General features: G+C 45.1%; 6 protein-coding genes, 1 long non-coding RNA gene, 1 other non-coding gene and 1 pseudogene across 24 annotated transcripts; 6 read left to right on the top strand and 3 right to left on the bottom strand.

The window, feature by feature from the left end:
- Positions 1-11,828: 11,828 nt before the first annotated feature.
- LOC103642186 (uncharacterized) lies at positions 11,829-14,428 on the top strand. 3 transcript variants are annotated; one of them, XR_560702.4, is made up of 4 exons: positions 11,829-12,173; positions 12,254-12,375; positions 13,863-13,965; positions 14,220-14,428. XR_560702.4 is itself a non-coding variant. In NM_001301498.2 (4 exons), the coding sequence occupies exons 1-3, from the start codon at positions 12,025-12,027 to the stop codon at positions 13,880-13,882; spliced, it is 291 nt and encodes a 96-aa protein (NP_001288427.1). In that variant the 5' UTR covers positions 11,913-12,024; the 3' UTR covers positions 13,883-13,910; positions 14,220-14,428. The 3 variants fall into 3 exon arrangements, 2 of the variants coding, with proteins under 2 accessions (NP_001288427.1, NP_001402790.1); NM_001301498.2 differs by having other exon boundaries at positions 11,913-12,173; positions 13,863-13,910; NM_001415861.1 differs by lacking the exon at positions 13,863-13,965 and having other exon boundaries at positions 11,913-12,173.
- Positions 14,429-16,127: 1,699 nt separating this feature from the next.
- On the top strand, positions 16,128-20,483 carry LOC100285144 (zinc finger C-x8-C-x5-C-x3-H type family protein). The gene is made up of 3 exons (NM_001158038.1): positions 16,128-16,460; positions 18,139-18,249; positions 18,443-20,483. Exons 1-3 carry the CDS (start codon positions 16,350-16,352, stop codon positions 20,258-20,260), a joined length of 2,040 nt encoding a protein of 679 aa, NP_001151510.1. The 5' UTR covers positions 16,128-16,349; the 3' UTR covers positions 20,261-20,483.
- A 4,728-nt stretch (positions 20,484-25,211) lies between these two features.
- Positions 25,212-29,308, top strand: LOC100384522 (uncharacterized). The gene is made up of 10 exons (NM_001176693.2): positions 25,212-25,722; positions 26,977-27,089; positions 27,160-27,248; positions 27,348-27,461; positions 27,562-27,649; positions 27,735-27,820; positions 27,900-28,002; positions 28,162-28,259; positions 28,356-28,785; positions 28,894-29,308. The coding sequence occupies exons 1-10, from the start codon at positions 25,689-25,691 to the stop codon at positions 29,218-29,220; spliced, it is 1,482 nt and encodes a 493-aa protein (NP_001170164.1). The 5' UTR covers positions 25,212-25,688; the 3' UTR covers positions 29,221-29,308.
- Positions 29,309-31,948: 2,640 nt separating this feature from the next.
- LOC100382125 (Trypsin family protein) lies at positions 31,949-39,044 on the top strand. Of its 15 annotated transcripts, XM_035963113.1 has the most exons (9): positions 31,969-32,272; positions 32,412-32,469; positions 34,355-34,439; positions 35,628-36,228; positions 36,313-36,456; positions 37,103-37,343; positions 37,510-38,010; positions 38,113-38,403; positions 38,482-39,044. In XM_035963113.1, the coding sequence occupies exons 4-9, from the start codon at positions 35,752-35,754 to the stop codon at positions 38,493-38,495; spliced, it is 1,668 nt and encodes a 555-aa protein (XP_035819006.1). In that variant the 5' UTR covers positions 31,969-32,272; positions 32,412-32,469; positions 34,355-34,439; positions 35,628-35,751; the 3' UTR covers positions 38,496-39,044. The 15 variants fall into 15 exon arrangements, with proteins under 15 accessions (XP_008662127.1, XP_035819006.1, XP_008662130.1 ...); XM_008663908.4 differs by having other exon boundaries at positions 31,969-32,149; positions 38,113-39,044; XM_020545133.3 differs by having other exon boundaries at positions 35,699-36,228; positions 38,113-39,044.
- A 1,245-nt stretch (positions 39,045-40,289) lies between these two features.
- On the top strand, positions 40,290-43,173 carry LOC100283341 (uncharacterized). The gene is made up of 4 exons (NM_001371932.1): positions 40,290-40,714; positions 41,658-41,798; positions 42,088-42,360; positions 42,611-43,173. The coding sequence occupies exons 1-4, from the start codon at positions 40,406-40,408 to the stop codon at positions 42,752-42,754; spliced, it is 867 nt and encodes a 288-aa protein (NP_001358861.1). The 5' UTR covers positions 40,290-40,405; the 3' UTR covers positions 42,755-43,173.
- A 528-nt stretch (positions 43,174-43,701) lies between these two features.
- TRNAA-CGC (transfer RNA alanine (anticodon CGC)) lies at positions 43,702-43,774 on the top strand. The gene has a single exon. It is a non-coding gene; the product is annotated as a tRNA-Ala (tRNA).
- A 439-nt stretch (positions 43,775-44,213) lies between these two features.
- LOC100384688 (uncharacterized) lies at positions 44,214-50,808 on the bottom strand. Its single transcript, NM_001177165.1, has 10 exons — positions 50,644-50,808; positions 50,410-50,558; positions 50,209-50,340; positions 46,912-47,074; positions 46,429-46,506; positions 46,277-46,345; positions 45,953-46,096; positions 45,739-45,841; positions 45,090-45,361; positions 44,214-44,997 (listed from the first exon to the last, which is right to left on the bottom strand). Exons 1-10 carry the CDS (start codon positions 50,746-50,748, stop codon positions 44,833-44,835), a joined length of 1,380 nt encoding a protein of 459 aa, NP_001170636.1. The 5' UTR covers positions 50,749-50,808; the 3' UTR covers positions 44,214-44,832.
- A 2,471-nt stretch (positions 50,809-53,279) lies between these two features.
- Positions 53,280-55,371, bottom strand: LOC103642964 (cytochrome P450 89A2-like; annotated as a pseudogene).
- Positions 55,372-55,428: 57 nt separating this feature from the next.
- LOC109943034 (uncharacterized) lies at positions 55,429-55,713 on the bottom strand. Its single transcript, XR_002265638.1, has 2 exons — positions 55,644-55,713; positions 55,429-55,566 (listed from the first exon to the last, which is right to left on the bottom strand). It is a non-coding gene; the product is annotated as an uncharacterized lncRNA (long non-coding RNA).
- Between the last annotated feature and the right edge of the window lie 12,866 nt (positions 55,714-68,579).

The following is a 68,579-nucleotide window of genomic DNA, read 5'->3' as shown; positions in this document are numbered from 1 at the left end:
CAAGAGTCCACCAAGCAATTCAACGAGATCACCCCGTCGACACCATCCTCGGCGACATTCATAAGGGGGTAACTACTAGATCTCGTGTTGCACATTTTTGTGAGCATTACTCTTTTGTTTCCTCTATTGAGCCACACAGGGTAGAGGAAGCACTTCAAGATTCGGATTGGGTGGTGGCGATGCAAGAGGAGCTCAACAACTTCACTAGAAATGAGGTATGGCATTTAGTTCCACGTCCTAATCAAAATGTTGTAGGAACCAAATGGGTCTTCCGCAACAAGCAAGATGAGCATGGTGTGGTGACAAGGAACAAAGCACGACTTGTGGCCAAGGGATACTCTCAAGTCGAAGGTTTGGATTTCGGTGAAACTTATGCACCCGTAGCTAGGCTTGAATCAATTCGTATATTATTGGCCTATGCTACTTACCATGGCTTCAAGCTATATCAAATGGACGTGAAGAGTGCCTTCCTCAATGGACCAATCAAGGAAGAGGTCTATGTTGAGCAACCTCCCGGCTTTGAAGATAGTGAGTATCCTAACCATGTTTATAAACTCTCTAAGGCGCTTTATGGGCTCAAGCAAGCCCCAAGAGCATGTATGAATGCCTTAGAGATTTCCTTATCACTAATGGCTTCAAAGTCGGAAAAGCTGATCCTACTTTGTTCACTAAAACTCTTGCAAATGATTTGTTTGTATGCCAAATTTATGTTGATGATATTATATTTGGGTCTACTAACGAATCTACATGTGAGGAATTTAGTAGGATCATGACACAAAAGTTCGAGATGTCTATGATGGGGGAGTTGAAATATTTCTTAGGATTTCAAGTCAAGCAACTCCAAGAAGGCACCTTCATTAGCCAAACAAAGTACACTCAAGACATTCTAACCAAGTTTGGAATGAAGAATGCCAAGCCCATCAAAACACCCATGGGAACCAATGGGCATCTCGACCTCGACACGGGAGGTAAGTCCGTGGATCAAAAGGTATACCGGTCGATGATAGGTTCCTTACTCTATTTATGTGCTTCTCGACCGGACATTATGCTTTCCGTTTGCATGTGTGCAAGATTCCAATCCGACCCTAAGGAATCCCACCTTACGACCGTAAAACGAATCTTGAGATATTTGGCTTATACTCCTAAGTTTGGGCTTTGGTACCCTCGGGGATCCACTTTTGATTTAATTGGTTATTCGGATGCCGATTGGGCGGGGTGTATGATTAATAGAAAGAGCACATCGGGGACTTGTCAGTTCTTGGGAAGATCCTTGGTGTCTTGGGCTTCAAAGAAGCAAAATTCGGTCGCTCTTTCAACCGCCGAAGCCGAGTACATTACCGCAGGTCATTGTTGCGCGCAATTGCTTTGGATGAGGCAAACCCTGCGGGACTACGGTTACAAATTAACCAAAGTTCCTTTGCTATGTGATAATGAGAGTGCAATCAAAATGGCCGACAATCCCGTCGAGCACAGCCGCACTAAGCACATAGCCATTCGGTATCATTTTCTTAGGGATCACCAACAAAAGGGAGATATCGAGATCGCATACATTAATACTAAAGATCAATTAGCCGATATCTTTACCAAGCCACTTGATGAACAATCTTTTACCAAACTTAGGCATGAGCTCAATATTCTTGATTCTAGCAATTTCTTTTGTTAACTTGCACACATAGCTCATAAATATACCTTTGATCATGTCTCTTTCATATGCTATGACTAATGTGTTTTCAAGTCTATTTCAAACCAAGTCATAGGTGTATTGAAAGGGAATTGGAGTCTTCGGCGAAGACAAAGGCTTCCACTCCGTAACTCATCCTTCGCCGTCACTCCGAGCCGCTCTCTATCTTTGGGGGAGAGAGCAAAACAAAAGGACTCCTACTTTGGTATAATCTTCACTCCTTTATTTATGACCAAAGGAGGAGAAAGTAATTTAAAGGGCTCTAATGACTCCGTTTTTTGGCGATTCATGCCAAAGGGGGAGAAAGTATTAGCCCAAAGCAAAAGGACCGCACCACCACCTTATTTTAAAATATAATTTTCAATTGTCTTTTTGGTATCTTCTTGTGTTCAAAAGAAGGCCAAAGTAGTATTTTAAAATTGATTCATCAAAATCCTCTAAGAGGAGGATTTCATTTAGGGGGAGTTTTGTTTAGTCAAAGGAAAAGCATTTGAAACAGGGGGAGAAAATTTCAAAACTTGAAAATGCTTTGCAAACTCTTATTCATTTACCTTTGACTATTTGCAAAAGAACTTTGAAAAGATTTACAAAAGATTTTGCAAAAACAAAACATGTGGTGCAAGCGTGGTCCAAAATGTTAAAAATGAAGAAACAATCCATGCATATCTTGTAAGTATTTATATTGGCTCAATTCCAAGCAACCTTTGCACTTATATTATGCAAACTAGTTCAATTATGCACTTCTATATTTGCTTTGGTTTGTGTTGGCATCAATCACCAAAAAGGGGGAGATTGAAAGGGAATTAGGCTTACACCTAATTTCTATATAATTTTGGTGGTTAAATTGCCCAACACAAATCTTTGGACTAACTAGTTTGCTCTAGTGTATAAGATATACAGGTGTCAAAGGTTCACAATAAGCCAATTGAAAAGACCAAAGTTGGGTTCAAAATTGAGAGCTAAAGGCGTCCCGGAAGCCTCCCTGGTCTGGCGCACCGGACTGTCCGGTGGCGCACCGGACAGTGTCCGGTGCACCAGGGGCCTCGCGCTGAACTCCTCAGCCTCGGGATTTTCCAGGAGCCGGCGCGCTATAATTCACCGGACTGTCCGGTGTACACCGGACAGTGTCCGGTGCTCCAACAGGTCGTGGCTCTGGAACTCGCCAGCCTCGGGATTTTTACGAAGGCTGCTCCGCTATAATTCACCGGACATGTCCGGTGTGCACCGGACTGTCCGGTGCATCCTCGGAGCAACGGCTACTTCGCGCCAACGGTCGTCTGCAACCGCAATAAATGCGCGCCAGAGCGCACAGGCGTCAGGCACGCCCATGCTGGCGCACCGGACAGTGAACAGTTCATGTCCAGTGCGCCACCGGACATCAAGGCGGGCCAGAAGTCAGAACTCCAACGGTCAGATTCCAACGGCACTGGTGACGTGGCTGGGGCACCGGACATGTCCGGTGTGCACCGGACTGTCCGGTGCACCATCGAACAGACAGCCCCACCAACGGTCATGTTTGGTGGTTGGGGCTATAAATACCCCAACCACCCCACCATTCATGGCATCCAAGTTTTCCAGCTTCCAACCACTATACAAGAGCTAGCATTCATTGCAAAGCACAACAAAAGAGATCAAATCCTCTCCCAACTCCATACAAAGCCCTAGTGACTAGAGAGAGTGATTTGTAGTGTTCATTTGAGCTCTTGCGCTTGGATCGCTTCTTTTTCTTTGGCTTTCTTTCTTGTGATCAAACACTCACTTGTAATTGAGGCAAGAGACATCAATCACGTGGTGGTCCTTGCGGGAAGTTTTGATTCCCAAGTGATTTGAGAAAGAGAAGCTCACTCGGTCCGAGGGACCGTTTGAGAGAGGGAAGGGTTGAAAGAGACCCGGCCTTTGTGGCCTCCTCAACGGGGAGTAGGTTTGAGAGAAACGAACCTCGGTAAAACAAATCCGCGTGTCTCACTTCATTATTCGCTTGCGATTTGTTTTGCGCCCTCTCTCGCGGACTCGTTTATATTTCTAACGCTAACCCGGCTTGTAGTTGTGTTTATATTTGTAAATTTCAGTTTCGACCTATTCACCCCCCCTCTAGGCAACTATCAGTAACCCTCGTTATCCTGAGGCATGGGAGCCTTGCCCTTAACAAAGTTAGACAAATTTCTAGGAGGGGCATTAAGTTTGACATTGTCTCCCCTTTGGAAGCCAATGCCATCCTTGATGCCAGGGCGTCTCCCATTATAGAGCATACTTCTAGCAAATTTAAACTTTTCATTTTCTAAGTTATGCTCGGCAATTTTAGCATCTAATATTGCTATATGATCATTTTGTTGTTTAATTAATACCATGTGATCATGAATAGCATTGATATCAACATCTCTACATCTATCACAAATAGACACATGCTCAACGGTAGATGTAGAGGGTTTGCAAGAATTAAGTTCAACAATCTTAGCACGTAATATATCATTTTTATCTCTAAGATCAGAAATAGTAACATTGCAAACATCAAAATCTTTAGCCGTAGCAATCAAATTTTCATTTTCTACTCTAAGGCTAGCAAGAGAATCATTCAATTCCTTAATCTTAGCAAGCAAATCATCATTATTATTTCTAAGATTGGGAATTGAAGCATCACAAACTGAGAATCAACCTTAGCGATTAATTTAGCATTTTCATTTCTAAGGTTGGCAATAGTGTCATGGCATGTGCTTAGCTCACTAGATAATTTCTCACATTTTTCTACCTCTAGAGCATAAGCATTCTTAACCTTAACATGTTTCTTGTTTTCTTTAATTAGAAAATCCTCTTGAAAATCCAAAAGGTCATCTTTTTCATGAATAGCACTAATCAATTCATTTAACTTTTCCTTTTGTTCCATGTTAAGGTTGGCAAAAAGGGTACGCAAATTATTTTCCTCATCACTATCATTGTCATCACTAGAGGACTCATATTTAGTGGAGGATTTAGATTTAACCTTCTTCCTTTTGCCGTCCTTTGCCATGAGGCACTTGTGGCCGACGTTGGGGAAGAGGAGTCCCTTGGTGACGGCGATGTTGGCGGCGTCCTCGTCGGAGGAGGTGTCGGTGGAGCTCTCGTCGGAGTCCCACTCGCGGCACACGTGGGCATCGCCGCCCTTCCTCTTGTGGTACCTCTTCTTTTCTCTCCTCTTGCCCTTCTTGTCGTTATCCCTGTCACTGTCACTTGATAATGGACATTTAGCAATAAAGTGACCGGGCTTACCACACTTGTAGCAAACCTTCTTGGAACGGGATTTGTAGTCCTTCCCCTTCTGTTGCTTGAGGATTTGCCGAAAGCTTTTGATGATTAAAGCCATCTCCGCATTGTCGAGCTTGGAGGCGTCAATTGGTTGTCTACTTGGTGTAGACTCCTCCTTCTTCTCCTCCGTCGCCTTAAATGCCACCGGTTGCGCTTCGGACGTGGAGGGTTCGTCAAGCTCGTTGATCTTCTTTGAGCCTTTAATCATACATTCAAAGCTTACAAAATTCCCGATTACTTCCTCGGGAGTCATTAGTGTGTATCTAGGATTACCACGAATTAATTGAACTTGAGTGGGGTTAAGGAAAATGAGAGATCTTAGAATAACCTTAACCACCTCGTGGTCATCCCACTTCTTGCTCCCGAGGTTGCGCACTTGGTTCACCAAGGTTTTGAGCCGGTTGTACATATCTTGTGGCTCCTCCCCTTGGCGAAGACGGAAGCGACCGAGCTCCCCCTCGATCGTTTCTCGCTTGGTGATCTTGGTGAGTTCATCACCCTCGTGCGCGGTCTTGAGTAGGTCCCAAATCTCCTTTGCATTCTTCAACCCTTGCACCTTGTTGTATTCCTCCTTGCTTAGAGAAGCGAGGAGTATGGTTGTAGCTTGAGAGTTGAAGTGCTCGATTTGGGCCACTTCGTCCGTATCATAGTCTTCATCCCCTACGGATGGTACCTGCGCTCCAAACTCAACAACATTCCATATACTTTTGTGGAGTGAGGTTAGATGAAATTTCATTAAATCACTCCACCTAGCATAATCTTCACCGTCAAAGGTTGGCGGTTTGCCTAATGGAACGGAAAGTAATGGAGTATGTCTAGATGTACGAGGATAGTGTAAGGGAATCTTACTAAACTTCTTACGCTTTTGGCGTTTAGAAGTTACGGAGGGCGCATCGAAGTCGGAGGTCGATGTTGATGAAGTGTCGGTCTCGTAGTAGACCACTTTCCTCATCCTCTTGTGCTTGTCGCCTTTCCGATGCGACTTGTGAGAAGAAGATTTTTCCTTCTTCTCTTTGTGATGTGAGGAAGAAGATCTTTTCTCCTTTCGTTTGGAAGAGTCCTTCTTTGAGCCTTTAATCATACATTCAAAGCTCACAAAATTCCCGATTACTTCCTCGGGTGTCATTAGTGTGTATCTGGGATTTCCACGAATTAATTGAACTTGAGTGGGGTTAAGGAAAATAAGTGATCTCAAAATAACCTTGACCACCTCGTGGTCATCCCATTTCTTGCTCCCGAGGTTGCGCACTTGGTTCACTAAGGTTTTGAGCCGGTTGTACATATCTTGTGGCTCTTCCCCTTGGCGAAGACGAAAACGACCGAGCTCCCCCTCGATCGTTTCCCGCTTGGTGATCTTGGTGAGTTCATCACCTTCGTGCGCGGTCTTGAGTAGGTCCCAAATCTCCTTTGCATTCTTCAATTCTTGCACTTTGTTGTATTACTCCTTGCTTAGAGAGGCGAGGAGTATGGTTGTGGCTTGGGAGTTGAAGTGCTCGATTTGGGCCACTTCGTCCGTATCATAGTCTTCATCCCCTATGGACGGTACCTGTGCTCCAAACTCAACAACATTCCATATGCTTTTGTGGAGTGAGGTTAGATGAAATTTCATTAAATCACTCCACCTAGCATAATCTTCGCCATCAAAGGTTGGCGGTTTGCCTAATGGAACGGAAAGTAATGGAGTATGTTTAGATGTACGAGGGTAGTGTAAGGGGATCTTACTAAACTTCTTACGCTCTTGGCACTTAGAAGTTACGGACGGCGCATCGGAGTCGGAGGTCGATGTTGATGAAGTGTCGGTCTCGTAGTAGACCACTTTCCTCATCCTCTTGTGCTTGTCACCTTTCCGATGCGACTTGTGGGAAGAAGATTTCTCCTTCTTCTCTTTGTGGTGAGAAGAGGAAGATCTTTTCTCCTTCCGTTTGGAGGAGTCCTTCTTCTTCTCCTTTCTCTTGGTGCGAGACTCTTCCGATGAAGTGCTCTCGTGGCTCGTAGTGGGCTTGTCGCCGGTCTCCATCTCCCTCTTGGTGTGATCTCCCGACATCACTTCGAGCGGTTAGGCTCTAATGAAGCACCGGGCTCTGATACCAATTGAAAGTCGCCTAGAGGGGGGGTGAATAGGGCGAAACTGAAATTCTCAAAAATAATCACAACTACAAGTCGGGTTAGCGTTAGAAATATAATAGAGTCCGAGAGAGAGGGTGCAAAACAAATCGCAAGCAAATAATGAAGTGAGACACGCGGATTTGTTTTACCGAGGTTCGGTTCTCACAAACCTACTCCCCGTTGAGGAGGCCACAAAGGCCGGGTCTCTTTCAACCCTTCCCTCTCTCAAACGGTCCCTCGGACCGAGTGAGCTTCTCTTCTCAAATCACTTGGGAATCAAAACTTCCCGCAAGGACCACCACACACTTGGTGTCTCTTGCCTCAATTACAAGTGAGAGTTTGATCACAAGAAAGAATGTCAAGGAAAAGAAGCGATCCAAGTGCAAGAGCTCAAATGAACACAACAAATCACTCTCACTAGTCACTAAGGCTTTGTGTGGAGTTGGGAGAGGATTTGATTTCTTTTAGTGTGCTTTGCAATGAATGCTAGCTCTTGTATAGTGGTTGGAAGCTGGAAAACTTGGATTAAATGAATGGTGGGTGGTTGGGGTATTTATAGCCCCAACCACCAAACTAGCCGTTTGGTGGGGCTGTCTGCCGAATGGTGCACCGGACAGTCCGGTGCGCCAGCCACGTCACCAATACCGTTGGATTCCGACCGTTGGAGCTTCTGTCTTCTGGGCCCGCCTGGATGTCCGGTGCACACCGGACATGTACTGTTCAATGTCCGGTGTGCTAGTATGGGCGTGCCTGCCTTCTGCGCGCTTCTGGCGCGCATTGAATGCGCCTGCAGGTGACCGTTGGCGCGAAGTAGCCGTTGCTCCGCAGACGCACCGGACAGTTCGGTGTACACCGGACATGTCCGGTGAATTATAGCGGAGCAGCCGCTACGGATTCCCGAGGCTGCCAAGTTCCAGAGCCGCGTCCTCTTGGAGCACCGGACAGTCCGGTGAATTATAGTGTGCCGGCTTCTGAAAATTCCCGAGGCTGAGGAGTTCTGCTCGAGGTCCCCTGGTGCACCGGACACTGTCCGGTGCGCCACCGGACAGTCCGGTGCGCCAGACCAGGGAGCCTTTCGGGATGTCTTTAGCTCTCTATTTTGAACCCAACTTTGGTCTTTTTAATTGGCTTGTTGTGAACCTTTGACACATGTATAACTTATACACTAGAGCAAACTAGTTAGTCCAATTGTTTGTGTTGGGCAATTCAACCACCAAAATTATTTAGGAACTAGGTGTAAGCCTAATTCCCTTTCAAATTGCACGAGGCGCGATAGGCTTCGGCGGTGGCCACGGGAGACACAGGTCGCTCTAGCGGTCGCACGAAGCATGGTCGTCTCCGGCGATGGCTGCCGCGTGAGGCATGGTTGGCTTCGGCTTCCTTCGATGACCAACCCTCAGATTTGGTGGCCTCGACGGCGTCCTCTAGTGACGACATCTTCCAATTCTTTGTTTATGCATGCGACTGTTAGTTGAGCCCATACTGATATTTTTATTCCCCACCTTGCAAACAGATGAATTATTGGGTAGATTTGCTATTGCTCTATCTTGTTTTGGAAAACTAATGTTTCATTATGATCATGTTCAATTATGTTGTTGTTCAATTATTGTTCATTAAAGATCATATTGTTAATTGGAACATGGAGAATCACCCGGGAAAACAGTGCTACCACAAGGGTGGTATGGGACGCCCTTGGTTGACTAATTAGGAAAGCTACTGGATGACTACCTTACCCGAAAGGGGCAAGGGCAGTAGGGGAGTGGTCAGTGTAGGGAGGTCCTTGGGTTGATTTTGCTGCGATGGTGGTCAGGCGATGGATCCCTGCATTGGAGCTTCGTAGAACTGTAGCGGGTTTTTTTGAAGCTAGTGGAACTTTGTAAAGGCCTCGTAGTGTTACCCTGGCTCGCTTGCTTGGTAGAGGTGTATGGGATTCATGACCCCTTGGCAGATGGGTAACATGACTTGTGAGTAAAGATGTGCAACCTCTGCATAGTGTAAAGCTGGTATACCAGTCGTGCTCACGGTTATGAGCGGCTCGGACACTCACATGAGTAATTTATGGAACTAAACTTAACTTTTCATATGCATTGCATTGCGGGTGTTGTTATCAATTTTGATCTATTACTTATTTGGGTTGATATCTACTTATACTTAGTAACTGCTAATAAAATTTTGACCAACTTTAAAAGCAATGCTCAGCTTTAGCCATCCTCTTTGGTAATCCTTACACTTTACATGAGCTCCCACCTTTGGTGAGTTCATGCACATTACTCACCACAACTTGTTGAGCGATGAACGTATGTGAGCTCACCCTTGCTGTCTCACACCCCTACAGTTCAAGAACAGGTACCACGGGATGAGGCACATGGAGGATGCTGCGATGCGATCGTGAGAGGTCTAGGTCGTCGTCTCACAGGCAACTTTGGATTGTTGGATTGTTGTCTTCATATGATGTATTTATTTATTTATTTATTTTATACAGAACTCCGATTATATAGTAAAGATGTGACATTCGTTTCTGCACTATGAGTCATCATATGTGTAAGATTTGGTCCTAGAACACCTGATGATTAAGTCCGCATCCGGATCTTGGTGCTCCCGAAACCCGGGTGTGACATTTCAAAGCAATGTCCAGCTTTAACCATCTTCTTTGGTAAGCCTTACACTTCATATGAGCCCCACCGTAAGTGAGCTCATGCACATTATTCCCCACAACTTGTTGAGCGATGAACGTATGTGAGCTCACACCTTCTGTACTCACATCCCCAAGTCAAGCACAAGTACTACAAGATAAGGAGCATGATGAATGTCGCTATGAGTTCATGAGAGGTCTAGGCCGTCGTCTCCCAGTCAACTATGGTTGCTGGATCGTTGTCTTCGTATAATGTAATTATTTAACTATTTTGTACAAAACTCTCTTGTATAGTAAAGATGTGACATTTGTTTCTGTGCCATGAGTCATCATATGTGTGAGACTTGATTCCCACACATATTTAATTCGCGACCGGATTTGCTCCTTAAATCCGGGTGTGACACTTCATCCCGCATCATCCCAAATGCGGTTGCACATCTGTGAGGGAGATGGGTACGAGAGATGAAGAAACGACGACGACTGTTTGTGATTGCTGGACCAATGAAAATGTTAGGATAAAGGCGTGTGGGTATGGTTAATGGGGTTTTAAATGGGCCACGACGTTTTGGTGGAAAATGACCGGATGATATGGCTAGACCGAGACACACTGTTAGATCATGACTCTATCTAATTATTGAAAGCCTAGATCTTTTAATACATAAATTATATATGTGTGTGTCATAGTTTAGAATGGTACATATAGAGATGACAACGGGGGATTCCCCATGGGGGAATATCTCCATCTCTCCGTCCCCCGACGAAAAAATTCACCATGGGGATCCCCACAAATGCTCGTGCGTGTCATTTCTTTCTCATACCGTTCCCCGCGGGGATAAACCCTGACAGGGATCCGTATTCCAACCTAAATTATAATTAGGACACACTTCGTTTGTTATTAATTCAAAACATCGCCACTTATAGGCATTGTTAGATTAAGAAACTATTATGTGTACATCAAAATGAACATATTTGTATAACGAGTGATCTCTTAACAAGGTAATTATTTATTTTACCCTTAACCATTGAACGAAAACATCGTTGTGTGCATGTTTAACGGGTCCCAAGGGTTGTGGAATAATTCCCCGTCCTCGTCCCTGTTTACGCGTCGGGGATTTTTTTTTCCATTTACATCCTTGGAAGGGAAAAAACTTTTCCATCTCCATCCTAAAGACTTGTTCAGTTAGGGGTAGATTGAGGGACATTAAATTCATCTTCTATTCAAAATTAAGGGCCCGTTTGGCACAGCTCCAGCTCCTGATTCTAAGCGAGGATCTGAAGGAGCCGTGCCAAACAGGTATTTTTTTAAACTGATTCTCGTGTGGAGCCGAAAGATTGAGAGTCGTTTTTGTGAAGAAAGGTGGGATCTAAAAAAACCTGCTCCACCCTCCCTTAAAACAGCTCCTCAACCAACCAAATATGGACCTCCCCTTAAAGTTTGATCGAAATTACCCGCAATTGATATTGGACAAAAACATAACGAGCCAATTTATGGATTAAACATTTGAGACCATTTTATGCACTACTATGATGGGAATATTTTATATGTTATTGTTTCATATTTTTTTTTCTGTATATGCATCATACTTATTGGTTTGTAACAAAGTTGAACTGCAAAGGGTAAAACAGACAATCGCCACAGACCACCAACTCTCAGTAGACAAGAATCAGTTTACTTGCCAAACGGTTTTAAAAATGATTCTGATTCTCTAGGAGAATCAGAAGGATCAGCTCCTCACGAGGATCAGGATCTTGAGCTAAAGAAGCAGGAGCTGGAGCTTTGCCAAACGAGCCCTAAATATAAGAGTATTTAATCCCCTCAATCCCTCTAATCACCATACAAACGAACATGCCCTAATGGAATAATTCCCTGCGGGGAATCGATGATCGGGGTCCATTGTCATCTCTCGGTATGTACATATTAATTATGTATTTAATTTGTACTTTAGACTATAAAATTTTTAGGAAAAACCGAAAACACTCTAGACTTAGGGGTAGGAGAATCTATCATTAAATTTAGAGTGTTTTTAGTGATAATCGCTGTGGTTTTAGAGTGTTTCTAAAAGATTTTTAGAAGCCACCGCGGTCAGTCTTCCAGCCTTCTATTCTGAACACCAGAGCAAAACTGTTCTCAGCTTTCGTGAATCCATCCACGGGCCACCCAATTTTCTCCTGCTCCGGCCCATACAAAATCTCAAAATCCTCCAGATGAAGGTCGCTCGGCCCAAACCTAGTAGTGTCTAGGGTTTTACCCTCTCCAACACGACGAGGTTTTGCTCCGACACCGACGCGACAGCCGACAAGGCAGGGGGAGAGGCCGAGAGGGGAAATGGCATCGTTGTCCCGCACCGCTGCTGCCGCTGTCGTGGCCCTGAGGTCGGCGGTCCGCTCCGCGCCCCTTACCGGCCGCGTCCTCGGAGCGCCACTACCTTCCTTTGCCTCGCCTTCCGCTACCCGCTCCGCCCGGATCCTCCGCAGGTAGCGAGCCGGCTCCCTGGCTACTGGTCCGGATGGGATTCGGCGCGTGCGCTCACTTAGGCGTTCTGGTGTCGGTGCAGGTCGGCGGCCGCGGCGTCGGCGGGGCTGGAAACGCTAATGCCGCTGCACAGCGCGGTGGCTGCCGCGCGGCTTAGGTCCTGCATCGCCGTCGACTCCTCCTGCTGGTGCTCGCTCTCACAAGGTAACCCTTTTTGTTCTGGGTTGTTACCAACGGCTTGCTGTCAAATATTTGTATCCGTGCTTGCTCTCCAACACTTTCGTGTGATTGTGCATTTTGAGGTTTTTCGGGTTTCGGATAAGGTTGAAAGAGAAGGAGAAGGCCTCAAGCGCCGTCAGATCGCTAATTTAAGCATAACGTTTTGCCAGCATGGCCACATCATTTCTCTAACCGATTTCTCAGAGATCAAGCAATTCACGAACTGAGCTCATTGCACAGTACTCATCAGATATTTTGTTTGTTCTACTTACAGTCTTACACACCAGAGAAACCTAGATACAGGAGTCATGTGAGTGACCGGTGAGTTTAGTAACTCGTGCATCGTAGTGCTTTCCAGCCCTAAGCTCATGGCTGATACTGAATGAATAACGTCCTGTCCTGATGAAACTCCTTTTTAAGCTATGTGATACTGAAATGCATGTTGATATTCCTTTCTATTTGTGGTTTAGTATCAATTAGTTCAATTGTGCTCGATTGTTGTTCTACCGAGCTAGTTTTACATCTATGCCAATTGTCCACTGTATCAGTAGTTTAGATTTTGTATAACCTTTTTATTTTGCAATTATAACAAAAAAGTGATCAACAGGGATCTTTATGTATGCAGTGATGAATAATGAATGCATTCAACGTGCCTTTCAGAGTTACACTAGTGTGAAGGACTTAAAATGCTAGCAGTTTATAGCAAAACTAGTTTCAGGCTTTGTATTGTTTTATTTTACAGTAGCTCGTTACTGTATATGTATATTTGTTGTCTTTTTTTATTTATGTGAAAAGTTTGATTGGCTTTTCCGGGTGTATGGTGCCACGACAGAATCCTAGTTGCAAACAGAAGGAACACAATCTCGTTGGGACTAGTCATTGCAATCTTGTTGATTGATCTACCGATTCCATTATTGGCCTTCTTTATTCGTAAAATATTAATAAGATCTGGTTTTAGCTATATAGACTTGCAGTCTACATGTCTGCCATAAGATTGTGGTTCTCTAAAATCTGAGCAAAAGTGCTGCCTGGTTAAAACATTGTCCCATACATAATAGTAGATTATTTGTTGTCATTGATGCATGAGATGCTATTGTTTATCACCTTTTCAATGCATTTCTCTGTTTTGTACAATAGGTAAACTACCAATTTTACATGTAGATACCAAGATGGTTGTTCCGTAGATTCGTACACAAAAATTGTTTAGGTTGCAGCAAAATATAGTAGTTTTAAAGCACCCCATGTTCCTTTTTGTTTCTCAGCAATCTGTATCATACCTGCTGCTTTCTGAGGTGGTATCATTGTTTTCAACCATGAAATACTGAGCCTATCAGTTTCAGCTAGCATGGCTTGGTAATATGAGATGATTCATGCTTATTGATTAGATCGAGCTAATGAAGGAAAAAGTTATGTGTTCTTTTTCTTTGACAAAAGAAGATGGAGTTTCCATATTTTAACTGTGGTTATTATAGGTTTAAACAAGCGCATCTGACCATGGCTAGGAGCTGAGCAGAAGAGAAGTGAGGACACTGAGTTAAAACGAAGTCATTTTTTTGTTGCAGATATTTGTAACATGTACTACTTTGATCGTTGCTCTATGCATTTGCCCATGGCTTCATAACGGAGCATGCCAATTTGTTCCTTGTAACTTGCATTGGTTCTTATTTTCAGTTTGATCATGATCATGACAATGAAAACAAGACTTGATTTACATTAAAACACACTTTTTTTTTCTATCAGCTGTGCAAAGTTACTCCATTTGAAACAATGCCATCATATGGCATGCCTTGTCTCCATGGCCTGACTTGCTCTTATATTTGGTGATATAGGATATGCTTTGCCTTTATGACAGCGAGGCGAGCTGCACCTGAAGAAACAAAAGAATCTTAGGAATTACAAACAAGGGCTGTACTGTAATAATGTGGTTCTTGTAAACCAATTTTGCCTTAGAATTCTGTAACTTGAATCATCCACAGATGTGCGACTGTCTTTTGTTTATGTGGATCTATGAATTACCTGCCGCTCCTCGTTTGAACTACTTGCAATTCCATTATAGCATCATTTGAAAATGGCATCAATTGTGTGCCTTGCTTGCGAGAGTGATCCACCATGCGTGGATTAACAATGCATGAGGATGTAACAGCGGAATCATCTGTGCTGTCACAAAAGTGAAAGCCTACCTGCCATTATCTAGGGCAAGGTTTACAAAACTGATCAGTTTTGGTGGTAAATCGATCGGTTTACCGCAGTTTTATTTAACCACCGGTTTTTTTTTCCAAAATTCGCCCTAAATTGAAAAAAATGAAAAATTTCATAAAAACCGAAAACCGTCAGTAACCCGTTATTTTGGATAGGTAACCTGTCATTTTGGATCGCTAAACTGCTATTTTTTTGCCTGAAAATCGGATTTGATGCCAAGATTGAGTTCCAGTTTAGTCATTTAGTGGCCAGTTTAGACATATTAGCGTTGTTTACTGTTATTTACTATATGTAAAGATGTTATATGCTATATACGAAGATGATTTAGTGTTAGATGCTATTTTTGTCCATTTTTAGTGCTAATTTAGTTTCAATGCACCTTCTAGACGAAGACTGACATAATAGTGACACTCTTTCTAGCACGTTGTTTACATCACTTGTACACGAACAAGTAGACACACAGGAAGTGCAATAACGGGCCGATGAAACAGTTGGTGACACCCACCTTGGCAACCGGAAGACAAGACTTTGTACATTCGAAAGGAAAGAAAAAAAGAGTTAAATTCACCAATCAAATCGAAGAAGATGATGAATATAGTGATGATAGTACAACCGACCCTATTACAGGTCATTATGGAGACGATGAGAGGCATGTTGATGGGGAGGTGATGCTAAATCATATGATGCAAGGGGAGTAGGACGAGGGACTATATCACGATCCTTTCAACATGACTGAGTACTATCACTATGACTCGAGCTAAATACGCGCGACCTATATGTAGTTGGAGAATTATAAAAAAAGTATTGCGAAGTTCGCTGGTAACGTGAATTGAACAAATTACAAATGAATCAAGTCATTTTTTCCATTTTTCTCTGTAAAATGCAAAAAAACTGTTCATGTGACTAGTTTACCAACGGTTTTTGGCGGTTTACCGCTTAGAAAACTGTTTTAAATTTGGTTTAATTTGAACTGGCCAAACTGGTCGATTTTATCGGTTTTGGCGGTTTATCGCAGATAAATCGTTACCGCTATGTAGCGGTTTTTCCTATGAAAACGATTTGGTTAACCCTGATCTAGGGCTTTCCTATGCAGCAACTTCCTAGCACTGATGTGTGGGGCTAGGCGCTGGCTGGTCCCACACGTTAGTGATAGGCTGACGGCTACTTCTTTGAAAGTTACTGTAGTGGATCCGGTTGGATTGTCTAGGTCTGGTTTGCAGTTTCAAGTCTAAATTGAAGTGGTTTAAATATTTACATTCGATTTGAAAAATGTAAACAAAATGGTAAAAGATGATTAGTGTAAACAAAATGGTTTAAATATTTACATTCGCATCCAGGATATTTACATATCCTGGTATATATGGATCTGTTAACGTGCATTCTTCAATCACAAAGAGAGGTAAACAATCTATTGGAGCGGTGTATAGCGGCTAGAGAAGTATAGAGAGAGAAAAAGAGAGGCCGTTGGTTTGGGTTTGGTTCGTTGCCTGTCCCCTCCCTTCCCGTCATAAAAGATACCAGCAGGCAGAGGCGGCTCCAATCCAACCCAGTCCACACGAGACGAAACGAGCCGAGCCCATCCCTCCGTCGCCTTCGCCAACCCTAGCCTAGCCTCCTTCTTCTCCTCCTCCCGCGGATCCAACCTCCGCCCGCCCGCCCGCCGCCGCCGAGAGAGCCCTATCTCCCCCACGCCGCGGTCTCCGCGCAAGCGGGGGCAGGGGACGCGGATCCCGCAGCTCCCCGCCATCTCCGGAACGGCCATGGAGGTGGCGGCGGCTGCCGCAGGGAAGCCGCTGACGCCGGAGGAGGAGGCACTCCGGCGCAGCACCGACTGCGTCTACTTCCTCGCCTCGCCGCTCACCTGCAAGAAGGTACTTACGCCGTGCGCCTGTCTTCTTTTCTACCTCCGCACGCGTTTCTTAGGATTCCGGCCTTCCGATTGCTGGGGTCTCCGTAGGGTTTCTTCGCTAGGTACCTGGGAATTTCGCGTTAAAAAAACATCAAATTCTGCTCTCCTTTTGGACGCACCAGAAAACAAGCGCGCCTGTGTGGATTGTGGAATGCCTACCATCGTGAACTATGTTTTTTAGGCCAGAGAGGGGTGAAATTGTTAAACGAAATTTGAATTTAAATGGCCAGTAAAGAGTACAGACTAAGTATTTGATGACGATGTCTTGATAGCAGCCTAGCAGGTGATGCAGTGAGACAACGTAGTATTTGCAGTTACCACTTTCTGAAATTGGGGTTGCTTTTCTATAAAGTTGGCTAGGTTCTTTGCATAGAGTTCTTCTCCAACTTCTCTGGGCGCTATAATCAGGTAGTTTCTTACACCTAAACATCTAGTTAGTTAAAAGAGGAACAAGTTAGGGACTCACTCTCTCAAAGACTTGCAAGCAGAGGCCTTCTGGTTCTTGTATCAATGAGTGACACTCTTTTGCATAATTGTATAACCTCCCAATCTTATTTGTATACTTGTGGGACGACAACAAACATACAGCCTCTTCAAGATTTGAGGTGTATAATGTGAGAAGATGTGTTGGCAGAAATAAAGTGCTAGTACAAGTATTTATTATATGTCAAAAAGTGGATATTAAGAAAAAACATAACTAAACTGAACCTATTGTGACATATATCAACTCGTTTTTTTATTCATGTTCAAGTACTTCCAGAGGTATTCAATTACAGAAAACTTATAACAATGCGAAGGCTCGTGATGGATTCAGCCAACATTTATTCGGGTGCGAGACCCAAACTGGCTCATATGGACGAACCAGATGGTATGAGCGCTCGATCCAACGGCTATTAGGTTAACAGGCAACATGGCCTATCCATTAGCCTGCTTTTGGTTCAGGTTTCATAGTATAGAGATGTTGTTTAGGGGTGCGGGCGATATGTGGAATCACCATTTGAGCAGCGTTGGGAAATATGATAAATTGGTAACCCCTGGGTCCAAGCGTGTGCATTTTTTCATGTCTGTGATACTACCCAGGGCCAGTTTAATGCATTCTGCCCAATTGCGTCGTGAGCTTACTGTTACTATGCATTGAAACCTCAGAGGATGTAATGATACCCACTACCATCAGATTTTGTCCTCAGTACATCTCCCTTAATTTAGTGATTCAATCTTTTAGATGTTGGAGGAGTCCGTCACAGAATTTTTTGTGGTGCCTAGAGCCTCACTGGCTTTTGCTGGATTTGTACATGCTGGTGATTTCACTAGCGTTTATTGAGCAGTTTGCTATCATAATCTGGCTAAACTTGTATAGTACAATAATCTAGCTTATTGTATACACTCTCTGTATATGTGAAAAAGGCAAATAGACATTTGCTCCTTATCAATGCAAAAACATGATATGTCAGTAGACCTTCATGCTTGGCTGTCCTTTGCTTATTGGTTCACATTGTTAGCCCATTCAACATGTCGCATTGTATTCATGGTTTGGCCTTGATTAGACTACATAATGTTATCATGCAGATTTACCTGCTATTGTTTATTTTGACGTTCCAACCAAATCTGAAACTAATATTTCTTTCCATTTCTTCCATTAGGGTAATGAATGCGATTTTCGTCACAGTGAGGGTGCTAGGATGAACCCTAGGGACTGTTGGTACTGGTTGAATGGCAGTTGTTTGAATCCCAAGTGTGCATTTCGCCATCCGGTATGTCTATTTTCGTTTCCTCTATTTACTACTCTCTCCGTTCTTTTTTATTTGTCACGGTTTAGTTCAAAAATGAACTAGCGGACGATAAATATTCGAGAACAGAGGTAGTATCAGATTTATAACTAGTTGCCCATGTTATCTGTTAGCATTATTTTCTCAACTTTGTTTTTGCTTCCTTTGTCTTCTCCAGCCAATTGATGGTCTCTTTGGTGCCCCAACTTCTGGACTACCTCCAGTTTCTGCGCACTACGGTGCCTATAACTTGGGCAAGCAGATGGTCCCATGCTATTACTTCCAGAAAGGGAACTGCTTGAAGGGTGATAGATGCCCTTTCTATCATGGACCACAAACAGCTAGTAATGATCTTGCAGAGCAAGCGGCGAAGGTTTCTTCCTTTCCTTTGGAACCGTCCCAGGCTCAAAATAACGAAGAGGCTGTAGCTCCAAATAATTCAACGCAGCAAGAGGCCCGAATGACTGAAAACAGGACTTCGATTCATGTTTCCAAGAGTGGTGTGGGTGCAACTCCCGCTGATGTAGCTTCCAATGCATTGAAGCCTGGGACCAACTTCGAGCAGGCACCCAGTAATACGCTTGCAGCAAAGAAAAGTTCCACAACTGAGGATCATCCTATGCACTATCAGAACCAGGTTCCTGTGGAGATCGATCCTGTCAAAGACTGGAACCAAAATTTTGAAGTGTCTCCTACTGATTACCTGCCACAGGATAGTAGGGAGGCTGATGATATTTTGGGGGAGTCCTCTCCTGGTTTTGATGTTCTTGTAGACAATGATGTAGATGTTGCTGAAGATTTTGCAAGGGATATGTACCCGGTAGAAGATTACGAGTATGTTACATCTGATTTTGATGCTCGGGCCCATCATGAAAGTGAGCAGTTCAACGATGGAATGGGTGTGAATGGACGGATTGGACAGTATGATGGCTATGAGAGGAAACGCCGTAGATCTTCATCTGAGAGGAACCTAGACAGACATTACCATCCAGATGGAAGGTTTCTTCACAGAGAGCTTGATCGTGGCGAGATAGATGGATCAGATCTACGCCATCAGCTCCGCAGGAGAAGAATAAATGGGCCCTCAACAACCATTAGCCCAGAACGGGCTAATGGGGACCGACATGGGAGGGATGAACCCTACAGAGAAAGGGCACATGGTGGTCACCACACGTACAGAGATCGCTATCAGGGCCCACGAGGAAGCAATCTAAGTTCCCGTCTGCAGGCCAGAATAAAGCTTCCTCGAAGATCACCTGATAGAGTTGATACTCGCTTCGAGGATGAGCGAGACAGGAGAAGATTCAGGGATATGTTTTCTCCAATGAGGCGTATGGATTTCCATGGTGGTAGGCATCAAGAGGCTGGACATAATCAAGAAAGGGGCCACAGGAAGTTAAGCGAGCTTGTCTCTACTGTCAGGCATGCAGATGGCCTCTCTGCTAGAAGAGATGCAGTGGGTTCAACTCATTTTGCTGCTCGCAGAAACTTGGGAGAGCCAAGGAAGGCAAATGGTCTTGTGGAATCCGAAGCATCTCTTGATTTTGAGGGCCCAAAACCCCTTAGTGTCATCTTACAGAGAAAAAGGGAGGCAGCACAGGGCAATAACTATGAGAAATTTGCTGAGGTTGCAGTCACGCAGACAGGTTCTCTGGATGAAACTGAGAAGAAAAGCTGTGACAACGTTACCAGGTTTGCAGATTGCAAGAGTGGTTCAGGTGACGAAGAGTATAAAGAGCAAGATCATATCCTTGTGGATGCACACAGGCAGTCTTCGGATCATGGTGATAAGTTTGAGGCTGGGTATGCTGCTGAAGTGGATGCAGAAGGAAAACAAGAGGCAGATGACTATGACCAGAGAGAGGGCGAGTCCGACGACTACGAGACATTTGAAGGCCATGACTACAAATCTGAAGATGAAAATGTGTACCAAGACGACGAGGATTTCGATGATAATGATGACTTTGCTCGGAAAGTAGGGGTTTTATTGCCTTAGACGCCGCGGTGTCATTGGTTCTGTTGCTTGAGGCAACGAGCTCTAGTTTTTGCCATCGGTTCTGTTGCTTGAGGCAAAGCTGAAATGCCGATCATAATCGATTTGAGGTTTACATGTAAACTGCTGTGTGATGTTCAGCACATCTGACCTCTCCTTGGACTTTGTTATATTAGTTTCCGTACTAACAGCAGGATATATTCCTTAATCAATTTGTGCCCGGAACGAAATATAATCAACTCCACAATGGGGGGGGGGGCGTTTTGCTTATAATCTGTGTACGATGCATGGGTTCTGTATGCATGTATTTTGGCCTTATGCTTTGAGATACCATGGTTGTTGTTGCCTAGTCGTGTGGGTTTGCTGCAAAATCGAAGTGATATATATGTGTTTATGGTACTTGTTGAAAATGAAATCGTGTGCTGGAGTTGGATACAGGTGAATGCAACAGGAGCTCAAGAGATGCCTCCCCAGTGCAACGTGATCTGGGTTGCTGACGACCGAAAACAAAATTACAATATTGATTGCTGACGAGTGAAATTATTGCACTGAACACTGTAAATTCATCGTTCAGTTACCAATGAAAATATTCTCAGAAAAATGAAGAGAAAACAAGACGGTATGCATGTTTTCTTTTTTTTTTCTTTTGGCGTGGAAGCGTTCCGTTGGTTAGGGTTAGTTATTATGTATGTATGTATGTGAGATGAGTTGGACAAATGAAGTTTGTGTAGAAAACTTGTTTATTAGACTGACAGTGTACCGCTCAAGGGTCTCTTCGTCTATCACTGTAGAAAATGTTGTTGTCCTCTGGAATCTCTCCTTGTACGTCCAACTAAACACACCCTTAATTCGATGGAATCGATCCAAAAGGCTTGTCCCTGACCATATTAGAGATGATAATGGATCACGATCTAAATATTTATCCTCAAAATGGTAGGGTAATAAATAAATTTTAGTTTAAAAATAAATAAAAATAGAACATGATCATATCCTTAAATCTTATAGCGTAAAATTTAGATCTCGTATAAAGACCAGTTCATGGCCGCCACGCTACGTTGTCAGTCCTGACTCCTGAGTGCGAGGCGGTTAGTATTGGTTTAGGTCGACGGCAGGTAAAGCAGCTGGGCACGTAGGACCCCGATGGGAAAACCGGAAAAAGGGTCACCAAAAACACAAGAAGACGCCGGCCGCTTTCCGGTCACGCCAATGTCATCATACGGCACTTACTAGCTACTAGGCTAGGTAGTAGCTACTAAGCCATGATTGATAACCACTCAGCAACTGGCGTGCGAATGCGCAATGCGACGCAACGCAACGCAACGCCTCTGCCTCTCCTCTAGTCTGGTTCGGCCGCCGTGCATGTGCATCCTGCTGTTGTGCTCTGTCCTTTAAATTCACGCAGGCCAATCATGTGGCAAGTTGCTAGACGCCAATGGCCTATTTGCTATCGCCTATATATCGTTGTATAGAATAGAAATGCATGGGTCGTCGGAGTACTCCTAGCTGGCTGGAACATGCATGCACATCCTGGCTCTTTGGCTAGCTATCTATCGCTGTGACTGTGAAGATACTACTCACTCTGATACACGTGCTAGCTGACAGTGATGCATGAGATATTATTATTCAGATGGACCATGCTACGTGCTGCTAGCCGCCTGAGAGCAACAGGGACGGCAAGCTATAGATAGGGCGGCACGATGGATGGGGATGCATTTTGCATGGTGCACGCATATGGTCCAGACGGATCATGCATGTCTCACTCTCACAGTCAACTAGAGAGAGAAATACATGATTTTTTTTAAAGAAAGTTTTGAACACAGCACCTCTTCCTCAAATAAAATCCTTTTTGAAGTTGAGCAAAGTTTGTATCCAAACACGTCACGGGTCCTCGCCCGCTGCTAGTGGCAGTACCCTGTATCCCTCATGTGTGCATATCAACAGTAGTGACCGTGCAAAGAGAAGTAGCAACCGGCCGGTTGGTTTGGGAGTGGTGGCCTCGATCGACTCTTCTTAAAAGGGTCTCGGATCGGTCTAATCATGTAGAGCAGGTTCTTTGGTAAAAACTCAAACCGTTTTAAAGAAATATTTGACAAAAAAAAACAGTTCTAATGCTAGTTTTATTATTGTAGTCTATGTCAAGTTCCCGAGAAAGGACCAGAAAAAAGACATGCCTTTACCCACCAATTCTATAAAAGGCGAGGAAATCTGCATAGTGGACGCCTGGACCGACGCGGACGCCGCCGGCTCGCCTTTGCGAAAAAGCCCAAAAGGATTCTCTGCCTCTACGATGAATCTCATCGGGAGCACAAAAATCTGTATCCAAATCCTAAAGAGCTCGCTTTTATAGCGAAAAGTTTTCTTTTTTTTTCTTTTTACAAATCCACAACTCGTAAAAGGTTGTGCAGATCACACAGAAGCATGCTTAGATTTTGGGACTTTGTTCAAATTGGGAAGGAAAAAAAAAGTTACGCGTAGATTTATGTAAAAGCAACTAAAGAAGATTTATCGCGTACGTATGAGGTCCTAATTACTGACATGAAATGAGATGTTCACAATCACATGCGAGGGTTGGGTTCCGGTGGGGAGGGAGATCGAAATCCCGGCGGCACGCGGCGAGGTGGGCAACACTAAAATACGAGGTACAGTACTAGCTTTTGGTTGTTTGTGTTATTAAGCTTCTGCACTAAAACGACACGGGCTATCTCTCTCGCGTCAAATAAACAACTGCTACGTGGCGGAGTTAGAGGCGTGTTTGATTTCTAAGGACTAAAATTTAGTATCTCCATTTTATTACGTTTTAATCCTTAAATTTAACAAACCTGTATTTATAGAATAAAATAGAGAACTAAAAATTAGTTCTTATAAACCAAACAAACCCCTCACAGTTAGCCTGTACTGACAGATAAGTATCGTCTAATATGTCAGGTCGTCTGAAGAACTAGATCGAGCGCGGGCCCAAGGAACCTAATAATTGGATGCCTTTTGGGGTCCTCCATCAAACAAAGGGGGATAGGATGGTCACAGGTTCCGAGATCTTTTTCGTGAGCGCCGTGGCGTAGTACGTGGAATTCGCTCGCCGCCGAGCTAGCTTTCTATAATTACTCCATTTTGGTAATGGGGCTTAATTATGATTTGTACAATCGCAATCTACTTTTTCAAAGAACGTTTGGTTCCTTACCGCCGCTGCTGCTGGTGCACCTCCCCTCGCTCGCTCCAAGATATGTTGTGGGTGCCTAGCGGGTGGCCGGCCTAGCTCTACGATGACCATCACGATCGAGTTCACAAACCGGTGAACATTTGTTATTGGTATGTGCTATTTAGCCAAGGAAAAATCACGGTGTCTTTATAATTACGTAAAAAAAATACAAGCTAAGCACGATGTTTGGTAACAATCACAAGAAAAAATCACAAGGCGCAGCTCTAGAAAATCAGGAAAAAAAAACAGAGAATTTGCTTACTATGAACAAATTAATATAGACTTTTATCTTCCACACTCTCTCAACCTGAACGCAGAGATGTCAGGTTGAGATTGCGCGCTGAAATTGGTGAATGGAAGAGCCGAGAGAGTGACTTGTTCAGTGCATTGGCAGGTTGAAATTGTTGATTGGAGCGCCTGAAATCGTTTGGCCCATAGAAGAGTTAATTTCTTGCTGTAAGTTTCGACGACCACCGAAACTTAAAGCCCTGATTATATTGGTATATACTTAGTTCTTTTCAATGCTCTTTCCAACAGTTCCTTTTTTAAAAAAAATATCAAATGAAAAGTTTTTCTGCTCGCTTGTCTATAAAATTAGGGCCTTAGGTGCTAATTTTCTGTTGTCTTCTACTACCGCTGGAAATTAAGATTTAATTTTAGGGTGTCCTCTGGAACCACCAAAAAATAGGTATGGCCGTCAAAAAATGTTTTGAATCCCTGCGGAGATACTGGACTGCGTTCACTTGACTAGACGTATCACTAAATTTAATGCCTAATTTGGAAGTCTTGTTGTGCACCCTTAATACCGTACAAGCATTGGGTTAGCAAGCAACAAACAGTCAGTAAGGGCATGTACAGTGGGTGTCTTAAGTTGTGTCTTAGAGTGTGTCTAGGGGGGTAAATGTAAAAAATCTCAAGACATGTATCTTGACGAAGACACAGTGTCTTAGCTCTATATTCGAGACAGGAGACTATCTGATTGGTCACTTTAATTTATTAAATGCTCTGATTGGTACAATGAATATGATAGGACACATGTTTTAGACATGACCACTGTATTATGTTGTGTTTTAGTTGTGTCTTATACTTAGAGTACCGTGCGGCTGTATCTAGGTTGTACATGCCCTAAACGTAGGGACGTCTCGGCGAAGATCAAACACGGCCATTTTTTTTTGTGTGTGTGTGGAATGATGGAATATACCACCAGCTCATTCGCTTTGCCTGTTGGGTGTTAGTATTTGCCAAACGGAGCACATGCAACGTCATTTTGTCTGCTCTGCGTAGCAAGCTGTACTGCATGTGTATAGGTCCATGCACGTACAACTCTGGCCAGTGTTGTGGTGGGCGTGGGTCTCTTGGCAAATCTGGAGGGCCATCTGACCTTTGCTTCCGGAATACGAACAAACTAGCTTAATTACTAGTACTACATGCCATCACTGCCACAATCACGCAAAGGAAGGTGACGTGGACCTGCGTCATTATTCGAAGAAAACCGCCTATTTGATGCCCGAATTTGGGTCGGAAAATCGCCAGTCTCTCTCAGCTTCTTTGCCAGGCACTCGTCGATTCTGACGGCCTGAGGTTGCAGCTGGCACGTATGCGTTGGTACGTTGTCTCGATTAATACGCCCCTGGCCGACCTGCACGCCTGCACTGCAACAAGTCTACTACGAGCGGGCACGGCGCGGCGCCTCCGATTTTTTTCACGGGGGAGCGCCCGGGGCGAGGCTATAAAAACCGTCTCCTCCACGCCACCTCCGCACCGCAGAGAGAGGAGCGAGAGCGAGCGACCCCCCCGAGCCGTGCCAACCAAGAACCATCCACCCACCACCACCACCCCGGCCGCTTCCTTGTCCCTGCCCCTCCGTTGGTCTCCTTTGCCCATCTCATCCTCTCTCTCTCTCTCCCTCTCTCTCTCTCTGGCGGTCGGCGTGGCTCCGGGGGCGCGAAGCGCGGGCTCGGCGGGGCGACTCGCCGGCGGCGACCTGCAGGTTTGGGTATGAGAGGGGTCACCCACGCGGCGCCCACCACAAGCGCCCCCCGCCCCCGCGGACGCCTCATGGACGGCCTCCTCATCTTCGTCTTCTACCTCTCGCTGCCCACCCGTGCCGGCCGCGACCACTCGTCAATCGCCGCCTCTAATTGTTAGCCGCCGCCGGCACGCCATTGCTCGGCCCGCCTCCCGAGAAGCTCGATCTGCGGCCTAGCCAGCCAGCCTCACGCGGGATCAGGATCGATGGACCAGCCACCGAATGGATTCGCCGCCGGAGGTGCGTGCGGGACCAATCAAATTTCTTCCTCTTCTTTTTATTTTCCCCCCGACCTTCTGGTCTGGTCTGGTTTCCTTCTGAAACGTTTCTTCTACTTACGTCCATTTGCGTGCGATGGTGGTAAATATGCAGCGCAATTTGAGAATGTTCCGAGTGGCATGGCATCGATGACCAGGAAATCCGTCCTGCCAGTAGCAATAAGCTGATTGAGTTACGCAAAACCCGTCTCTGTCACGGACTGATGTCGTATTCCTTGTGGACTGTATGACAGAAGAATTGTGACCTGGTTTATTTTACCATTAATCAATCTATAGTGCAGCTGCAATCTATAAAGATAAAATACCGTAGAAGCCATGATCATAGTCGGATTAAAGCCTAGATCGGATTAAAGCAGCAGGGAACAAGCTGGTTTGTTGGTGGGGCCCCTTGAGCTCTTTCAATTCAGGTCCGGCCGGGGAACGAAATAATTACGCAAACAGCCACCTGAATCGTTGTAGCGTACGTGCCGAAAATTGGTGGGTGCTTTCCAATTTTTTAAAATCATCCAAGTCATTCTGGTACGGTCGGTGACCTCGCTCACCTAGCCACCTGAATCGATATGCAAGAATCTAGAACGGAGAATATCACAAGAAACCCGTGTAGGGAATGAGGAGGAAGCCTGTAAGCGAAAGGGACGTGCAGAGTAGGTTCCAAACTACTCATCTGTCGATGAAAATAAATTGACCTCTGCACTCCACAAGCGTCCATGTCAACTTGCTTCCTTGTTCTTGTTTGCGTCTTTGCAGAATAGCATCTCCGCCAGTTCATCCGGACTGGTTGGTACCCATCGTCGAAGAGTTCCTCCGGCCAAGCATTTCATCAAAGTCCAAAATGTGATCACACCCTTTATCACTAATGAACCTGAAATGATAACTTACCCTTGCTTATATTCCTAAGATTATCATGGCCCCATAATACAAGATAAAATCCCCTTCAGCTAGCCACTGCATGCTAAGACAGCCTAACTTTTCCAACTCTTTTGACCATTAACTAGTGAAGGAAACTGTTATGCTAGTTACTCTCACTACTAGAGAAACATGCTGTAGTCAGTCCTGGCTGTCTTGAACAGAGACTAAACAGCCTACTACTAGGCTAAAGGAAATAATAACACAACACAAGGCCTTTCACTACCTTATTGACTTTATGTGTGATAAGTTTCTATAAACTAAAGATGATTGTTCTTATGCATTGCTCACCGTTCTTGTTTGACACCAGGTTTTTTCACGCACATTGATGGGCAAAACCGTTCTCCCCCTTCTGTAATTGTCATTGGGGGAGGGATTTCAGGCATCGCAGCTGCACGTGCTTTGTCGACTGCTTCATTTAAGGTAAATTTCTTGTTTACATTCCTCAAGCAGCTCAGGTGTTTGATGCTTATACGAAGCTAAACAATTGCAGGTCACACTCTTGGAGTCCAGGGACCGACCTGGTGGCCGTGTGCACACTGACTATTCTTTCGGTTGCCCAATTGACATGGGAGCATCATGGTTAGTTGCGTCTCAAAGCTAATGTTTTAGCTGCTGTTATCCACCTTGCCTTGATTTTTTTTTTGCAGTACGATCTTATGCTTTCGTCCTGTGATTCAGGTTGCATGGTGTTTGCAATGAGAATTCTTTGGCACCACTGATTAGGATGCTTGGGCTTAGGTTATATCGCACAAGCGGTGATAACTCTGTTCTGTATGACCATGATTTGGAAAGGTAATAGATAATCCATAATGGCAACACGTGTGGTTTCTGTTAAGTCGATTGGCTTCCCTTCCCTTATAGTTACCATTTTTTTTTTCTCTTCCTTCTCCAGTTATGCTCTTTTTGATAAGCATGGTCAGCAAGTTCCCCAGGAGATAGTAAGCAAAGTTGGAGAGACATTTGAGAGAATTCTTAAGGAGGTACTGCAGTCGTTAGCACTTAACATTATCTATTCAATGCTTTTGTGGACATTTGTGATAAGCTTACTTCTTGTTAATATTTCAGACTGTCATAGTAAGAGATGAGCATGCAAATGACATGCCTCTTTTTCAAGCCATAGCGATCGTGCTTGACAGGAATCCGCATATGAAGTAAGTGGAACTTAGGATCCACCTGATTGTGTCACAGGGATTTGTCAGGTCATGTGATTGCGTGCACTTACATTCACAGGCTGCAGGGCCTGGAATATGAAGTACTGCAGTGGTGCATATGTAGGCTGGAGGCATGGTTCGCTACTGACATGGACAATATATCTCTGAAAACTTGGGATCAGGTATGCAGTGCAGAACAGAACTTGCAGATACTGCACATACGGGATGTGCTTTATTCTTTGCCAGAATCATGCCAAGGATGAGTTTACTTGCCAGAATCAGAGCTGCATCAGCAAGCACACACTCGCATGAAAAGCGCGCTGAGCTTTGCAAATTTGCAGGAACATGTGCTTACCGGTGGACATGGTCTTATGGTGAATGGCTACGACCCTGTCATCAGAGCTCTCGCTCAAGGTCTCGATATTCACCTCAACCACAGGTGTGCAGAAGAACCATGCATCATGTGATGTCAAATTGATGAATCCCAAATAAATAGCTTGCTCACTGTCTCTTCTTCGTCTTCTTTGTTGCTCAGGGTCACAAAGATCATACAACGCTATAACAAGGTTATTGTCTGTGTGGAAGATGGGGCGAGTTTTGTCGCAGACGCTGCTATAGTAACCGTCCCTCTCGGGGTACTCAAGGCAAACATCATCAAGTTTGAGCCTGAGCTACCGAAAGAGAAGCTCTCGGCAATCGCCGACCTTGGCGTCGGTATCGAGAACAAGATAGCTCTCAAGTTCGACACTGTGTTTTGGCCCGACGTTGAAGTGATAGGTAGGGTGGCCCCGACGTCAAACGCCTGTGGCTACTTTCTCAACCTTAACAAAGCCACAGGAAACCCGGTCCTGGTGTGCATGGTGGCCGGAAGGTTCGCGTACGAGATCGAGAAGCTGTCGGACGAAGAGTCCGTGAACTTCGTCATGTCCCAGCTCAGGAACATGCTGCCGCAGGCAACTGACCCGGTAAAATACAGCACTGGAAAACACAGTACATGCTTTCGGTTCCAGACTGTATGGTGGGTGGATGATGGTTCCATGGCTCCTGACGTTTTTTTGGGTTCTCTTCTCCAGGTTCAGTATCTGGTCTCGCGCTGGGGTAGTGACCCCAACTCACTTGGCTCCTACTCGTGCGACCTGGTGGGGAAACCAGCTGACCTGTATGAAAGGTTCTGCGCTCCGGTGGGCAGCCTGTTCTTCGCCGGGGAGGCCGCCTGCATTGACCACTCCGGATCGGTGCACGGAGCTTACTCGTCAGGCATCGCTGCCGCAGAGGACTGCCGAAGGCGTCTGTCGGCGCAGCTAGGCATCTCGGCCGGCCTGTTCCAGGTCGGGAAGGCTGCCATGAGGGAGGAGATGACGGCTGAAGCCATGGTCCCCTTCCAGATATCCAGGTTGTAAGAGAGAATCTATTCAACACCGTCTTTGTGTCACCGGTTTGTTGCTTGATGTAATTGTAAAATGGTGTAAGACCTTGTTTGTTGGAATATTCGATGGTGGATGCTGTTTTTCGTCAGGTAAACGTCAGCGTCAGCTGGGCCAGATGAATGAATATTCGCATTGCGCGCTGAACGGATTCCAATCCACGAGCTCTCGCTGCACTGCAGCTTGCCGACCACTCCAATCCACGAGCTCTCGCTGCACTGCAGCTTGCCGACCACTCCACTCCACGTACACAATGCAAAAGCCCGAGAGGGAACCCTTCCACAATCCACACCCGTACCATGAATCTAATCGGCACAACAAAATCTGTCATTCAGCGCAGACTTTCTATTTCAGTCTCCAGCAGACTTTCTATTGACTCTGGGAGCGTTTGGTTGTCTTCCTGGATGCAACTATATCTGCATATACAAAATGCAGTGTTTGCTTGGTTCGCTGTATTTCAAAAGACAGGCCAGCACGAACCTCAAAGAACCACGAGCCAAGTCCGGCGGGAACGGTCGCACGCGCGAGGCCAGGCTTGACTGAGCGGTTGTTTACTCAAACACGCAAATCAAGACGTTGGTTTTGTTGGTTTTTTATATCTTGTAGTTAAAAGATTTAATTACCGAGCCGATTTCATATCTGTGTTTCTGATATTTTTACGAACAAAACTAGACACTACACATGCTATGTATATTTTAAATAAAAAAATTACATGATTAAGATTAGTATATAATTAGTGTTTATTAACATGTAGTTAGTGTCCATTAAATGATTTTAACATATAATTACTATCTATTAATATAATTTTCATTTATTTAATAACTTTTTAAACGCATACGACAAATATTCATACATACAACCAATCAACATCTGTCATGAACCAGACTGATCACATGCAGACAACCAAACAAAAGAAGATGCATGTGTCTAGCTAGACCAGTCAGAGCTAGGCTCACTAGATACGAGCCAGGCTCAGCCATGCAGGCAACAAAACAGGCCATGTATCACTATCTATTTCAAACTCCACTAACAATACTCCAGTACATCCATATTAGCCGATGGTTAGAATTACAGTTGTTGTCAACCATTGAAAACTGGTATCTTGTGTGATGTCCAGTGTACCACCAGACACGTTGGCATCTTATGATGTTCTCTAGCTTGCGCTCCAAACTCTCTAAGTACTATGTCTGGTACGATATTTGATGCTTCAACAAACACTTTCGATGCTTGGTATAAGGGTATACCTGTCTGTTCAATACATTTGGCTGCATTGCCCTTCTTCACATAGTATCAATGTTTTGTTTTGTGCTTTTATCTCACATGACACATCCGATGTTGCCCATTAACACATGTTTTTCCTCCTTCTTCGTGTATCTTCGTCGGAGTTTCTTGTTTAGACTATTAAATATACCTTTTACTCTTTAACATCTATATCCTATAAAGCACATTTTCCTAGTTTTCATCGTCCCTTTTGAAAAAAAAACCTTATACTTATTTTTAATCTAACCCTAGTCCAAACATATGCGTCACACGCTTCACGCTTAGGTATGTTGTTCTTCTCTGCTTCTTGCTTATCAGTGGACTGTTATCCCATATAAGGATCGTGAGAAAACACCCAAATCAAATATGACAGAAAGCCACACGCAGCACAATGTTCCCATATATGTTTAATTTGACATTAAATTTACTTTCATATGTGTTTTTTGTTGAGAGAGTCTACCACACTGATTTATTGGTCCCTTCACAACACACGAACATTGTACTAGTATATTTTAATGTCTCGTTTGAGACGATGCTTCTCTCGATGGCTCACCCCACGGGTTATGATTGGTCATGTCACATGGGCTAAGACTATTCGCAGCGGGTTTCCCTAAACTTTTCCCTCTATATCACACTTTTATACCACGTCACCGAGATTCCTCTCCTTCTCTTCTTCCTCCCACATCGGTTCCCTTAAATTCTCCCTAATACCATAAAATATCATTTTTCATACATATTCATTACACACTACCAATTTTTTCTTAACTAATAATGACTGTTGTGCACCGCTATCAAGAGCAGGGGGTCGGCTGGTGTGCCTCTGCATTTGACCATCTGATGGATCACTGTGCAAACCCCTTGGTACTGTAGCACGTTTATGGGTGTGCACATGATTTCTGGTAGAATTGGAGAGCATTAAGTAAAAATATGATACACCACTCTTTCCCAAAAAAGAGTAGGGGATGCTCTTAATAGAAGACGCGGGAATAGAGAGATTTTTCTCTATCATTTGTTACATTTTTTATAAGCAAAGGACTAAGAATATACCATAAAATTAGGCTAGATAAATATTTATTGGATAACCCATGCTTATTTTTATTTTTGACCTAAACCCTACTGCTGCCCCGCTTTCTATCTTTCTATGAAAGAGTAAGGAGGTCTTTTACACATTTTAAAAATCAATTTTTTATCAAATACTATTTTATTAAAAAACCAATGTGAGCGTATGATGCTATGAGATCCACCGTGCATAATAAAAAACAAAAAATAATGCAGGGTGAGTACTCGATCCCACAAACTTCTGCTTAAAAATAAAAAATTAAGGGTAAACACCAAACCACAATTACCAAACCACAATTATCTAACTATTAAAAATAAACAATAATTATATTTAAATAACTATCTCACGTGCATCTGCTCCGTTGTCCTCTTCATCCTAGCGACCGAAATTCGCTGGTGCATGTCCATTTTATATTCTATCTCCGTCACACCTTTTTCCCTCCCTGCTCTTCCAGTCTTGTTGACTCTTGAGTCTTCCACCTTCCTCCTCCCGTCTCGTCTCCAACGGTGTGCTTCTTCCTCCGGACGCCTCGCTCGTCCGACCGCTTTACCTCCCTCCTCCGGCGAGCTCCCTCCGCTGTTCCTGGTGTGTCTACGCGCCAGCTCCTCCTCTTGTCGATTTTGGGCGCGCTCCCCTCCGCCGCCGGGCTGTGCTGCGCGGACGCGGTTCGTGGATTCGGCAGAAGGATCTGCACCGTCCTCGCCGCCGGTGTGTTCCCTCTCCTCGCGGCCGGGATAGCCCCGCTACCTTTTTTGGGGCGCGCGCGCGTTGACTGTGGAGTGGAGAGTGGAGATTAGGGTTGTGCTCAGATCCTCTCCGTCCTGACCTCTTCCTCCTCTCGTTGCAGATATGCAGGAGCACTAGCAAAGCGGCTTCGCCATCCCTCCGGAGTCCGGAGCAGCCAGGTAAGGTCTGCTGCTCGTTCTGTGCGACTGTGCCAAGCTAGTCTCCTCTAGGTTTGGACCTTTGGTATTGCTCTGGAAAAAAAATGCTAGCAGCCGGCAGCTACAAGGATGCAACACAAGAATATGGTCATGAGGCCTGTGTATAGAATTATGGATCCCCATACCAGTTAGAGTGTTATTAGTAAGCAGTTAAGTGCAGTTATCCATTATTAGCAAGATGGGCGAAAGACTAGAAGCAGCACTAGCGCAGGCCACCAGCGTTAAATTTTTACTAACCCGAAATTTCGAGGCCTGAACCTTCTGACTTAATTCTATGACCACTTAGCGAACTTGTGGCAGTAGCAGCACTTGATTCATCGTGATATTACTATGGGAAATACAATACAAACTACACTGATGATCTGTTTTCGGTGTGCTTAAGATAGCGGTATTAACTATTAAGGGTACAAGACATAAAAAAGGCCACAATCCAGGAAATTTGCCCCACTATTTCCTCGCCATTCCCTCTCATTCTCTCCAGGCTAGAAGACAACAAGCAAGAGTGCCCTGCACTCCTACTGGCCACTGGATTGTCGGTCTCTGTGCACTCACATCAACTATTTGCCGTCCTCTCCACTCCTCCGCTGGCCATTGCGTTCCACTGCCTGGCGCCACTCCGACCCCAGTCTTAGGTAGCACTTCTCCAAGGTAAACCAGGAGAGTGATGGAGAGACAACTGGTTGGAAGGTGCATGTGGAGTTAGGAATACGAGACGGACAGAGAGGGAATTCCCTGGCTTTCCCCTTTCTTAGTCATGCTGGATCCTCCACCCATCATCGTGTCTGCTCCTCTTGTGGTCGAGTGGGGTGGCCGTGGAGATCTGTCTGTGCGGTCTTTAGTTGGGTTTCCCCTTTTCTGGTGATTAATCAATCTATCATAACTTTGCTGTCTTGGATGGATTCTTTCAGCTTGTCCAAGAGCTGGATTGCTGCTCCCAATCAGATCCAAATCTTTTATCTGTCTTCCCCTCATCGTTTGTGAACTCGTGTGCTGCACAGTGAGTCAGTGACATATGACAGCTAGTCTGAATCCATTTGTTCATAGTTCCATTAGATTATTTGTTTTGTTTTCTTGAGCCAAAAACCAATGCTAGTTGATGCCGTCATGGGAACCCAATTAAGCTGGCGACTCGAGAGCTAGTGCAGCTTTCCCAAAAATATTGGGGTTAAAGAAAATTATGTAGGATCTAGGTCAACTTTTACTCTCTTCCCTTCTGCTAGTAAGGTTTGTTACATTCCGTATAGGAAATTGGATTAGCGTTGTTCATGTACTGATTAGGTATCATGCTCTTATTTACCATTGGGCATCGGCTTCAGTGGTTTCTAACTTCAGCTTACTTCCCCATGTACACACAAATACTGAAAATTACGGGGACCCCAGCTTTTCTGTCACGCCTTTCTTGTATATTGTTTCAAAGGGATCCGTTTTTTGTGGGTGGGGTGGGGGTACCTATTTTTAAAGTTATAATTGCCCGATTGGGATCGGCATGGAGTCACCTAATGTTTACATTGTATAGCAAAAGTATATCCATAAAATGAACACTCATTTTTGTTTCTGATTGAGGTTATGATAAGTTGATATCCGGAACACCGGTTACCTCTAGGTTTTCAGAGTAATGTTTTGGTTAGGCACCTTATTTAGTTATTACGTTGATTTGTGTGGTGGAGACTCACATTGAAAGATATGAGCTAGGAAGTAGGGAATACAAACAAACGATCATTAAGGATCCTGCATCTACCTTCTGGTGCAATAGTCAATGTGTTTCCTGTTTTGTGGCAGCTTGCATGTTGGCAAGTCTAATATTCTGTGTAGAATTGAAAACTCATATAGTTTCCCCATTTTGCAGCTCATCAATCGTTCCTCCTTAGATACATTCCCATTATATATCATGTGCCGAGTGCCCTCCAAGATGGTTTACTACAGTAATATAGGTATTAGAGTCATATCAATCAAATTTTCATCACTATATGTATTCATACCTTTCAATTTTCTCTGGACAAGTTATCTGTTCGAGTTTGCCTATCATGACCTGTCCATTTGTTTACCTTCCCATGTTATAAGGTATCTTAGCTCCATTTTGAGTTTTTACGGCAGACCCAGGGTTAGAGGCTCCCGCATGAGTGGGGTCTGGGTGTTAGAGTATATTAGGCATGTTGAGTATATTAGGCAACTCCTCATATGGTTGGTTTAGGATTGATTGTAATCCCGGGATAACCTTCCTTATATCTAGGATAACATTCCTTATCTCTAGGATAGGCTTCTTGCCCTCCAAGTCATGTACTCCTACATATTCTCTCTAGAGACTCAATGCAATACATCCCACACATTATACACATTCTCTCCTTCCTTCATGTTATCGGAGCCAGAGGTCACGAGTTTGAATCCTGGTTAGCGCTATTAAATAAAATAATTGTTGTTCGCTTCTATTCCATGTCTGAGACCCAAAAAAAGAGGCTCGACGTGAGGGGGGTGTTGGAGTATAATATAAGTGAATTGCCTACCTCTTCCTATCAGTTTAAGCTTTTGGGTTGGACTGGTTGGTGCATGCAACTTAATATGGTAGAGATAAACCAAGGCGAGCCTTCTCCCCCTACAAATATGGAAAGGCTGCTCTATTCTGAGTTTTTTTATTAATAAAAAAGGATAAGATATGCTCTTGCTGCATGCCTTATCTTCCCAAGTTGAACACTGATTAATCTGCTGAACAGCAGACGATGTGGATCCTTTGTATTGTCCGTGTTTTTACTGAATTCGTGCTTCCCTTGTGCACTTTTACTGGTAATCAGTTTTTATTATGGAAAAAATACCACTATAGTCTTCTTGATATATCATTCTTTCACCTGTTGGTATTCCACTGGGAGGAACGTTGCTTCTAGAGAACTTTGCACTTATTCTCTGCAAAGTTAACTTTATTCTTTTAACATCATTCCTAGAATCCTAGTGCAACGCCTTTTGATGCTGGCTGTGTGCAACCATTTTTTTACTTGTATCATTAGACAATGCGCTGCGGGGCTGTGATATTAGTTTTATATTGCTCTGATTCGTAAACTTGTAGGTCTAATTCTTGATGAACCATTTTCTGTTGATGACTTATGGACTTCTTTTTTTCCTGTGATCAGTTGTGCATCAATTCTAAAACAGAGTTGATACCTTTTTTCCATCTTCAAGGTTCTGCTCTCTCATGCCGCAGTTTTACAACGTTGAAGGCTTAAAAATTCTACAGAACTAGATGATACTTGCATAATGCAGCCCTCAGATATTTGGAAGGCGCATGCTGGTTCATCACAGTCAGAGGCTTCGGGTCTGGATATGGAGAGGAACGGATGCAATCATAATTGCTGTCCATCTCCTCTCCAGCCAATTGCTTCAGCTGGTCAGCACTCTGAAAGCAGCGCTGCATACTTTTCTTGGCCTACATCTACTCTAATGCACGGCTCAGCTGAAGGCCGTGCTAATTACTTTGGGAATCTACAGAAGGGTGTACTACCAGGACATCTTGGTCGCTTGCCAAATGGCCAGCAAGCCACCACCTTACTTGATTTAATGATTATAAGAGCATTCCACAGCAAGATTCTCCGCCGGTTTAGTCTTGGTACAGCAATAGGCTTTAGAATCAGGAAAGGAACATTGACTGACACACCTGCCATCCTTGTGTTTGTTGCTCGAAAGGTTCACAGGAAGTGGCTCAGCCCTACTCAATGTCTTCCAGGTGCCCTTGAGGTAGGCACGATTTTGTTTCATGTAGTTTACAAAGTTATTTAAGCCATCTGAATCACATACAGTTTCGTTGCATTCCATAAACAGGGACCTGGGGGTGTGTGGTGTGATGTTGATGTTGTTGAATTTTCTTATTATGGTGCACCAGCCCCAACACCGAAGGAACAACTTTATGATGAGCTTGTTGATGGATTGCGTGGTAGCGACCCTAGTATAGGCTCAGGTTCACAGGTGACTTTCTTTTGTTCTCTTATGCTGCATCTTGTTTGGACTGCTTCATTACTTGACCACCTTTCTTTTTGTTGAAGTATACAAGTGGATAGACTACCTTCTCCCATCAGCTTAAGCTTTTGGGTTGAGCTGGTTAGTGCGTCCACTCTAACATGGTATTAAAGCCAGAGGTCTCGAGTTTGAATCCTGATAGAGGCTTTATTTCTGTCTCCACCCATTTATTTCCACGTTTGCGCCTTTATCTCTGACTGTGTTTTCAAGTTGGATGACTTGTTGGTCGTTCTGGCTGACCGACTTGGGTGATTAATCGAGATTGGTCCAAACCGACTTGGACGATTAATCACGACTAATCGCGATTAATTGGACGACTTAAAAGTGGCTGCACGTGAGTGGGGGTGTTGAAGTGTACAAGTGGATAGACTACCTTCTCCCATCAGCTTAAGCTTTTGGGTTGAGCTAGTTAATGCGTCCACTCTAACACTTTTTTCATCAAATGATATGGTTTGTTATAACATATAATGACCAGTCTTACTTCATGTCTGCAGTGTTTTCTTATCAATCAAAATCACTTGGAGATAACTGATATACAAAAATTCATGCATTTGCCATCTTCAGCTAAGTGTTGTCTTTTTTAATCAACCTTTAGGTGGCTAGTCTTGAGACCTATGGGACTTTGGGTGCCATTGTGAAGAGTCGAACTGGCAACAAGCAAGTTGGGTTCCTTACAAACAGGCATGTTGCGGTTGATCTGGATTATCCCAACCAGAAGATGTTCCATCCGTTGCCTCCTAATCTTGGACCTGGAGTTTACCTAGGTGCTGTTGAGAGAGCAACATCATTTATAACAGATGATGTTTGGTACGGGATATATGCAGGAACAAACCCAGGTAAGTAAGATGCCAATAATAACTGTGGTCAAGTTTTTCACACTTTATGGCATTCCCCACTGCTCATTGCAGTGTTTACTTTGACTTTTATTGTGAGATATATTTTTCTTCAGGGTATTATTGATATCCTTATCCTCATGTCATCTACGTTGTAATGTGGCTGCAGAAACTTTTGTCCGAGCTGATGGTGCATTTATACCGTTTGCTGATGACTTTGAAATTGCTAGTGTCAGCACCTCCGTTAAAGGAGTTGGAGTCATTGGTAATGTAAAGGCAATTGACTTGCAATCCCCAATTGGCAGTCTCATTGGGAGACAAGTTGTCAAAGTTGGAAGAAGTTCTGGTATGACAACTGGGACTGTTGTCGCATACGCACTTGAGTACAATGATGAGAAGGGAATATGTTTCTTCACTGACTTTCTTGTCGTTGGGGAGAACCAACAAACATTTGATCTTGAAGGGGACAGTGGAAGCCTCATAATCTTAACAGGACAAGACGGTGAGAAGCCGCAACCTATAGGAATTATATGGGGTGGTACAGCTAACCGGGGAAGGTTGAAACTTAAAAGTGGCCAGGGTCCGGAGAACTGGACAAGTGGAGTTGATCTTGGCCGCCTTCTTGATCTCTTGGAGCTAGATCTGATCACAACAAGTGAAGGGCTACAAGGTTTTTTTCCCAGCCAAAAGTCTCTGTCAAAATGAATATGTTAAGTCTTATTTGTAGTACCATCTTCATTTCCTCTGATGGTTATTGTTCTTTTGTACACAGCTGCCTTGGAAGAACAAAGGATTACTCTAGCTGCCGCTGCGGCTGCAGCCACTAATTCAACTGCCACAGAATCGTCACCTGTTGCTGGCCCTCAAGAGGATGATAAAATCGACAAAATCTATGAGCCTCTCGGCATTAACATCATTCCTCGAGACGGTTCTGCCATATCAACGGACCAACCCAACGAGGATGTGGAAGAGCTAAACCTGATGTCTCCAATGCGCAATGGTGAAGAAGGCAACGGTGACTTCAATAACTTGATGGACTTGGAATCGGAAAATTCACCTGATGGTATTTCTATTGCTCTGAACCTGGGAGAGCGGGAGCCAGAAAGACTCCGCTCTGTTTCTGATTCGATGCTGGACATAGACTTGCAGAAATGAGGCTGCCCGCTGCTATGCTGCAGACGTATTGCAGGAGGCTCCGTATCATTCAGCTTTTTTTATCGATCATTGCAGGTATGGCCACAAAGGAAATAATCTGTTTCTAGGCGACTGGACCGGTTGTTCTGCTTGAAACCCGGTCTGGGTTAAGCTGTGAAGCTCCTGCAGCCGCTTGCTCCTGCAGTTTTGCGTCAAGTGTCTACCAACTCTAGCATATGTAGTGCTGCGTAAGATGTCGGCACCTCAGATAGACAGAGGCGCCATATTTCTTGCTCATGTAATGTTATTTGTTGTATGCTCGTTTGTATGTACTGCATGAAGCATTGTAAAATTGAGCAACAGCAACCAGAGCTCGAGAATCTTAGGCGCAACCAACCAACCCCGTATCGATGAATTGACAATAAAGCTGAATATTTTAGGTGTTTAGAAAGTATTTTCTCTTAGATTTTTGGGGAGATTAGGATACAAACTCTCTGATTCAAGCAGCCCCTAGGTGTTGTCCTGACCTGCTTGATCAAACGACCTGCTGGCTAAAGTTTGGACAGAGTAGTCGCTCTCTAGCTTGATGAGTTCTTAAGCTATCTTCAACAAATTACTCATTCTATCTCATATATCGTTTGGTTTACGAAATGTAACGTAAATGATAATGATAATGATTTATATTTGAATACTAGCGGTAACAAGTTTGAATAAGTCAGTCCATTTTTAGTGTGATTTGGATTAAGGTTGGACTTAATCAAATATAATTTAACGTTATTGGTTACCCATTAAGTTACCAATATGTGAACAAAACAGCACCTCATTTCAATCTCTACCCATCTCATTTTAAACTCTATTTTGTAAACAATACAGTTTATAATGTAATTAGTGTTTTACAGGGTCATAAACACGACCGGCTGGCTATATAGCTAGGACTCAAATAGCTAAAACGCCTTAATGGGCTTGTTTCATATGCTTTGACTATTGAAAAAAGTTTGGATTTCTTATAATCTAGAATACTGGGAGTACTTTTAGGATATGTCATTTGTCTTTGTATCATAGTAATTTTTTTTATTCTTGTTCGACTATAAAAAATGGTCCTACCTTTGTCTTGAATATTTATCGTCCGTTAGTTCATTTTAAACTAAAACATGACAATAAAAAGGAACGGATGGAGTAATTGCTAATTTATTTTTTGTTACTGCTAGTATAAATTAGATTTTATCGGGTTTGTCTAAGGATTTTTTATTCCTGAAATGTGAATGCAGATAAATTAAAACAATCTAAAGCTATAGCTTTAATACTCCATCTATTTTAAACTCTAAGATATTTTATTTTTTCTATATTCATAGATTTTATTGAAAAATTAGATACGTACATAATAAAAAAGACGTGTAACTAGGCAAATTAAAACATCTTATAATTTCGAACAGAAAAATATATAATATATATAATAATAGTCAACCTCTGGATTTTATATTTTTTAGGCAAACTAAAATTTAAGCCTCTCGGTTTTAGTTGTCCCGTTTCAACTCCACGTGGGTCACATGTATTGTTTCAATAAACGGTAAAATTACTTATTTTTTCTTACTCGCGCACAGCTGGGTTTGACAATCGGAAAGGATTCGAAAGATTCCACGTGGATCTCTCCTCCTCCAGTCATCCCAAACGGTGTCACCACGACAGTTTTCAATTCAGCACGTGACAAGGCCGGTCTGAGCCGACGCGCGGGTCCCACTCGTCATTGACCTAAAGGCTAAAGCACATGTATGTACCCCCTCCCCTCCTCTCTCTCTTTCTCTCTCGTGCGTGTCGAAGACTCCAAGTCGAACTCAAAACACGCAACACGCAAGTCACGAACGCACGACAAAAGGAAGAAAAACCCAAGAAATATCTCTGCGGCCCTGCTCGTCCCGAGCCGAGCCGGCGAGATGGCGGGGATGTCTCGCGCGATCCGCAACTTCGCCGCCGCGTCCCGGCGAACCCTGACCGCTGCTTCGGGGCCGGCGCTGCCGAAGGAGGCGGCGGCGGCGGGGGCGCGGGTGAGGGCGGCGGCGCCCGGGCGCATGGGGCGGGATCAGGAGGACGGGAGGCGCGTGCAGTGGGTGTTCCTCGGGTGCCCCGGGGTGGGGAAGGGCACCTACGCCAGCCGCCTCTCGCAGCTGCTCGGCGTCCCGCACATCGCCACCGGCGACCTCGTCCGCGACGCCCTGGCCACCCCTGGCCCCTTCTCCAACAAGGTAAATATCAGTCTCGTGGATTACCTGGCACTGAGATAGGTTAACCGGGTTGATGGATCCGGTGCGCCATGTTCTAGTTCGCTCGTAACTATGTTGCGTGTGCCACGGATCATTGTTGCTCTGCTGTACCATCCATCGGCTTGTCGCAGCATGTTAACGAACTCGTCACAACTGCAACTACAATCTCTACGGATTGCACTTGCATGCATTCTGCTATCATGGCATACGCCAGCCGCCTCTCCCTCTACATAGGTAGGAAGCACTATAGTTCACGAAGGTGCTGCCTGTGGCTGCTTTGCACGACCCATTGCTTTCGGTAGGGAATAAAGAGATTAGCTGACCTGTACAATAAGCTCGGTAAATAAATGTTTGAGTAAATTCATTTTTTAACAGAAAGGAGGTGTCCCCCCCCCCCCCCCCCCCCCCCCACCACCACCACCACACCACACCCATTTCATTAAGAAACAGGAACCAGCAACGTTTTACACAACATCCCAAACATCAGAAGTTTCTGACCAAACGAGAAGGCAGAAAAGAGGCCCCAACAGCCGCGCTCCTATTCAGAAATCTATCTGAACAGGTAAATTCATAGCCCTTCAGAAGCTTGTAAAGTCTACAAGTGCCTTCGCATATGTTGGTTGTTGTTTGAAACAAAAACCCAGTGTAAGGATGGAGTTAATCATTTGGCATGTGACCGTAGGATGTAGCTTAGTAGTAGTTAGACCATAACCTTGTCGATGCAATTCTACATAGACCATTAGAACCTCCTGTTGTGACTCCTCTTTGACCACTTTTTAGTTCCATTTCCTGATTGTGTTGGTTGTTTGTGTTTCTTTTTCAGTTTGCTGAGGTTGTCAGCCATGGAAAACTGGTATCTAATGAGATAAACATAAATCTTCTGTCAGTTTTTTTTTATTGTGTTGTCTGTATGCTTCTTTTCCAGCTTGCTGAGATTGTCAATCATGGAAAACTGGTGTCTGATGAGATCATCATAAATCTGCTGTCAAGACGTCTGGAAGAGGGAGAGGAAAAGGGTGAATTGGGGTTCATCCTTGATGGCTTTCCTCGAACCATAGGACAAGCGGTGAGCTAATTATTTGACCTGACCGTAAGTATGCAGCAAAAACACATACTTGCCTCTTATCAGGAAGCATTTTTCACTTGCATCTTCTTTTGAGTTCTTATGAAAATCTTAGATTTCACCAAGCACAAGTTGGTTAGAGTTGAATAGATTTCATCCGCTCTAGCCCTCAGAGATGAGCAGTAGATCGGTATCCCTGGATTTCTATCTCAACGTTATAACTTGTGTCAAACCTTAGACACTGGGGTAGACTGCTTGGTCCTAATACTGGTTTTATCATGTGCCCTGTCAGGAGATACTTGAAGGAGTCACAGACATTGATTTGGTGATCAATCTCAAACTCCGAGAAGAAGCTCTGCTTGCGAAATGCCTTGGCAGGAGGATGTGCAGCCAGTGTGGAGGGAACTTCAATGTGGCCTCCATTGATATTGAGGGTGAAGATGGTGGGCCTCGAATGTACATGCCCCCACTGTTGCCTCCTCCACAGTGTGAATCGAAGCTGATTGCTAGAGCAGACGATACTGAAGAAGTGGTAAAAGAGCGGCTGCGTGTGTACCATGATTTGGTAGGGTGTGGTTGCCCTTTTTTATATATATATCTGTTTATATAACCTGAATTCTTGTGCTGCTGTAGTAAATGAGTTTGTCGTAATATAGGCAAGCTGGACTAATTTCTATATGATTTTCGTATAAACGAAATAATGTAACATGCTAAAAAAAATAGTGTAGCATGTTTTGATTGGTTGCACGTTTGATTGTAGCATGGTTGCTGTGGTGTCATCATATACCTTACCAAGTGGGTTTTCATCTTTGCAGACTGAACCAGTGGAGGAGTTCTACAGAGCACGTGGGAAACTGCTGGAGTTCAATCTGCCTGGTGGGATACCCGAATCATGGCCGAAGTTACTGCAGGCCCTGAACATAGAAGACCCCGACAATAAGCGATCTGCAGCAGCATGATTCTTGTTTTGTTATAGGAATGCACATTCTAAATTGAACATCTGTAGACTATGTCAAAGCTAGTCAAATTGGTGGGCATTCCTTACATCTTTGGGAAGCCTACTCCATTCTGGATCCAGATTATTGTGGCATGGCACTCAACTGTACAGTAGATTGATCATCGATTGGCAAGGTCGATCGATGGATGTGCTGACTGTGATCCTCGAACGTAAGGTGTGTAAAAAGGCAAGAAAATAATTGTTGGGCGTCGAGACATTCACTTGTAGGTCGTACCATGCATATGCTTGTTGAAAGAGGGGAGCATGCCAGAAACGTCTGATTTTTATTTTTATTTTTTTATTTGGGAGGGCTGGCTGGCTGGAGCTTTTCGTGTATGTGACGAGCTACCTATGTACGCAATACACTAATACTACACTGCATGCGAGGAATCGGACATCGGTCCTGTTAGGTTTGTCAGCCGATTCACTACACCATGCATGCGTGAATAGGATTCTAAACCTGGGTCCTTCCAGTGCGCAGGTGTCCCTGCGACTACAACATTTGAATCCCCTTGGCGCTAGCAATAGGTACCTAAATACCCGACGGATTTTATCTGATATGTAAATAGGTATAGAATGATTTCTCTACCCACAGATATGTTAATGGACAACAATCTCTATCCGTTAGGTTGACGGATAGGATATGTAAGGTATAGAATGATTTCTTTATCTGTAGGTATGTTAATGGACAACAATCTAGACGGATATGAAATAGGTACGATGAATATAATTTTTTGTGATGGTATGGATACGAAATGCTGTCACGGACGGGTATATGGACATCCCTACGCCTACATACCGATTACCGAGACGAGTCCGAACCTAGCACGTTGACAGGACTGGCGCCAAATTGGAGGATATAGACTGTGTATATTTTTAAATGTATTACGGCAACACCTAACCAACAATGGGGGTGTAGCTCATATGGTAGAGCGCTCGCTTCGCATGCGAGAGGCACGGGGTTCGATTCCCCGCACCTCCATACTTTTTTCCTGTATTTTTAGCTTCATGTCTGCTGATGGGTCCCACGAAAAGGAAAAAAAAAAAGCACCTGTATTTTTAGCTTCATGTCTGCTGATGGGTCCCACGAAAAGGAAAAAAAAAAAGCACCATACGGCCGGTGCTCTCCACGACGGGAGGCGCCAACAGTGACTGTTCAGTGGGGAGGAATTGTTTGAGAGCGGAAGCGCCCTGGCACGCTCAGTCAACGCCCGAGCTGAAACGAAACGTGCTCTCTGCCTCAATAAAGCTGCGTGCAGTGGTGGCCACGCGGCTGGCCCGCGCGTCCACACCCGTACCGCACACCCAGTTCGGCGTCTTCGGCTTGCGGAGGCAACATGCGGATTGCTGTTAATACGCCCATCTCTCTTTTAAAAAGGAACATATTAGATTATTAGGTACAGTCATACATCAAGCAAGTTCACAAAAGGTGTCATAGAACATATAAATCATGCAACGAAACAATGTCTCTGGAGGGGCAGTGATGATTCATCAAAGGGACGTAACCTTGTGATGTCCCTCTCTCTCTGCTCTACTCTCCCTGCCTGCGATCTCCCATCACTGCATCTGCATCCGCACGCTGTCCTGTGCCGGCAGCTTTGAGCGGCCACTGTGTGAGGTTGGACGGGGCACACCAAGGACCATGCCTGCTCATTCATTCATGGTTTTGGATCCAGGTCCAGCTGTGAATCTGATTGCGCTGCCTGCCTTCATGCATCTCCCTTTCAGACTTTGCCACGACCATACAAAAGGGAAACATCAAAGCAAAGCACCAGACCATGCGCACGCCCCACACCACCAGATTGAATCTCTGATAGATATGTGCACTAAATCGAGGCAAAACCCTACCGGGGACAGCGATGTATGTGTAGACACAAGAACGAACGGCAAAAAGGAGCATTTCAACATGCAGCCCAGGGGACGGAGCAGAATATGAAGAGTTAATCCTCAAGGAATGAAAAATAACTGGATCTTCAAGCCCATCCGGAGGACACTGGACACGTCCTGATCAAGGCCTTCCAAGCGCAAGATGGAAGCGTCTCAGCCCCACAAGAGGTTGATCATCGAGTTGGCCAGCCCAGCTTTCCTGAAAGTTAGGTCGCTTCCAAACTGCAGCTTCTGGGATGCTCCAGGAATGGCCTGTACGAAGTGGAAAGCCCTCTTCTCCCCGTCCTCAACCTGAGGAGCGCAGAATGACCACAGGAGCTGCAGCAGAGAGAGCACCAGTGAGGGAGCGGGGGGAAAACAATGAAGGGTTCGGTAGCCGAATCCTTCTTGAAAAATTACAGAGGTGTAACCTTGATAGGATCTGTGTGAAGGAAGTTTCTTTGGATCCTTTGATTGTTCGGTAGCCGAATCGCAACCCTGCAGAGAAGCTCCCTGCTTCCTTTAGGTTCTTCAGGGAGAGGAGGATAATCAGGCTTGATGTTTAAGCTGGGCTCATTTTCCTCCTCAGGTTCAGCTTCAGCCATATCATCATCACTGGCGTCTGATGCTTCAATGACTACCTCTAGCGAAGCTGCTATTGCCCTTGCTAGTTCTTCATCCTCATCCTCTACAGCGATTTTGCCTAAAACGGAAGAATCAAAAGGCAATGTGATTATAGCTCTTTTTGGTAACCAGCTATGGTAGGAACTAGGAAGTGCCTTGCAGGTAGCCAAACGATAGCAGCTAGGGTAAACTGCCAGAAAATCATGTACAAATACTATTAAGAAAATGGCATGATACGATCGTACAACGAAAAACAACACGCACCATTCTTGCTGGTTTTAAAAATGTGGATATCCATAGTTTTGAAAAAACAATGAATGTTAGTTCATGATAAATTATGTGGTCCATGCATTTGATATGGCTACATCATATGGTTATGCAAAATGGCTAGTCGGTTTCCAAATAACAAGCAAAAGTAATACCACTGCGAATTAAAAAGAACAATTCAACTCCTACCTTGCTTGCCCGTAGAAGCTTCCTGATCAACTTTCCTTGGGCGCTTTTGAGGTTGAGCTGCATGGTGCCCCTTCGGACCTTTATCCAGGTAAGGTAGTAAATCCTAGGTAAAGGACACAATCAGAAAGAATTAACAAGGAACATCTACGCTACGGTACATCTTATAATTCAGGTTTGTGCGCACCCATACAGGCTAAGAATAGTATCAAAATACCTCGAGTAAACGGTCTGGGTGAACCATTCCATTCCAAGCATGTACTTTTTGCCCGGTGACGGGGTCAATTAGGAGAATAGCAGGCATGGACACCAAATGGTAATAGGTGCATACCTTCCTCCCCTCACTGGTGTCATAGTAAACCTATATTAACATGTTAAAACATATTAATAGACAGGCGTACAGGCATGAGACCATCTAGGGGGAAACAAGAACTATTTAGCAGACAACTTGTGTCAATATAGATCTCAACATGTCAAAAAGAAATGCAATGAGAGAATAAGATCACTGGAAGAGATACGGAAGCAGAAAGGGAGGACGAACCTGCCAGAAAATAAAATTTGACCTAATTAACTGAGCCACCGCTTCATTTCCCCAAGTGTCTCGGTTAAGCTTAAATAAAGGCAGGTACAAACGTCAAAACTTGGAGTAATAAACCTAAGGACCAACATACACTACAAAATGACTGAGCTTACCATGTGAGAGCTAAATTCCTCTGTCGACTGCAAATTGATTAATAGCCATTTGTCCAGGGAAGAAGCCTCTAACTTTGCCTACATTTGGGAAAAATCGTAAGAATTAGAAAATATCAGCAATATTTAATTTCAGCTCAAAGGCAGTTTAAGGGCACACAAGTAGTTGAATAATAAATTTGAAAGAACACTACTATAGACATCAATCCACTATTTTAGCAACAAAACACATCCAAAATATATAGTATTATGGTATTGTTTCATTTTTAAAGAAGGTGAAACAATTTAAAGAATATTTAACCAACTAACACCGAGCTACTTGCTCTATAGTTATGGTTTTCAAGAAATTCATCAGCCAACTGAGATACAAGCATAGTGGCAATTATATGTTGTGCAGCTTTCCATATATGCAAATAACAAAATAGTGCCCATAGATTTTCACGAGCATATAAACTAACGAGATGATATAATTGATATACAGCTTACCTTGTCAAAGGATCCATTGAACATCAAAGGAAAAGGTGGACGGTATAAAGAAGCAAGATTATCACCAGAACTAGATGCAACATTCTGCTCAGAGTCCCAAACAGCAGATTGTCTTGCTTCTTGTTCAAAGTTACGAAATGCAGCTGATGCATTAGGTCGCATGCTGCAAAAAAAAGGAAGGCCATCACACTCAAATTTCATGGAACAATCTAGTTTTGCAATCAACAGCAATAGTATATGAGTTATTAATAGAATATAAATTATATGCAGCCATGCCCAAGCTAACTACAAATGAAAAAAACATGGAAATAATTTTGCATCTAGCTAACAAGAGAAGCAATAAATAACCATCTCTAATTAATAATTCAATTTACATCTTTAAAGGTTATTATTTAAGACAATTAGACAAACGCTTGTCACAAAAGGTCAGTTGGGTAGCGTTGGTAGTACAACTGTTGACACTGTAAAGGGAAAAAGAAACATGGACCTCAGAAATGCCACATGAGGCTAAATTAGCCAAATTGGATGTGAGTTCGTGCCCATAAAACACAATTGCATCATTCTGTTACAAAAAAAAACTTATAACATATCAAAGGATCAGTAATTATTTTGCATTACAATACAATTGCTGCATTTATTTTCATCTTAAGAAACCTTGCTTAATAAGGAGGCTCAATCATAAAAGCATAGCCTATAGGAGCAATAACATGCATTTTTTTAAAAAAATTCTAGCGTAACCATGGTAGTTCACCAAGTTAATCCCAGCTAATTACGTAAATAATTTGATGAGTCCTTGGTTTTGCATATGCCTCACAAGATGTCAACTGCTTTAGTTAGGGGCGGGCCCACATCATATCAAGGGTATTCAGTTGAATACCCATTATTTTTGGCAAAAAAACATTTATATATATGTATGTATATACACTGAAATATGTAAAATACTTATATTTGGTCCCAAATTCGTTTTCAGCCAACTCAAGCTTCATTCCTCCCTAACACGTGTCCCATTAGGCCCACTAGCGGGCTCGCAGTGCTTCAGTGGAACCGTGGCTGGTGCCTGGGGCTACTAGTCTCAGGACTCCTGTGTGCAGTGCCCCGTGGTGGCATGGTGGTGGCACGTCACGCGTGGACTGCGGGAGCGGGACAGGGAGCAGCGAGCCAGGGCCTAGGAGGGAGCCGAGGGGAGGGAGCATTGACACTGAGCCGACGTCTGCCAACATCGAGTCACCAACGTAAAGGGGAGGGAGTGTCGTCCGCCGAAGCTAGGAGCTTCCCGCCGAGGCCGAGCCCGTCGTCGTGGGCAGATCGCCAGACGTTAGGAGCTGTGACAGGGTCCAGACGCCGATTCAAGGTCCTGCCGTCCCAGCTCCACTGATTTGAGCATATTATAATTTGTTTTAGACTAGACATTGAGTTGAGTTTGAGTGTATCGTGATTATTTATATATCAAAAAATAAAGAGAAAGATCTGTGCTACTACTGATTTGAGAGCTTTTTTAGCAAAAGCTGCTGCAAAAAAGAAGGATATTGTTGCTCAAATTTTCTTACAAGTCAAGGATAAGAACATTATCACTTAATTTCAAAGCTTGAAGGATCGGAAGGTTATCTTGTAGTATGTAAGCTTTCTTATGGTATTTAATGTTCTCTATATATTTAAATATTGCCACTAACCACTTGATTATGTCAAACATTTAATACTTTAATATGTTGAGTATTGAACAATACCATCTTATGATCTATTCTTTGTTGCGTGAGTTATGAACTTATGATTTAGTTTACTAATTACTAGTTCTGTAATGTGTATGTTCAATTATATGCTATGAAATTACTTCTATGTGAATCAATTGTATATGCTTAAAGACTACTAGGATAGAGGCCATCAAAATTTTTTGCTCTAGTAAAATTTCAAATACCTATTTTCTAAATCCTGGGCCCGCCCCTTCTTTAGTACACCATATAGGCATAAACACTCCAAAAAAATGCGTGTTCACAGAATGGTAATATTAACTTGGACGACATGCAACATTTGGCTTACTAGTGGAATTACCAATGTTGTAGTCACGTCCAAGTCAAGAACGAGTGATTCAATAACCAAACATGCAGAATACACTGATTAATTGATTATAGACTATTAGGTAGGCATATGATGACTAGCTAGTCATCAGGGATAAAAGAACAGATATAGAAGAAAACATAGAGTGTCTCCTAGAGCTCCTTGAAACAACTCCATAATTCATTTTGTTTTTGGAAAAAAAGGAGAAAGGACAGCCCTCCAACAGTTCTGTATCTGGACTCCCTAGGGGTAAGCACTTGGGAAATCTCCCTGTCAAATCCCAGATATTTGTGTGTCTTACACACCTGCTATCAGCACTTGGTCTTGGTTGTTTCTCTCCTGGCACCCAATTTTTTTTTCTAGGAAGCAATTATAGGAGAAAAGCAAAAGTGGAGCTCTTGGAATAGTCAATGATTTACCAAGTGTTTTTTAGAAGCCCTTGAAGGAGCTCGTAGTTGCCACTAAAATACAGTAGTTGCTGTAAGGGTGCATACAAGCAATGAAGCAAAGACTACTGCAAATACACTTAAAGAGAGAAAAGGTGCTGAGTCATTGCGTAACTGTAGAAGAGCTAAATCCACACTGGAAAAAATAATTTCCAGGCACTTGTCTTAAGCATTTTTCGGCTACAATGCAGACTGACACTTCACTACTTTACCGAAGTACTCAGTCTGTATGTAGCAGGTTTTTGTGCTGCACTCAAGCGCCCGACTCCACAGGAGAACACAAGACCGTTCCAAGTATCGAACGTCAGGTGAAGCAGTGACTCCGCCACGAAGCACCTGAGATGATAGTGCTGCTCTCAACCGTTGGCAGGTTCAGATAGAAATTGCCCATAAGCGCATGTACATATAGGGTGTTGTATTGTATGTAGGCCCTACCCGTAACCAAAGAAGGAAAGTTTGGCCAGACTGCATAGATTCTATAAGCACGCCACAAATGGATACTACCAACTAATAAAAATCTATTGGTGGTAAGCCAAATAAGGGGGTGTTTGAATGCACTAGAACTAATAGTTAGTTGGCTAAAAAATGATAGTGGAATTAGCTAGGTAACAAATAACTATTAACTAATTTGCCAAAAATAGCTAATAGTTGAACTATTAGCTAAGGTGTTTGGATGTTTCAACTAATTTTAGCTACTAACTATTAGCTCTAGTGCATTCAAACACCCCCTAAGCATGACTACAGGATTCAATGCTAACATGCAAAGTGCCAGACCGTAGAACCGTTACTTATTACTTACACGGACACGATTCCCTCGCCGTAGAGAGTCTCCCTCTTCACCGGCAGGGGCGCGCGAACGTCGTCGTCCTCCCTGACCCCAAACCCATGCGACATTGCATCGCCCAGTGCAGCCGCCGGGGGTGGAGCGAACCTGCGAATTGGATGCCCTCAACTCAATGATCCACCAAAAAACCCCAAAACCCAAACCCTGGCAGCCTACCTCATCGCCTCTTCCACCCCGGCCGCCGCCGCTAGTGCCGACGGGGCCGCCGCCGCAGGCGACGGGTCCACCGAATGCGCGGCGGTGTGGGCGGCCTCGCCGTCGATGTAGAACAGCTGCAGCGCCTCCTCCAGGTGCCAGCTCGTCATCTGCGGAATGGAAACCCCAGGATCACATCAGACCGGATTGAATCGAGTAGGGATGGTTTTGGGGGGAGGAGAGCGGAAACCGGACCTGGAGGAACTGGGTGGCAGTCTCGAGGGTCTGGCCGGCGGTGATCTCGATGAAGGAGGAGACCAGGGTCTCCTTCTCCGCAGCCGTCGGGGGATCGCCTGCCATGGCGGCGAAAGTCGCCTCGACACGATTTTTTTTTTCCGTTCTCCTGCGGGTGGGTTGGTGAGTAGGGTTCGGTGGGCTTGGGACTTGGGAGGGTGGGTTTGGGAAGTAAGGAAAAGAGAAGTGGAAGAAAGCGTGCGGGTGATGAAGACGACGAGTCGACGACAAATGGATGAGTTTTTTGTAACTATAAAAAATGACACGGTAGACTTTGCTATAATAGAAACGAAGGGAAAGAATCTGGAAAAAGAAATAGCGTCGTCTCTTGCTATATTGAAAAACGTTCACCGTCATTCGCTATTAATAAAACTAAAACACTATTTTTGACTAATTAAGGTCATGTTTGGAAACAATCTAGTTTATATCTCTAGTTTCTAGAAACTATTTTGTTTAAGGTCATGTTTGGAAACAATCTAGTTTATATCTCTAGTTTCTAGAAACTATTTTTTTAAACAAAAGAGTGGTTAATGGTGTTTAGAACCACCACAATTATCATAAACTGACTTTAGCTAGGTGTGTCTAACTTATTAGTTTTTAAGAAACTAAGAATCCGATTTTTATAAACTAAGTATATAAACGGGTATACCGTCTTAGGGCTTGTCCGGTTTATCAGAAATGAACAACCTATAACGATTCCACCCGGAATTGGTGTATAATTTATATAATAATAATAATAAATCACCTTGAAAAGTTTCGTCCTTCATTCTGGTATAACTAAACAGACTTTTATTGGTGTTTGGGAACACGATTTTTAAAAACTACAGTATTTCAAATACCACAGTATACAGATGGTATGACATAGTTTCAGTTTTTAATACCGTAGTTTTAGATTACCACAATTTTGAATACATGTTTGGAAACAAAGCATATGCCACGTGAGACTCTCTGTTATAAAAGCTATAGGAAGTTACGAAGCCGTAGGAAGTTTATATTTTTGATATAGTGATAGTAGAGACAGAGAAATGTCTTATTCAAATCCTAACTACTTAAATTTCTCACTCTAAAAATGGCACGAATCTTAAGAAGATTTTAGTTTTCAAGTAGTCTTTGGGTATTTTTTTGGGTTTGATTGCGGTTGATGGGTTGTCCAGCTCGGTTGTCGTTGTTAATGAAGTGTTAGAGGGGTATATTTTTGCCGATACATATTGGTTTTCTGTGGAGGAGATCGACATTTTGTACATGGAGAAGGGGTTGTTTCACCCAGGGAGCAAACGAAAAAAATGTTTCTCTAATTAAGAAGCACTTAAGTCCTTGAACTATATATGTTGTATCATTTGGAGTCACTTAAGTCATCAAACTTAGTATACTGTGTCATTTAGGTCTTCGAACTTGGTGTTACTGTTCAATAGGTATCTGAATGTGGCACAAGACGTCAACATTCTATAACCAAACTCGAGTTTGGATGGTTGACCAGTTCCAGTAACTTTTTTTTGCTAGTTTTAAGTGTCAAGTGGTCCAAATGACACATCACACCAATTTAGATGCCCGACTAAGTTCGAAGACCTTGTTTTGTTGGTTTGAAAGTTACCCAAGTAATATAGCGTGCCTTTTTATTATGAAACAAAAATTATTTCAGTCTTTTGCAGTCTTCTGCATACAACTATTATAGATCGAAAATTAACTAAACAATAACCATAAGACATGACAAAGAGAACATTAGATAGAACGAATCAAACACCCTCTAGTCTAGTATTGGACCTTCATCCATGGCTTGCAAAGATCTGACCACCACCTCTAAAAGTCGACACACCGCAAAAACTTCGTGGTGATCTTCTTTCTGCAATAATCTCCAGAACCTGAACCAATATGCTCCCCTGAAAAGAACCTGCAAAATTGATGATATTGGTTCACTAGAGAAGACCACATCATACGACAAAAGCCAAATAGTCCGAAACATTGCCGCCACCTAAATTAGAAGTCTTTTTCTATGTGTGGCCCCCTTGTTAGGGTACCAATATCTAATTAGATGATTAATACTAGTATATCTCTCTATATGTAGAGCAAAGTTAATGATTATCCGAATATTTATAGCAAAGTAAAAATCCAAGAAAATGTGTTGAATATTATCATTTTGATCACAAAAGTTGCAATTCATTCTACCTTTCCACCTGCGTTTGGCTAGGTTGTCTTTAGTAAGAATAACGTTCTTCGCTAAGTACCATAAGAAAATTTTAATTTTGGGATGGAGTTTTAGCTTCCAAAACAATCTATTGAGATTAAGGGGAGAATATCCTTGAGATTTAAGGGGAGAATATCCATTAGAAGGGTGTACATTGATCGAGAAAAGTCAAGTCCATCTTTGTGGCCCCCTCTCCCACAAGAAAAATGTTTCTACATTGGGGCAGAGGAACAATTGTTAGAAATTTTTGATAAATTCTGCAGCGTGCCGTTTGAGAAAAGTTGATGTATTTGACTCCAAACCTTTTCCTAACTGTTGCGAGGTTCCAACTTTATAGGGCTTGTTTGAATACCTGAGTATGACACTCAAGGCTGCATGAAAGTGTATATCCTGCTTGATGCCACGCAGTAAGCTACTATTTAGCAGTCGTCAAACTACTTTCAGTGCAAATCGAAACGGCAGCGCGTTTCGCTCGCCCTCGGCGCTCTACCCGCGCGCGCAACGGGCGCTCCATGTGGTCACGGTGAACTCCGGCCTCTCGGCTAGATCGACGCCGACACCGGCCACCGCCCCCCACTCGAACTCGAGCACCAGGTTTGCCACGAAGTACTAGAGGTGCAGCAGCCAGCAGCGCAAGGCCCAGGCCTGGGCAGATCCTCCTGCCGACGCCGAACGGCATCATCTTGATCTCACGGCTCCCCGTGAGGTCCACGCTGACGCCTTGCCCGTCGTTCACGAACCTCTCCGGCCTGAACTCGTCCGGGCGGTCCCATAAGGTCTCGTCCATCGATACGTCGGCCACCGAGAAGTTCACCGACGTGGAGGCCGGCACGCGGTGCCTGTCCAGCGACGTCTCCTCCACCGCCGCGTGAGACAAGAGGAAGTGTGCCGGCGGGTGGCGGCGAAGCCCTTCCAGGACCACCGCCTTCAGATACGGCATGCGCTTCAGGTCCTCCTCGGCGACGCCACCCTCGTCGGTGGCCGTGACCACCGTGTTGATTTCCTCCAGGAGCTTGGACTGCACCTCCGGCTGCCTCACTAGGTTCGCCATGATCCACTGGAGCGCGGTCACCGTCGTGTCGACGCTCGCGGTGAGGAACTCCGTGCAGAGGCTCACCACCTCGGCGTCCGTGAGCGCTCGCTCGCCTTCCTCCTTGGGCAGCCGGTGGGCGAGCAGCGTGTCGACGTAGCAGTACGACAGGTTCTCGTGTTCGTCGCCACTGTAACTACTACTACTGCTACTGGGCATGCTGCTGCCACGACAATCTCTTCTTGCTCTGATCAGTGTCAGAAACAGCTCCTCCAGTCCTCCTGCGTCCGCCGGATGGAGAGCACCTTAACACCAGCTTGGTGACCGACGGGCAGAAGGCGAACACCTGGAAGCCGATATACGACGCGAAGAGCTCCCTCTGCACGGCCTCGATCTCCCCGACGCGGCGGCCGTGCGACCTCCGGCCGAAGCACATGTGAGAGAGCAGCGAGAACACGGCGACGAACAGCGGGACCAGCGGAAGGGCGCCGGAGGTGAGGTTCCGCCGCAGCGAGCGCCAGAGCGAGCTGTATGGCGCGGAGCTGACGGTGCTCTGGTCGTTGTTGAGCACGCGGAAGGGCGCGATGGCCGGCGGCCGGCTGGCGAGCGCGGGCCCGCGCTGGACGAGCACGTGGTGGGTGGTGGCCCGACCGGATACGAAGACGGCGGGGCGAGGCGAAAGGAAGCGCAGCGCGAGGACCGGGCCGTGCCGGCGGTGTAGCTCCTGGTCCCGGATGGCCGGCTCGAGGCGGTTGCGCTTGCGCTTGCGCCCTCGCACGAGCCAGAGGAGCGGGCCCACAATTGGGACGGCCGTGATGAAACAGAGATCGACAGGATCTCACGGCTCTCAGAACTCACTGGAACAGAGAACAGAGAGCGCACTGAGAGAGACGAGTTTTGGTGCTGCTCTAACGTAACATCGTTTTCTGAACTCTATTAATACTAGGTAGATGCCCGTGCGTTGCAACGGAAAGATAAAACATCACGATAACTCATGTACAAATATGTTATAATATTATAGGAAAAGATTACAAATGTGTTATAATGTTTAGGAAAGAAAAACAAACCCACAGCCTGTGCACTCACTGGGACCTGAAAACATTAGGTGGACTAACCTCTCCACATGACGAAAAGGCAATGGAATTGCAATTGCAAGCACACAAAAAAGTGGCCTGCACAAGAAAGTTTATATCATGGCAGATGTTCTTCGGACTTCTGTTTATCAGATACTTTCAGCATTCATTGATGACCTGCAAGCTAATGCAAAACCATCCAGCTTAGAGAAGAACTGGATCAGTGAAGGGAGAAAGCCTGTATATGGTTCACAAGCCGTGTTGGTTTAGAAGTCGATTCTATTTATTGAGTACCGAGCTGTATGAACTTGGTTCCATGTCTCTCAGATCCTTTGCTTGCACATCAGATCATACTTGGATGGAAGTGTTTGGTTCTCGAACTTGCGGAGCTTGTGCTTGTTCATCTTACACTTGTGGGGAGCAACCAACAAAAAAAACTGTCGCTCTGTTCGTTTCGCTTGTTTATGCGTAGTACATGTACAAGCTATTGGCTGCAGCACAAGCAATTAGATTTTCAGATGGGTGCCAGGCCAAATGGAGCAACTTTGTGCTCAGATCATAGGAATTTCCATTGGCATCTATTCCAGTGCTCTCTCCACCTGCATAAGGTTTGACAGTATTAGTAGCCGCAGCGAAGATTCTTTTACAGACTAACATGCCAAAGCATCAAGCTAACCTCGTCTAACGGCCCTTGTCAGAGTACTTAGGGATCTGGTAGCTCTAGAGGTAGTCTGGACCTGCCGCATGTTCACAAGAAAAAGTAAATAATACAGATACGATTAGTTCATACTACTACATTTGAGCGACAAGTGCTCATGTATGCTACTCAAAACAGTTTGGTGTATGGAAATCAATTTACATGAAGAAACAATAACATGCTCAATGTGCTGAGGACAATCAGCAGTTGAATCGAACATAAGCTAAATATCAACCAGTCAAGATTATGATTTCATCGGAAACAGATACGTAGTAAAAACCGATAAGCATCTTGTTTTTCTACAAGCCATTACAGCACTTGTCAGATGAACAAGGTCATCGAATAGTAATACAAAATTGTCCTCCTTTTCATACGCATGGTAAAAACCAATAATTGAAACAAAAAAGTCCGCAAGCAACAAAGTACATATCCTGGTAGTCATCATCATTAGCATAAAAATACTCCACCTCAACGAACAAGACGAACTTGATCACCTCAGCACAACCAATTGGACGGATCAACTCGTACACACAGGCTTGATTACTACTAATAACCCTGTTGTTTCCTGCTTTCGGAACGACAACCGCCGGCTCTCAAATCCACTATCATCTAATTTAAATAAATTAAACACCGACAAGTGCTAATACACATGGAAAACAAAAAAAGTGTTCATCATTTCAACTGCTCCAAAACCTGCGCTTTTTGCAGTACGATTCGGCAGCAGTTGGGATCACATATCTGAGACAGACCAAAGATAGGCTTCTTGCTCCGGAAAGATACCAAGCAGTTAGATCAAATTACAGTCTCAACAACCATCATCCTTCTAAATTCCACACGCAAGCAAAATTTTGCCATGGAAAATGACTCGCGAGCTATTGAATTGAATTGAATCAATCACAGAACCCAACTGAAATGAGTGGCCTAGGAAACCTCAGCCGAAAGCTCCACAGTACCTTCTCTAGCTTCTCGAAAGAGTCGTCCTTGAGTGGGATCCACCCCTGGATGGCCTCCCCGGCTACGGCGCTGAGCCACGGCGGCCACCCGGCAGCCACCTGCTCGCCCTCGAGGCTCTTCCGCAGGCTTCGCAGCCGGAAGCTCCAGGACGCGGCCGCCACGGCGACGACGGCCTTCCCTGCCTCCTCGGCTTCGTCCTTGACCTTCTCTAGCCTCCTCGCCGCGGACGACGAGCTGCACAGGGAAGGCACGACACCGGCAACGGGGCAACAGACCCCTGGGCGCGCGGCTGGCTCCGGTCCCTGAGCCCGCCGAACGAGTCGGCCGCCGGCGTCACCGAGACGGCGTTCTTGGACGCGACGCAGCCCATGGCGGTGGCGCACTATGAACACCACCGAGCGCCACCGACCATACGCCGAGCTCACGCACGGACACGGACCAATAGTCGGCTCCTTCTCCGCTCCCAAGCCTGACCACATCCGCCCTCACACCAGCATTGTGCTGCGAGCCGGTGGCCGTCCGCGGGAGGTAGGGGATCCTCGGCGGCGGTTGTTTGCCGGGCGGCTGCATCCTCGGCGGGGGTAGTTAGCCGTGCGCGCGCAGGGAGCGGCATGACGGTGTGCGAGCGGCAACCGTGCGCGTAGGGAGCGGCAATCGCGGCGGGGAATCGTGGCGGGAGGCCGGGCGGGCAAGGCGTGCGCGACCCGCGGGAGGTGGGCGGGAATTGCGGCTGGGTGGGGGCGAGGCAGGCGCGGTCCGCGGGAGGTAGCGATAGGGAGGTAGGGGATCCGTGGCGGCGGTTGTTTGCCGGACGGCTAGATCCTCGGAGGGGTAGTTAGCCGTGCGCGCGCAGGATCCGCGGGAGGCAGGGGTGAGAGCACCTAGAGGGGGGGTGAATAGGTGATCCTGTAAAAACTTAACTTATAGCCACAAAAACTTGTTATGGGTTAGCACAATAATTGCCAAGTGGCTAAGGAGGAGATCTTGCACAATATGACAATCACAGAGAAGACACAGAGATTTATCCCGTGGTTCGGCCAAGTACAAAACTTGCCTACTTCCACGTTGTGGCGTCCCAACGGACGAGGGTTGCAATCAACCCCTCTCAAGCGGTCCAAAGACCCACTTGAATACCACGGTGTTTTTGCCTTGCTTATCTTTATCCCACTCGCGAGGAATCTCCACAGATTGGAGTCTCTCGCCCTTACAATTAAGATTCACAAAGAAGCACGGAGTAAGGGAGGGAAGCAACACACACAAATCCACAGCGAAACGAGCACACACACGGCCAAGAATCGAGCTCAAAGACTATCTCACAGTTTCTCACAAGAACAGAGCTCGAATCACTTAGAATCACAAACGGATGCGCAAAGACTGAGTGTGGATGATCAAGTATGCTCAAGAGTTGCTTGGTGTACTCCTCCATGCGCCTAGGGGTCCTTTTTATAGCCCCAAGGCAGCTAGGAGCCGTTGAGAACAAATCTGGAAGGCCATCTTTGCCTTCTGTCGTCGGGCGCACCGGACAGTCCGGTGCACACCGGACAGTGTCCGGTGCCCGATTCCTTTCCTTAAATGGCGAAGCCGACCGTTGCAGATGCGGGAGCCGTTGGCGCACCGGACATGTCCGGTGCACACCGGACAGTCCGGTGCCCCCTTCCGACCGTTGGCTCGGCCACGTGTCCTGCGCTGATCGCGCGGCCGACCGTTGGTCCTGGCCGACCGTTGGCTCACCGGACAGTCCGGTGCACACCGGACAGTCCGGTGAATTTTAGCCGTACGCCGTCAGCAAATTCCCGAGAGCGGCCTCTTCGGCCGAGATAGCCTGGCGCACCGGACACTGTCCGGTGCACCACCGGACACTGTCCGGTGCACCACCGGACAGTCCGGTGTCCCAGACCGAAACAGCCCCTTGGCTGCACACAGCCAAGTCTTCTCTTCTCTTCTTCTTTCTGTTTCTAACACTTAGACAAATATATTAGTACACAAAACCAATGTACTAAGACTTAGAAACATACCTTTGTTGAAGATTTGCACTTTGTTCATCCATGGGCATTGATTTACATTTAAGCACTTGTGTTGACACTCAATCACCAAAATACTTAGAAATGGCCCAAGGGCACATTTCCCTTTCAATCTCCCCCTTTTTGGTGATTTATGCCAACACAACATAAAGCAACTAGAACAAGTGCAAAATCACTTCAAATAAAAACTCAAATTGGTTTTGATTCAATTTTGGCATATATGGATCATCCTTTGCCACCACTTGGTTTGTTTTTGCAAATCAAACTCAAATCTCTATTTCTAAGTCAAACACACATGTTGAGGCATAAAGAGAGTCATTCCAAAAGAGATTGATCAAAGATTTCAAAAACTCCCCCTATTTCCCATAATCAACACTTCTCCCCACAAGAAGCCAACTTTTGACAATAGAGACAATAAAAGACAATAAAAGCTTTTGACACAACAAAAACTCTATTCTACTACTTTTGACAATAGAGACAATAAAAGACAATAAAAGCTTTTGACACAACAAAAACTCTATTCTACTATTTTCAAAATCTCTCAAGTGGTAGCTGATCCATTTATCACTTTGGCCTTTATTTTCTCCCCCTTTGGCATCAAGCACCAAAACGGGATTAATCTTGGCCTTTTAACCCCATTGCCTCACCAAAGTCTTCAATTAAGAGCAAATGGCAATAAGATGTCATGAGATGAACTTGGAATAAGTTACCCTCTCATCGGAGTGCAGTGGAAGTCTTTCATGGTCCAAGTCCACCTTTTCCCTTTCAATCCTCCTTCGTGACTAAAACATCAAACTCAAGCACATGGTTAGTCTCAAAGGGTCAAGTTGTAACACATCTCCCCCTAAACATGTGCATCACTGTGCAACGGACTTGTGAGGTCCAGGGAGTGTTTTTACAACTTGAGCACCATAATAAAGCAACAAAATGCAAAAAGGAACATGATCAAAAGCATAAGTACATGTATGCCACAATTCAATCCAGGTTCCGCGAATCTATGACATTTAGCTCACTACGCAACCTGCAAAAGGTCTTCTCATCTAGAGGCTTAGTGAAGATATCGGCTAGCTGGTTCTCGGTGCTAACATGAAACACTTCGATATCTCCCTTTTGCTGGTGGTCCCTCAAAAAGTGATGCCGGATGTCTATGTGCTTTGTGCGGCTGTGCTCAACAGGATTCTCCGCCATGCGGATAGCACTCTCATTGTCACATAGGAGTGGGACTTTGCTCAGATTGTAGCCAAAGTCCCGGAGGGTTTGCCTCATCCAAAGTAGTTGCGCGCAACACTGACCTGCGGCAACGTACTCGGCCTCAGCGGTGGATAGGGCAACGGAGGTTTGTTTCTTAGAGTTCCATGACACCAGGGACCTTCCTAAGAATTGGCACGTCCCCGATGTACTCTTCCTATCGACCTTACATCCGGCATAGTCGGAGTCTGAGTATCCAACTAAGTCAAAGGTAGACCCCTTTGGATACCAGAGCCCGAAGCAAGGCGTAGCAACCAAATATCTAAGAATTCGCTTCACCGCCACTAAGTGACACTCCTTAGGATCGGATTGAAATCTAGCACACATGCATACGCTAAGCATAATATCCGGTCTACTAGCACATAAGTAAAGCAAAGAACCTATCATTGACCGGTATGTTTTTTGATCAACTGACTTACCTCCTTTGTTGAGGTCGGTGTGTCCGTCGGTCCCCATCGGAGTCTTGGCGGGCTTGGCGTCCTTCATCCCAAACCGCTTTAGCAGATCTTGCGTGTACTTCGTTTGGGAGATGAAGGTGCCGTCCTTGAGTTGCTTCACTTGGAACCCAAGGAAGTAGTTCAACTCTCCCATCATCGACATCTCGAATTTCTGCGTCATCACCCTGCTAAACTCTTCACAAGACTTTTGGTTAGTAGAACCAAATATTATGTCATCGACATAAATTTGGCACACAAACAAATCACCATCACATGTCTTTGTAAAAAGAGTTGGATCGGCTTTCCCAACCTTGAAAGCATTAGCAATTAAAAAGTCTCTAAGGCATTCATACCATGCTCTTGGAGCTTGCTTAAGTCCATAGAGCGCCTTAGAGAGCTTACACACATGGTCGGGGTACCGTTCATCCTCAAAGCCAGGGGGTTGCTCCACGTACACCTCCTCCTTGATTGGCCCGTTGAGGAAAGCGCTCTTCACATCCATTTGGTACAACCTGAAAGAATGGTGAGCGGCATATGCTAGCAAGATACGAATTGACTCTAGCCTAGCCACAGGAGCGAAAGTCTCCTCAAAGTCCAAACCCGCGACTTGGGCATAACCTTTTGCCACAAGTCGAGCCTTGTTCCTCGTCACCACCCTGTGCTCGTCCTGTTTGTTGCGGAACACCCACTTGGTTCCCACAACATTTTGCTTTGGACGAGGCACCAGTGTCCAAACTTCATTGCGCTTGAAGTTGTTGAGTTCCTCCTGCATGGCCAATACCCAGTCCGGATCTAGCAAGGCCTCCTCTACCCTGAAAGGCTCAATAGAAGAGACAAAGGAGTAATGCTCACAAAAATTAACTAATCGAGATCGAGTAGTTACTCCCTTGCTAATGTCACCCAGAATTTGGTCGACGGGATGATCCCTTTGAATCATCGCTCGAACTTGGGTTGGAGGTGCCGGTTGCGCTTCTTCCTCCATCACTTGATCACCTTGTGCTCCCCCTTGATCAATCGCCTCCACTAGAGGTACCTGTACGTCACCTTCGGTTGGGGGATGCACCATAGTTGAGGAAGAAGGTTGATCTCGTTCATCTTGTTCCTGTGGCCGCACTTCTCCAATCGCCATGGTTCGTATAGCGGCCGTCGGAACATCTTCTTCATCTACATCATCACAATCAACAACTTGCTCTCTTGGAGAGCCATTAGTCTCATCAAATACAACGTCGCTAGAGACTTCAACCAAACCCGATGATTTGTTGAAGACTCTATACGCCTTTGTATTTGAGTCATAACCTAACAAAAACCCTTCTACAGCTTTGGGAGAAAACTTAGAATTTCTACCCTTCTTCACTAGAATGTAGCACTTGCTCCCAAATACACGAAAGTAAGATACATTGGGTTTGTTACCGGTTAGTAGCTCATACGAAGTCTTCTTGAGGAGGCGATGAAGGTAGACCCTGTTGATGGCGTGGCAAGCCGTGTTCACGGCTTCCGACCAGAAACACTCGGGGGTCTTGAATTCTCCAAGCATTGTCCTCGCCATATCGATTAGCGTCCTGTTCTTCCTCTCTACCACACCATTTTGCTGTGGTGTGTAGGGAGCGGAGAACTCGTGCTTGATCCCTTCCTCCTCAAGGAATTCCTCCACTTGAAGGTTCTTGAATTCGGACCCGTTGTCGCTCCTTATCTTCTTCACCTTGAGCTCAAACTCATTTTGAGCTCTCCTGAGGAAGCGCTTGAGGGTCCCTTGGGTTTCAGACTTATCCTGCAAAAAGAACACCCAAGTGAAGCGGGAAAAGTCATCAACAATAACTAAACCATACTTACTCCCTCCTATGCTCAGATAGGCGACAGGTCCGAAGAGGTCCATATGCAGCAGCTCCAGGGGTCTTGAAGTGGTCATCACGTTCTTGCCGTGATGCGCTCCTCCCACTTGTTTACCTGCTTGACAAGCTGCACAAGGTCTATCTTTTTCAAAATGCACGTTAGTCAAACCTATCACGTGTTCTCCCTTTAGAAGCTTGTGAAGATTCTTCATCCCCACATGTGCTAAGCGGCGATGCCACAGCCAGCCCATGCTAGTCTTAGCTATTAAGCATGCATCTAGACCGGCCTCTTCTTTTGCAAAATCAACTAAATAAAGTTTGCCGTCTAATACACCCTTAAAAGCTAATGAACCATCGCTTCTTCTAAAGATAGACACATCTACATTTGTAAATAGACAGTTATACCCCATATGACATAATTGACTAACAGATAGCAAGTTATATCCAAGACTCTCTACTAAAAATACATTAGAGATAGAATGCTCATTAGAAATTGCATTTTTACCTAACCCTTTTACCTTGCCTTGATTCCCATCACCGAAAATAATTGAATCCTGGGAATCCTTATTTTTGACGTAGGAAGTGAACATCTTCTTCTCCCCCGTCATATGGTTTGTGCATCCGCTGTCGATAATCCAGCTTGATCCCCCGGATGCATAAACCTGCAAGGCAAATTTAGGCTTGGGACTTAGGTACCCAACTCTTGTTGGGTCCTACAAGGTTAGTACAAATTTCCTTAGGGACCCAAATGCAAGTTTTGTCACCCTTGCATTTTGCCCCTAATTTCCTAGCAATTACCTTCTTACCCTTTCTACAAATAGCAAAGGAAGCATTGCAAGCATAATAAATGGTAGAAGGTTTGTTCACAACTTTTCTAGGAACATGAGCAAAATTTTTCTTAGGCATATGCACAACATGAGAACTAGAAGCAGTCATAGCATAAGAATCATAAGCATGTGAATCAAAATCATTATAAGCATTTCTAGCATGTCTCCTATCATAGTACAAGAAAGCATGGTTCCTTTTAGCACTACTAGCCATAGGGGCCTTCCCTTTCTCCTTGACGAAGATGGGAGCTTTATGGCTTGTTAAGTTCTTGGCCTCTCTCTTGAAGCCAAGCCCATCCTTAATTGAGGGGTGTCTACCCACTGTGTAGGCATCCCTTGCAAATTTTATTTTATCAACTTCACTCTTGCTAGTCTTAAGTTGAGCATTAAGACTAGCCACTTCATCATTTAGTTTTGAAATTGAAACTAAGTGTTCACTACAAGCATTAACATCAAAATCCTTACACCTAGTGCAAATTGTAATATTTTCAACACACGAGTTACTTGCTACTTCTAGTTTAGCAGTTAAAACATTAATTTCACCTTTTAAAGAAGAAATGGTTTCATTACAAGTAGAAAGTTCACAAGAAAGTATTCCATTTCTTTTAACTTCTAGAGCAAGTGAATTTTGTGCACTAACAAATTTATCATGTTCTTCATATAACAGGTCTTCTTGTTTCTCTAAGATTCTATCCTTTTCATTTAAGGCATCAATCAACTCATTAATCTTAGCTATCTTAGTTCTATCCAGTCCCTTGAATAAACTAGAGTAATCAATCTCATCCTCACTAGATTCATCATCACTAGAAGAATCATACGTATTAGCATTACGAGTGATTACCTTCTTTTCCCTTGCCATGAGGCAAGTGTGATGCTCGTTGGGGAAGAGAGCCGATTTGTTGAAGGCAGTGGCAGCAAGCCCTTCGTCGTCGGAGTCGGACGAAGAGCAATCCGAATCCCACTCCTTTCCAAGGTGTGCTTCACCTTTGGCCTTCTTGTAAACCTTCTTGTTCTCTCTCTTCCCATTTTTCCCTTGCTCCTGGTCACTATCATTTTCGGGACAGTTAGCAATAAAATGACCAAGCTTACCGCATTTGAAGCATGATCGCTTTCCCTTGGTCTTGGCCTTGCTTGGCTGTCCCTTTCGACCTTTTAGCGCCGTCTTGAATCTTTTAATGATGAGGGCCATCTCTTCATCATTAAGACCGGCTGCCTCAATTTGTGCCACCTTGCTGGGTAGTGACTCCTTGCTCCTTGTTGCCTTTAGAGCAATGGGTTGAGGCTCGTGGAGTGGACCGTTCAACGCGTCATCGACGTATCTTGCCTCCTTGATCATCATCCGCCCGCTCACGAATTTTCCAAGTACCTCCTCGGGCGTCATCTTCGTGTACCTGGGATTCTCACGAATATTGTTCACGAGATGAGGATCAAGAACGGTAAATGACCTGAGCAGTAGGCGGACGACGTCGTGATCCGTCCAACGCGTGCTTCCGTAGCTCCTTATTTTGTTGATAAGGGTCTTGAGCCGGTTGTAAGTTTGAGTTGGCTCCTCTCCCCTTATCATGGCGAATCGTCCAAGCTCGCCCTCCACCAACTCCATCTTGGTGAGCATGGTGATGTCGTTCCCCTCGTGAGAGATCTTGAGGGTGTCCCATATCTGCTTGGCATTGTCCAAGCTGCTCACCTTATTGTACTCTTCCCTGCACAAAGATGCTAAGAGAACAGTAGTAGCTTGTGCATTTCTATGAATTTGTTCATTTATAAGCATAGGGCTATCTGAGCTATCAAACTTCATTCCATTCTCTACAATCTCCCATATGCTTGGATGGAGAGAGAATAAGTGACTACGCATTTTGTGACTCCAAAATCCGTAGTCCTCCCCATCGAAGTGTGGAGGTTTGCCAAGAGGAATGGAAAGCAAATGTGAATTCGAACTATGTTGAATACGAGAATAATCAAATGAAAAGTTCGAGTTGACCGTCTTTTTGTAGTCGTTGTCATCATCCTTTTGGGAAGAAGTAGACTCATCACTATCGTCGTAGTAGATGATCTCCTTGATGCGCCTTGTCTTTTTCTTCTTCCCTTCCTTCCGTTTATGCCCCGAGCTGGAGTCGTTGGATTTGTCATCTTTTGGGTCGTTGACGAAGAACTCCTTTTCCTTGTCGTTGATCACTATTCCCTTCCCCTTAGGATCCATCTCTTCGGGCGGTAAGTCCCTTTGTGAAGAGAACGACTCTGATACCAATTGAGAGCACCTAGAGGGGGGTGAATAGGTGATCCTGTAAAAACTTAACTTATAGCCCTGTTGTTTCCTGCTTTCGGAACGACAACCGCCGGCTCTCAAATCCACTATCATCTAATTTAAATAAATTAAACACCGACAAGTGCTAATACACATGGAAAACAAAAAAAGTGTTCATCATTTCAACTGCTCCAAAACCTGCGCTTTTTGCAGTACGATTCGTCTATATTACAAAACGTGAAGAACGACGAAGGGTACAACAGTAACGGATTTCTAACAGATACGTAATGAAGCTTCATTGAGCTGCTTTCCTGAAAATGCTTTCCTGAAGGACATATTCAGGCTACTCCAGCACAAGCATCAGCAATGCTGTCACTTTGTGTAATAAAAAGAGTGAGAAAAAAAATCGTTTGAAAGGTCTTTCATTGGTTCTTCCTTTGGCCAACCATGTTCAGCAGCAGTTGGGATCACATATCTGAGACAGACCAAAGTTAGGCTTCTTGCTCCGGAAAGATACCAAGCAGTTAGATCAAATTACAGTCTCAACAACCATCATCCTTCTAAATTCCACACGCAAGCAAAATTTTGCCATGGAAAATGACTCGCGAGCTATTGAATTGAATTGAATCAATCACAGAACCCAACTGAAATGAGTGGCCTAGGAAACCTCAGCCGAAAGCTCCACAGTACCTTCTCTAGCTTCTCGAAAGAGTCGTCCTTGAGTGGGATCCACCCCTGGATGGCCTCCCCGGCTACGGCGCTGAGCCACGGCGGCCACCCGGCAGCCACCTGCTCGCCCTCGAGGCTCTTCCGCAGGCTTCGCAGCCGGAAGCTCCAGGACGCGGCCGCCACGGCGACGACGGCCTTCCCTGCCTCCTCGGCTTCGTCCTTGACCTTCTCTAGCCTCCTCGCCGCGGACGACGAGCTGCACAGGGAAGGCACGACACCGGCAACGGGGCAACAGACCCCTGGGCGCGCGGCTGGCTCCGGTCCCTGAGCCCGCCGAACGAGTCGGCCGCCGGCGTCACCGAGACGGCGTTCTTGGACGCGACGCAGCCCATGGCGGTGGCGCACTATGAACACCACCGAGCGCCACCGACCATACGCCGAGCTCACGCACGGACACGGACCAATAGTCGGCTCCTTCTCCGCTCCCAAGCCTGACCACATCCGCCCTCACACCAGCATTGTGCTGCGAGCCGGTGGCCGTCCGCGGGAGGTAGGGGATCCTCGGCGGCGGTTGTTTGCCGGGCGGCTGCATCCTCGGTGGGGGTAGTTAGCCGTGCGCGCGCAGGGAGCGGCATGACGGTGTGCGAGCGGCAACCGTGCGCGTAGGGAGCGGCAATCGCGGCGGGGAATCGTGGCGGGAGGCCGGGCGGGCAAGGCGTGCGCGACCCGCGGGAGGTGGGCGGGGAATTGCGGCTGGGTGGGGGCGAGGCAGGCGCGGTCCGCGGGAGGTAGCGATAGGGAGGTAGGGGATCCGTGGCGGCGGTTGTTTGCCGGACGGCTAGATCCTCGGAGGGGTAGTTAGCCGTGCGCGCGCAGGATCCGCGGGAGGCAGGGGTGAGAGCACCTAGAGGGGGGGTGAATAGGTGATCCTGTAAAAACTTAACTTATAGCCACAAAAACTTGTTATGGGTTAGCACAATAATTGCCAAGTGGCTAAGGAGGAGATCTTGCATAATATGACAATCACAGAGAAGACACAGAGATTTATCCCGTGGTTCGGCCAAGTACAAAACTTGCCTACTTCCACGTTGTGGCGTCCCAACGGACGAGGGTTGCAATCAACCCCTCTCAAGCGGTCCAAAGACCCACTTGAATACCACGGTGTTTTTGCCTTGCTTATCTTTATCCCACTCGCGAGGAATCTCCACAGATTGGAGTCTCTCGCCCTTACAATTAAGATTCACAAAGAAGCACGGAGTAAGGGAGGGAAGCAACACACACAAATCCACAGCGAAACGAGCACACACACGGCCAAGAATCGAGCTCAAAGACTATCTCACAGTTTCTCACAAGAACAGAGCTCGAATCACTTAGAATCACAAACGGATGCGCAAAGACTGAGTGTGGATGATCAAGTATGCTCAAGAGTTGCTTGGTGTACTCCTCCATGCGCCTAGGGGTCCTTTTTATAGCCCCAAGGCAGCTAGGAGCCGTTGAGAACAAATCTGGAAGGCCATCTTTGCCTTCTGTCGTCGGGCGCACCGGACAGTCCGGTGCACACCGGACAGTGTCCGGTGCCCGATTCCTTTCCTTAAATGGCGAAGCCGACCGTTGCAGATGCGGGAGCCGTTGGCGCACCGGACATGTCCGGTGCACACCGGACAGTCCGGTGCCCCCTTCCGACCGTTGGCTCGGCCACGTGTCCTGCGCTGATCGCGCGGCCGACCGTTGGTCCTGGCCGACCGTTGGCTCACCGGACAGTCCGGTGCACACCGGACAGTCCGGTGAATTTTAGCCGTACGCCGTCAGCAAATTCCCGAGAGCGGCCTCTTCGGCCGAGATAGCCTGGCGCACCGGACACTGTCCGGTGCACCACCGGACACTGTCCGGTGCACCACCGGACACTGTCCGGTGCACCACCGGACAGTCCGGTGTCCCAGACCGAAACAGCCCCTTGGCTGCACACAGCCAAGTCTTCTCTTCTCTTCTTCTTTCTGTTTCTAACACTTAGACAAATATATTAGTACACAAAATCAATGTACTAAGACTTAGAAACATACCTTTGTTGAAGATTTGCACTTTGTTCATCCATGGGCATTGATTTACATTTAAGCACTTGTGTTGACACTCAATCACCAAAATACTTAGAAATGGCCCAAGGGCACATTTCCCTTTCAAGGGGCGAGCGGGGGCAGTCTACACATGGCTCTTAATATTTGTAGAGACTAGGAAAACACGGGGGGATATTAACCTTATGTTGAAGTTCAATGAAGCGATAAGCAATTTAGACTTGATTGAAATCCCTCTTCACGGACTCACGTACACTTGGTCGAACAGACAGCAGGAACCACTGCTTCAGAGGCTTGATTGGTTTTTCATCTCACAAGAATGGTCGACCGTCTTCCCGGACTCCTATGCTAAGACAATGCCGCGGGACATCTCCGATCATGTTCCTTGCTTGGTTTCCTTTAAGTCCAAAATTCCTAAACCTACGATATTTCGGTTTGAGAATTTCTGGCTTGAATTGGATGGTTTCATGAACCATTTTCAAACTACTTGGAATGGGATCCCTAGCATTCCCGACAAGGCCAAGAATCTGACTGCCAAGTTCAAATATGTTAGGAAGGTTCTGAAAGAATGGCAGAGATCGCTGCCAAAAATTGATATAACGGTGAAGAACATTAAGTT

Source organism: Zea mays, chromosome 10 (genome assembly GCF_902167145.1).
Source record: "Zea mays cultivar B73 chromosome 10, Zm-B73-REFERENCE-NAM-5.0, whole genome shotgun sequence".
NCBI lineage: Eukaryota > Viridiplantae > Streptophyta > Magnoliopsida > Poales > Poaceae > Zea > Zea mays.
The sequence above is the reverse complement of the archived record's forward strand: the minus strand, read 5'-3'. Positions and strand labels throughout refer to the sequence as shown.

Bases quoted from the DNA above. Each gene is read 5' to 3' on its own strand.
- LOC103642186 (NM_001415861.1), top strand. From the start codon at position 12,025: ATGGCATCGTTGTCCCGCACCGCTGCTGCCGCTGTCGTGGCCCTGAGG. The intron at 12,174-12,253 runs GTAGCGAGCCGG...GTGTCGGTGCAG, and splicing joins TCCGCCCGGATCCTCCGCAG to GTCGGCGGCCGCGGCGTCGG. The intron at 12,376-14,219 runs GTAACCCTTTTT...TTGGTGATATAG, and splicing joins CTGGTGCTCGCTCTCACAAG to GATATGCTTTGCCTTTATGA.
- LOC100285144 (NM_001158038.1), top strand. From the start codon at position 16,350: ATGGAGGTGGCGGCGGCTGCCGCAGGGAAGCCGCTGACGCCGGAGGAG. The intron at 16,461-18,138 runs GTACTTACGCCG...TTCTTCCATTAG, and splicing joins CGCCGCTCACCTGCAAGAAG to GGTAATGAATGCGATTTTCG. The intron at 18,250-18,442 runs GTATGTCTATTT...TGTCTTCTCCAG, and splicing joins AGTGTGCATTTCGCCATCCG to CCAATTGATGGTCTCTTTGG.
- LOC100384522 (NM_001176693.2), top strand. From the start codon at position 25,689: ATGGACCAGCCACCGAATGGATTCGCCGCCGGAG. The intron at 28,003-28,161 runs GTATGCAGTGCA...GCAAATTTGCAG, and splicing joins CTCTGAAAACTTGGGATCAG to GAACATGTGCTTACCGGTGG. The intron at 28,786-28,893 runs GTAAAATACAGC...TCTCTTCTCCAG, and splicing joins TGCCGCAGGCAACTGACCCG to GTTCAGTATCTGGTCTCGCG.
- LOC100382125 (XM_008663905.4), top strand. From the start codon at position 35,752: ATGCAGCCCTCAGATATTTGGAAGGCGCATGCTGGTTCATCACAGTCA. The intron at 36,229-36,312 runs GTAGGCACGATT...TTCCATAAACAG, and splicing joins GTCTTCCAGGTGCCCTTGAG to GGACCTGGGGGTGTGTGGTG. The intron at 36,457-37,102 runs GTGACTTTCTTT...ATCAACCTTTAG, and splicing joins GTATAGGCTCAGGTTCACAG to GTGGCTAGTCTTGAGACCTA.
- LOC100283341 (NM_001371932.1), top strand. From the start codon at position 40,406: ATGGCGGGGATGTCTCGCGCGATCCGCAACTTCGCCGCCGCGTCCCGG. The intron at 41,799-42,087 runs GTGAGCTAATTA...GTGCCCTGTCAG, and splicing joins CTCGAACCATAGGACAAGCG to GAGATACTTGAAGGAGTCAC. The intron at 42,361-42,610 runs GTAGGGTGTGGT...TCATCTTTGCAG, and splicing joins TGCGTGTGTACCATGATTTG to ACTGAACCAGTGGAGGAGTT.
- LOC100384688 (NM_001177165.1), bottom strand. From the start codon at position 50,748: ATGGCAGGCGATCCCCCGACGGCTGCGGAGAAGGAGACCCTGGTCTCC. The intron at 47,075-50,208 runs GTAAGTAATAAG...TTTTTTTTGCAG, and splicing joins GGCGAGGGAATCGTGTCCGT to CATGCGACCTAATGCATCAG. The intron at 45,362-45,738 runs GTAGGAGTTGAA...CTTCCGTTTTAG, and splicing joins AGCTTCTACGGGCAAGCAAG to GCAAAATCGCTGTAGAGGAT.